The following is a 72089-nucleotide window of genomic DNA, read 5'->3' as shown; positions in this document are numbered from 1 at the left end:
CACTGTCACGAGACTAATGGCCTATTTTAAAGAGCATCCCTCTCAGGAGGTGCTTTTTTAAAAGAATTCTCACAGTGAAATTAGGCAGTCTTGCATCTAAAACTTACAGTATGGGAGGAGAGACCTCGATCTCAATGCACCAAATCTGGATTTTATTGAAGACCTTCAGAGCTGGAAAATGTCACCTGTTGGAGTCAGCTGCAAAGTACACACATTGAAAAAAAAATAAAAAAAAAAAAAAAGAAAAAAAGAGTCTGTCTTCCTTCTTTGAGAGAAATGGTCCTCTGTGAATTTTTATGGTTTAGTAGAAGAACTCAGTCCAGACTCAAAAGCTGTGGAAAATCGACCTGCTTTCACTACAGGCTCTTTGATCATCTCCAAGCCTTTGAGGCTCCAACCCAGGGAATGACACAGAGAGACCAACATGGAGAAGGGCCTTTACATGGCCTCAGTGGGAAGAAGCAAGGAAGGCTTAACCCAAAACACATCAAAACTTTTCAAAGCTCTCCACCTCCTCTCAACATCAGCTGTTTCTTACAAACCTTCCTTTGAAGTCAAAGTCCACACTTAGGAACTTCCTCAGAGGGAAGATGTTTTTCCTCTGTCCATGATTTTTTCATATCCACTATTCTCCCTTCACAACAAAAGCTTCTATCTCATGTGCTCGTCAGAGCCAAGAACACAGTGTGAGATTCCTGTGCCATCAGGAATACTCTCAGGACTCAGACTTGGATTGCTTTTCTCATACTTTCTGTGGGTGTCTCATTATCACTTTTATGTCAGTCTCAGAGTGGGATCCAACACAGGTGTCCTTCAGGCAGTGGAATCACACTGACCTTTCTTATTTCATTTTCTCTGTGCTTGGGCAGTCTGGTATCAGTATATGGGGAGATGTCCCAATGCTGTGTCAGCACAGAGCTAATTCTGCTGGCCTGGCTTTCCTTCAAAGCTCATAAAAGGATCTCTAAAACAAAGTTATAATAGGAAAAGGTGAAAAAAAGTGACCAGCTGGCTCCCACTTGCTCATCTGGAAGCCCATTACCAATATCAGCCACCTTGTTGTTTTGTTGGGACAAAAATACCACAGTTCCACCCCCAAATTTCAAAGTCAGGGTCTGTGAGACTGGGTAATTCCAGTGTCACCCTGATTCCTTGGGAACATCTGGCAGCACCCACTCGAATGTCAACACTCAAAGTAGGGACTGATGTAGGAGTGGTTCGCCTCAGCAGTACCAACTGTCCTAGAGATTCAATCATTTGCAGAAAGAACCAGAGTTGTAATAAAACTTAATAGCACCATCTGAAAGACAACAGATACACTGCCACAAGAAGAAAATAATTTCCCACCAATTTCTGTCTTAGTTGAAATTATCTTTCTACAAGTGTAAAGTGACGATGGGAATTTGTCATGAGCTGCAAGCAAAGGTAACTAATTCATTTCCCTCAGCCTCAGCTTGTATCAATAAAACCTCAGTTTTATCCCACTGGGGGAACTGTACCTCAAAAAATAAACAAATAAGTAAATAAAAAGGCAATGAAACAATTGCAGAAATTCCAGAGAAGAGAAATGAGAATTATCAAACACCATGATCTATGTGAGGCAATGAAGGAGCTGCTGGTTCAGGCAGAGGAGAGAAAAACTAAAAACAATGGAGAGAGCATGAAAGCCATCAATTGTTTAAAGGTGGTTGGAAAGAGGATGGAAATAATCTGTTTGCCACAAGCAGGTGGCAAGCACAAGAAGTAATGGGCTTAAGTGACAGCAAGAGATATGGAGGTTAGACTTCAGGAAAAGCTTCCTAATGGTGAGGGAAGTAGGGGACAGAATAGATTGCCTGAGGCAGGGTAGAGTCTCCCTGTTGGAGGCTTTTAAAGAACAAACATCCATCAGAAATTATAAAGATAGATAGCTGGTCCTCTCTAGAAGGAGAGAAAAATTGATAAAGAAAACTCTTAAAATTTATTCTCACCTGTTTTTTTTTCTCTGATCCTATAAATCTACTAAAGAGACCCCAGCCCACAAAAAATCCCAAGGATGTGCTCAAAAAGAACTATAGCAAAGTCTCCTGCAGTGAAATTGCAGAGTCCTTTTAAACCTCTCGACAAGCCAGGGCTGCCCAGGATAACCCACATTGTGTTACACCAAGGTCATGAGTGAACCTCTGCCACTTTATTTTGCATGATGTTTAAACCCTGGACTAACTTTCAGTCATACAAGTCATTTCATTGATACCCCAAAACTACCTGCATGGTGGAATCACTGAAATGTGCTCCTCTGCCAGCTCAAGACTTTGCAGTACAAAGTTTTATATCCTAGAGTAGCTTCATAATGGAGCACATGAGGGAATGGTCCCGCCAGTATCAGATAAGGCTCCTCAAAGAGAAAGGGAACATGCCCAGGGTCCAGTGCCTGTGTCCCTTTGACTACTGCAGTATAAATACATTTTTCTTTGTCAGGCTGATCTTTTTCAGTGTGTTTCTCCACATCAGTGTCAAAGATAGGAGCTCACTGGGGCCCTCTGAATGTGATTGCCTTCCTTTCTGCACGGAGGAGGAGATTCACTTCCAGCCCAGCTGCTGTTGTCAGTAGCCCCAGTTTAGTCACTTTACACTGTATGATGAGGAATATGGACTCCACCACAGCTGTTTTAAGCACATTTTGAGAATAAACTTCTTGCAACTTCATGCTGCCACCTATGAAGGGGAAGCAAGGTTTGCTTTATCTCCTTGCCAGAAAACTGACAGAGAACTGCCCAAGGTTTCTCTGTCCAGTCACTCTGTGCCAACCTTGGTTTGCCCACTTACACTGGCACAAGCATTTTCCCACTTTGCAATGGTACTTGCAGCCTCAAAGCCAATCTGTGATCCTGTCATGGTTCCAGAAACATCCACTCATTTTACAAGTGAGATTTTAATTCCCATGCTTGCTAGGGAATTCTCTGTCTTAATGTGCCAAGAATCATCCATTCTTTTTCTGCAAGGTTTTCCTTGAAACGTGCCCTGTAAGAAGCCAGGACCTGCCATGCACCCTGAAGTGCTCATGAGCATTGTGCCATGGAAGCAGGACAGCTGGTGATCCAGGTTTCACCATCCAGCAGATAAAAGGGAATATTGCACAGAAGAGCACCAGGAAGTCAGTGGCTCTAAATATGGTGAGTCTTGCAGGTGTCCTGTGTAGTGACAGGAGCTCGACTCCAATGATCCTTGTGGGTCCTGTCCCACTCAGGATATTTTATAATTCTGTGATTTATATAGTTGTGCACTTATTCCTCAGAGAAATTCAGCAGGACTCTATTTAAGGTCATAGACTTGTCACACTAATATTGGAATGAAATCTTCTCTTTTTTACTTCATTATAAGCTTCAGGCAAGACAGATCAAGTTTAAACTTAACATGATTCTGTTTCAAACATCATACAGTCATGATGAACAAGCTGGAAGGAGAAGAACTTATTTAATGTATTTATTTGTGTGGCATTATGAAATTTGAGGTCCAGAGAATGAAATCCTACTCTCCACAGTCCTGTGTACACATTGGTTAATACAGATCTTGCACCAGAAGAAGAAACACATTGAGATGTGCTAGATGGTGAAAACAAATATTATCATGTGCAAAGCAGCAAGGCGGGGAATGAGACAGAATGAGAGAGACAAATTAAATTATATATCCAAGGACAGACAGGAAACCCATGTCACAGCAGGGAGCTGAACTCACATCTGTTCTGTTCCAGCCCAGCACCTGTTCTAGAAGGAGCCTCCCTCAATGTGCTTCATTTGTGCTCAAAATACCAACCAGGGAAAAGAAGAAACAAGGAAATACTGCAGGAACTTTAATCCCACTATTGAGCACTTTTCATAGCGTCCAGGTAGTTAAGTTTAGTCTTTAATAATGTTATGACAGAAAGTAATTTAAACCAGAAGAGGCAGGAGCAGGGCAGGGGAGGTAGAGGCGAGTGCTGAAGAGCACAAGCCAAAGGAGACAATCTTGCAGGGGAGAAAAAAAGTAGTGAGCCATAATAACAGCTTTTCTTAACAAAACTTAACTAGGTTAGAGTGACCTCTGAGAGGTGCCAGAATTTTAACAGGTAAATTTTAATGTGAAGGATTATGGATATTTCTGTATAAATTGCCCTTGTTTTACACAGACCATTTTGCTGAGCACAATGTTAATTTTGCAGCTCCGCTGGAGCAGCAGCTTAGAAGATAAACAGAAAATGATGCCTTTAGCAGATGACAGATACCTTGGGATACCTTGGCTGAGAGGGACAACAAATCTGTTTACATGAAGATGTTGGAGACATGAAGGAGGCACCAGCTTTGTAGAAGTGCATCTCTGGATGGGGTGGGCAAGGTGTCAAGGGATGGGAAAGGATGTGGGGTTTTTTTTGCTCTGGCTCTTCACTCTGAAAGCCAAGGCTAAGACTTTCCCAAGCCTGATCCCAAGGCTGTGCCAGGACATGTTTTGTGTCCAGCTGTGCCATGACCAGTTCTCTGTTGAGGGATGTACCCACTTCTTGAGGGACAGCAGATGGGGTAGGAATAGAAAACTGGAGTTGAAAATAATTTGTGACCCCTCAAAGTACCACCCTCAACAGCTCTGCAGCCACATCTCCAGGGAGGGGGGATTGAGGCTGCATCAGCTGTGGCACAGCAGTGAGTCAGCAAGCAGGGCTCTTCCCAACACTGGGAAGTGAGGATGGAGGAAGGAAGGGGTACCTGGTGGGGTCCATGTTCTCCCACCGCTCTGGCCCAAGAGGTGATGTACTCCAAAGTTCAGTCACAAACTCACTGCTTGACTTGTCAGCTACAGTTGGCCTAATTCCAGGTAATTATGACTTAAAAACAGGGATATTTAATAATTAGTCATAAAATATTTTTAATTTTCAACTATTTTCCTCTCTTTATAGTTTCCTCTCATTAACTCTTTTTCAGTGTGAGACAAGTGACTGGCATTTATTCCAGTTAAAAGTAAACACTTTTTTTCAAAGAAAAATTATACTACTGCGGCAGCCACACTTGAATAGCACCAATAGATTTTCCTGCCCCAAATGATATAGCTAAAGTCAGTGGCTCGCAGCGAGGTGTTATTAGCTCAGGTACAATCCCTCAGAACTCCACCTGGCCACAGACATAAATTCCTGCCTCCATTACAGCTTTGCCAATACCATTTCCATGCTGGCTTCACAGCAGCTTTATTATCGGATAATGCACATTCACAGGAGTGCACAGGAGTGACAGAATGGGGTTAGAACACCAGAAAAGCCACATTATTTTTTTATCCATAGGAGCTGCAAAAGAAGGTAGGAAAGAGAAGGGCAAAGACACTAAAGGCTCAGCTTTAGGTTGATGCTGAGTGAAGAGAAAGGCAGACAGAAAAGGGTTGTGCTCACTCATCTACTCTTAGTGGAGGAAAGTTTCAGAGATATTTCACATTAATCTTTCACTTATTATTTTTCAGGGGCAGAACTGTCTCCATTTTATTGCACTCTGCCATTCATAGATGGCTAATCATTGCTGCTGAGGATGGAGGCAGCCAGGTGGGAATTCTCTCTTCAAGTGTCCCTCATGTTGCTTATTCACATGCCACTGCCCTGACTGGAGCTGTCTGGTGACTTTGGAAAAAGGATACGGATAGCTAAAGGACACAGTGAGAAAAGACAGGTATAGATGACAAAAGAACGAAAGGACAATTCTGCAATGTCCTGAGCTTGAGTTGAGCTCTCTTGAAGCAACCTTGGCTCTGATCTGCTCAGCACAGCTTTAGTAACAACATGTAATGAGCTCTGGGCAGAAACTGCAAGCCTAGGAGAAGACCCAGTGCCTCACAGCGGGAGGGTTGGAACCAGCACAGCACCTTCACTTCCCCCAAGCCCAGTTCAGCAAGGTCTGCTCTCACCACCTCAGCTATTGAGACAGACTTGGGTGCAAAGTTTAAATGTAGAATCTTTCAGACTGCTAGGAAGTCAGATGGGCTAGCGATGATGTCTGGGAAAAGGTTGGGTCTCAACAGCTATCTCAAGCAGCAATGTCAGAGGCCATCATTCTGTCACCCTGATGTGCCCAGGCAGAGGAAAACACCTCTATCCAGAAATCTTCACATCGATGTTTCCAAAGAAATGAGAGGAAAAATAGAGATGAGTTTCTTCAAGGTGAAAAGCACACCTGAGGGTCTGAGTCACAGGAAGGTGCTGTAGCTGCACAGAGGTCAGAGTTTGTGCCAGTCACTTGAGGGAGGCAAGGAGCCACACTGGGATTTGCCTGGATTTCACCTCCACAGAGTCCCAAAAAAGCCTTATTGTCAGTGCAAGGTTTGGAGATACCTCTTAGCTTCTGGATGGAAAACAATGAACAATGAGATGAAAAAACGAACAAGGAACTAGAAAACTTAACAGGATTTGCGAGGACACCACTTCAGAAAGACTGCCAAATATGAGTGAGGTGGTCAAGCACAGCTTCAGATGAAATCCCCCAAGGGTTGGGGTAGTTTGCCTGAAAGGATCTAAACTCACAGGAACATTTGGTGAGAGAAAGAAAGCTTCAGAAAACAAAGGTCATTTTGATTTGTTCAGCATGATCAAACACTCTGAACACCACAGATGTTTTAAGCAGATGTGTCAAACTTCTGCTTCAGAGTCAAAATATTGGGAAACAGAACATGCTAATGTGCTGTGCGCTAGAAAGACCACAAGTAATTTCCTTGGTGAGTGCTGTGATCAGATCTGTGCCACAAACCCAAGAGGGAATGGTAAAAAATGAACACAATTTCAAAAAGGATTGTAAGGATAATTGAGATTTTTTTCTCCATGGAAAAAGGCTACAAAGATAATGGCCACTGAAGAGAAATCAGGAAGATGAATGAGATGATACAACACAGACATGGTCAAGAACATAAAAACCATATTTGGCAATTTCATTTCTAATCTGACATTTGAGCAAGCAGTTTGGGACAATATGCACAATTAAAACAAAAGTTGCTAGAAGACTTTGAAGGAAAACATTTGGATGTTAAACCAAAAATAACCACTGGAGCTCTGTTCTGTGTGACACAACAGAAGCCACCAGTTACAGCCTTCTGTAAACAAATATGATATTTAATATAAGTGCCACACAATGTGATTTCTAACATGAGGGCTGTCAGAACATTTTTTATTTTATCGGTTCACATTGCATTTTCTTGGCAAGTTTCCATCCTCTCCCTTCCATCCAACCAAGATGGATCTTGGTTTGTTAATTCACAGCAACACAACAGATCTTTATGGGGAATTTTAACTGAAAGATCTGAATCACCTCTCAACTCACTCTTGCTCTAGAAACACCACAGAGGGAGCCTCTCTCTTGCCACTGAATGGTGTCACCATCTTAATTAGCTGAAAAACACCCTGAGATCAGCTGAGAACACCCTGAGCTATGAATATTGTGAGACAGAATCAGAGAATCACAGAACGTTTTGGTTCGAAAGGACCTTAAAAGCCATCTCATTTTCCTCCCTGCCATGGGCAGGGACATCTTCCCCCAGACCAGGTTGTTCAAAGCCCCTGAACACTTCCAGTGATGGGGCATCCACAGCTTCTCAAGGTGTGAGAGGCATTAAAGGACACCTGTGAACACTTTAAAGGAACTTCATTCAGCCATTAAATTTGGATGTATCTACCTCTTTCATAGGGGTCACAAATGAGAGCAATTTACCATAAACCTCTAGGGATTCTGCAGTATGAAGGAAGTGGTAGATAAATATTTCAGCCCTCTGTAGAAATTTCTGGTCTGTTTATCATTGCAGTTTCAAAGCCACTTACGTGAACCAAAAAATAGTTTAGCAGTTCAATAGAGCAAGACAGCCACTGTATCCATGCTGGACTGGACATGTGTGTTAGCTGCGTCACTGGTCTTAAAAATGTCCCCAGGTGTGAGTGCAGTATTCCTGTATTCTTCCAGCTGACATTTTAGTGTTATTCTACATTGATAAAAGTACAGTTGGAATACCAGTGCAGAATCCAGCTCAGTGTAATTCACTGAGGCTGAAGAAACAATGTGAAAGTCCTTTTGAAGCTGTGGGTTGGGTCAAACAGATCTGTACATCCAAGGGGTAGCACCCAATCACTGCTCTCCCTGTTCCTACAGGCAGTCAGCCCCTGAAATGATGACAAATTGGTTTGGAAATGCTCTGATGCACCTGGATGATTTTAGAAAATAGACGCCTGGGGGATTCCCTTTTCAACCAAAATGGGAAATACATTTTTATAAAAAACCAGTCATGCTACTATTCTTTTGGCTTCATCACTGAGATGTCTTTGGTGACAATGAAAGCAAAACATGCACAGTCCAGGGAAGAGCCGATATCACAGGCAAGCAATAACCCAGCTTGTCTCCAAGAGCTTAGTAAGTGGCTTTACTGCAGAACTGTAGCCAGTTTCCCTCCTTTCTTTACTTAAGTCAATCCTCTCATTAGCTGAGGATGGACTTGACCTAGTTTAGGCCATTTTACAACCTCTTGGACTGTCAAATAAACAGAGATATGCCATAACCTTAAAAGTTTTCCCCATGGCTGGTTAGTGCTAACAACTAGAGGGGAGAAAGCAAGCAAGTACAAAAACAGATGATAAATTTTATGTCTCACTTCAAACACCCTAAGGAAACATTCATTTCTTAGTTCTCATGGATCACCTTGTCCCTTAAGCAAACACATGATTTTCTTTCCTGACAGAGGCATGAGTTACTTTAGACAGTGCTGGGATTAATACCAGCAGCCCTGGGACTTCTAATACAACATTGGCTGTGCAGCTGGGTTATTGTCCTAATGCTCTGTCTAAACCAAGGAACAGCTCCTAAACTCAAAAGTTAAACATCCTTTTTCCCCAGTGATTCACAACCAAAGACCCTGTGCTGGACATTCCAGAAAATCAAATCCTGGGCTTGCCCTGACCCACCCTATGGAGTCCTTTTCACTTCTACTGAAAAAGTGCAAACCCTTCTCCTTTAGGAGTGTCCCACCAGAGGAGGAGAGATTCCTCCTGTTTTTCAGGAGTGACTCCTGAACTCAACTGGCTGTGTAATGATCCAGTGATCCACTTACCAGGAGATGGCTCAAGGAAGGCAACAGCTACTCACACCCCAATGAAGTCTCAAGGCAGAACTCAGTGGTTTTAGTCACAAGTTCTTTACATTCATGTTTTCTGCCTTATCCACACTAGCAACAATCTCCACCCATTCCTCTTTACCCAACCTTAGTGATAATTCATGAAGGGGCTTTGCCCAGTGTTAAATAAAACATTGTAGAAGGGGAGCAGCAGGTCATCTGTGACAGGTGGTCCTTGGGGACAGCTGGTCACCAGCTGCCTGGAGAGGCCCTTACAAGTTCACTCATCCTCTGAGAGTAATGAGATTCAGAGGAGAAGAATGGCAGTGCAAGGCCATGGGGGTCCCTAAAATCTGTTATGATTGGGAGGGTGAAAAGAATGTTCCTACACTGCCTTTATGGACATTTCCTCCAGTGGGACAAAATCTACGGCTGGACCTTCTCAGGAAGGTACTGTTGTCCCTTCTTGTTTCACTTCCAATATCAGTCCTGGAGTCTGATCAATCTTGAAACAGAGTTTATCAAGAAGAGGCAGCTTGGGTTGATTATCCTCCTATATCTCACCTTTCTTTGCTTACTTGGACAAAATGATTCCACACAGATGCCTTCACACAACCAACAGAGCTGAACCTTTCCTCTGCTCTTGTAGCATTGAGTTAATTATGAGCTGCACTCCCTTGCCAGGAAAAGTAGCCACCTTGGACACTCTAACAAGACATACAAGAGCTCGAGAGGATAAAACCAGGTGTACAAAAACATGCAAGATGCATAACTTCAGCCCTGTTAAAGCAAGACTTGCACAGCCCCCTCTCCACCTGCCTGCAGGTTCTCCATTTCCCCTGCTTGCCAGAGACAACAGAAGGAAACCTGTGTTCAGCTGTTCCCTCTGTGCAGAGATTAATTCATTGACAAGGCTCCTAGGAATGTGCCAGCTCATTAATTACTCTAAGAACTATGTCAGCAAGAAGTAGGCAAGGTGACTGCTGAAAATGGTCAGAGAGAACCATCTATTAGTGCTTGCTACCCTGGCCATTACATGCCAAAATCCAAACCAATAACACCTGGCAAGCGTTTCTAAACTATGAAATATCACAAATTGCACACTTTAATATAAAGCACTCACGTAGATCAGCATTGGGGGAGCAGACTACAAGGAAATTAGCCCCACAAGCAAGTCAGTTCTGTTCCAGGGATATGATTATTAAGTTTCTTCCAATGAAGTCCTGGGAGAATGATGGGTCTCCCAGCAGTGAAAGGTGACATGGAAAACTCCCAAAGCTTTGACATACCACCTCATCTGTGTTTCTGTGTCTGTTATTAACAGGCAGCGTTGCCAGAAAGGTGTCCCCTATCAAACTCTCTGGGCAGAAGCTGGGAGAGATCAGGCTCACCAGGCTGAGATCTCAGACTCAACTCAGTGCTTGACTCCGCTGCCCTGTCTACAGAGAGGTGGCCACAGCCCATTTCAGATCTCACAGCTTCTAGCTCTGTCTGGTCCCTCTCTTAAAGGGGGAACATGAACACCAGAAAGTCTCTGATTTGCTATTAAAATTCATTATTCTTCTTGTAAAGCCAACGCTGGGGTAATGTGCAGGGGATTAGACCTAGGAAATCCATCAAGGCCAATACTTAGTCACACTCAAGCGCTTTTATGCCACAGCTGCTACGAGGAGCTCTTCAAAAACAGACCCTTAAGAAGATCAGGAGGGCAGGGGGTGTCTCCACTGCTGTGCAATTGAAGGCAGGGTCCTTCCCCAGACAGAGCCCCTGCATTTGCAGTGAAGGGGCATTTGAATGTCAGGCAGTGGGAAGCAAAGTCTTATCAATGCATCAAAGGTTTTGCTTCCCTTAGCTCAAAGGGAATTAAAGGAATAGAGAGAATAAGCTGGAGAAACTTAATGTTGTTTTGACTTGCACAGAGCTTAGAAGAGCTCTGGAGTATTTGTAAGAACAAAAAAGAAGATCCATGTTACAACCTCTCTGCTTTCATGCTTGCCACATTGCAGGTGAATTTATGCCCTGAGTGGAAAGGACTACATTAAGAGCTGTGGTGTATCTTGCCACATTCCAAACCCTCTACCCGTAACCCTTTCCAATCAGCACACTGAATCAGAGGGGATCATCTTCTCTTGGGCCCCATAAACAGCCCACTTCCGTCTGGTATTTCTGATAGATTTTCATTTTATTTCCCCCCACACCCCGTTCCTTTTTTTTTTTTTTTTTTTTTTGGTCTCACTGCAGGTCATAGCACTAGGAAACATTAATTTTGATGCCACACATCAAACCATAAGGAATTCCACAAACAATTGTTCTGATGTCCAGAGAGGGGAGGCAGGATGCGAAAGGCACCCAAATGCTCAGCTAAGCGCAGCTAAAGTTTTGGGAGGTCCTTACACATGCTGAGAGCAAGATGTGCCAGCAGGCAGACAGGCCATGTCACCCCTGAGACCTTTGTCAGCGGTCCTGCAGAGAGCCACCGCCTCTGGGTGACAGCATCAGCTGTGTCACACACCTGGAGCAATTGATTGCCTCGGAGACATCGGCACTTGCTGACAGAAAGCATGAAAAGAGTGGCCTGGTGTGCCCTCCGGGATGTTTAGTGAGGTGTGGGAAGAAATGAGGAGAGGAAATGTGAGAGATTCCCCTGGCAGTGAGGAGGCAGGAACAGGCTGATGCTGAGCAGCTGGGGGTGCTGGTGCACACCGGGGAGAAAGCAGAGAGCCTGATGGGCTGGAGGAAAGAGCAGCAGCAGGAGGAGCTGCCCTCCGGGAAAAGAGGGGAGGATCGCACGGGAGATTGAGAGACATTTGGTGGGGGTAAGGAAGGTGGAGGGGAAGCCAGAAAGCAGGTTAGCAATTCAGATAAAATGGATTAGATGCTGGTAAAGGCAGCTGGGAGGGACTCAGAGAACATGAGATTAAGAAGTGCGCAGGGGAGATGATGAGTTTTGGAGGGAAATGAGAAGGCAGGGTCGTCCGGATCCTGATGATGATTTTTAAAGAAGAGTCTCGGTAGTTTGAGAGAGGGGCTGGCCACAACGCAGAACAGATGTGCATCACTCCCCGAGGGGACCAGAGAAAGGCAGAGGACTGCTGGACCTTCTGAATGCCCTCTGGGATCATGAGCCAGCAAGGTTAGACACAGCACTGTCTGAAAGCACAGGACACTGTGAGACCCAGCTGCACGCAGGGCTGCAGGAGCTGCACACACTCGGGGTGATGTTCAGCGGGGTACAAACACTCCGTGTGAGCCCCTCACCTTTCAGCCTCTGTTTAGCCACACGGTCCTCAGGCAGCTGGGCTGAGATCCAGCCAGCACAGCAGACAGGGCTAAATGGGACAGCTCCAATCCCTGGGGACAAGCCACCACCCCGAGGGGGAATCTGAGTGGCCCTGGTACAAGATTCCCTTCCCAGGTTCAGTCCGGACTGGATCCCCCCGGGCTGGACATCACATGGCAGTGCCATGGCTGGTCTCACTGGGAGAAAAGGAAATTGAGAGGTCTGAACGGGGCCACGAGCAGGCGACAGAGAAGCAGAAAAAGCCTTGGCTCCATTCCTTGATCTGTTTTCTGGGCTGGGAATCAATTCATGTGCCAGTTTGGTCAGGCAAGAGCAAGCACAGTGCTGTGCCCCGGCTCCTTCCTTCAGCTTTGCTGACAGATTCCTGCACTGCAGGTCCTGTGAAATGGGCTGGAGCAGACCCTCACTTAGCAAGACCATCCCCAGGACCATCACACAGCAGTGAGCGGGACTGCCAATTCACCCCTTTATTAGGGATCCAGACTGAGTGGGTAAGGCCTCTAAATGGGGCAGTAGATGCTTTAACTTGCTTACAAACACTTGCCCAAAAAACAGTTCAGTGGCAGAAACAATCAGCCAAAAGCGAGAGCTCACATGCTGCTTCAGTCCTCCTAAAATGCTGAAGAAACACACGTTTAACTACAGCCCAAATTAGATTAACTTCACATCTCTGGTGCTATGAAGACCCTGGGTTATCCAGTTTCAGGTGCTTTCTCTGCTACCTGCCCAGCCAGGTGCATTAATAGTTAAACCACTTTATAAAATATAGTTCATTATTCTCATGCTGCTGAGGAAATCTAAGAGAATAGCAAAAGCAAGCAGAAGCCAAATTTGCAGGACAATTGATAACTCTCCTTGATAGCTATCACTATCTCCTTGGTAACTATAACTATCACTTGATAACTATCACTAGCATTAGTTATCTCCTTGATAACTAATTGATAACTATCACAGCTTCCCAAGTTTTCCAAACAGAAACTGTCACATCTAATGGGGCCAGGGCACCAACCCACCCAGCTGGTACCTTCAGTGTCCCACTGCTCAAACACAAGCACAGAGGATTATTTTTTCTTACAATTAAAAAAAAAAAAAAAAAAAAAAAGGTAAGAGCTGGGAAGAAAGAAGACAAAGGGAAGAAAAGATGAACAAGTAGAACCGACTTTGAGCAATGGGGGTTAATCTGACTCAAAGCCTAAATCCATGTTAGCAGTTAATCCAGTTAGTAAGGCTTTCATTGGGAGCTTTGAGAAATCCTTTAACCTCTTGGAGAAAACCAGGAGCAGCTTAACAGCTCAATGTTCATGAGAAAAGCCTGTCAATAATGCTGCTAAGCAGGTATTTAGCAGGATTTAAGAAACAAGCATGTGACAACTCTTCTTTAATGAAGCAATTGGGTTTCTCTCCAGGAACCAAATGGTCACCATTTCCTTTAGTCTTGTCCGTGAGCTGCTTTTCAAGATTCAAAAGAAGATGCTGTTCTTGTCCTGTCCTGTCAACCTGACAAGTATTCCTTCCTGGGGAAAGCTCAGTAAAATGCAGAGTTTTCTTCTGGTTTTTATAAATCTCATGGATTCTTTGTCCAAAGAAATCCTCTATGAAGCAGACTGCAGTAGTAAAAGATTTTTTTTATTTTCAGAGATGTCTATACTGTTCCAAGGAAAGCAAGGTGACAAAGAGGTTTAACATTTCAGGCTTCTTACCCCAGCCTGAGTCTGAAGATCAACAGGACACCAGGGATTTTTTACCATTTCTCTGCAAAATCTGAGTTCGATGTAATCCAGAAATCACGCTGTCACTTGTAGCCTGGTGTTGCATCCTGGTTCCTGGCAAGGGCAGAGTGTGAGCAGGTCTGGGAGTCACCACCAATCCATCCATCCCTGTCCTGGGAGACCTGGCTGGCCACAAGGTGATTGTCCCTTCCTTGGCCTCTCTGGATGTGCAGCTGTGGAGGGTTTGTGAGGATGAACAATCATCCTCTGGACTGTGCTTACCTGTCCTTCTGGTCCTGGAAATCCCACCACAGGACTTTTCAGGCACAGCTGCCATAACTGTCTGTTTGAATTGCTACAAAATCTCTCAAATGCATGAGATCCAAGGTGTTAGTACCCACCGAGAAGGAGAAGGAGAAGGAGAAGGAGAAGGAGAAGGAGAAGGAGAAGGAGAAGGAGAAGGAGAAGGAGAAGGAGAAGGAGAAGGAGAAGGAGAAGGAGAAGGAGAAGGAGAAGGAGAAGGAGTGCATGCCAAAGGTGTGAGACACATACACAGAATGAGGAACAATCACATCAGAGAATGAGGGACAATAAGCTTTCCTCAGCCTTCGTGCCTGACAGGGGGAATGTTTCACGAAGCCCTCTCTGCCTCTTCCATTTCAGACACACACACTCCCGTTTCCATTCACTTTCACCGCTGAAAGGTCGTTTTGCCTATTTTCCCCTCTCAGTTCCAAGGAGGAACGCTGCCATTACCTCAGGCATTTGCTGTGTTCCCTTAGCAGACTGAGAGGCCCATGCAACATTAATCCTGTGTTAGCACCCGGTGATGCTCAAAGGAGGCTGATCATTGCCGTTCTGGCTGCTGCACAAGAGCAAGCAGGGTCCTTCAAAGGGAAACACTTTGCAGCTCTCAGTGCCTGAATTCAGTCCCAAAGCAGGTTCACAAAGCCAAAGTATAGAAAAATCCAAGAGAAAATACTTCCTCTCTAAGCCCTCAGTAAGAATCTGAACAGTGTGCAGGTATTTTATTTTCTGGTTCCTTTAATATCCTTTTCTGCTGATAACAGCAAAACATTTCCACAGACATACGCAGATATTGAACCATTTATAGAAGGATTGTCTTTATAGGAGTCCTACCTAATGAGACCACCATCCTTTGTGAATAACTCTGGTAGGCACAAGGACAGCAGAGATACTAATTAACCTATAACATTGCCATTAAAAAGTCATGACATGAGTTAATGCACTGACTAGAAGAGTTATTTTTTCCTTTCAGAAATTATATTTTCCTTTAACTCAATTAGCCATTTTCAAACACAATTTTTCCCCCAGTCCTTACACTGTCTTTTCTGAAATGATGGCAGCAACCCATTTGAAGAAAGAAAAGTTAACCTTTAAAACAACAAAAGAGTGGTAAAAGAATAAACTCCTACTCAGTTCAAATTCCAGCGCAGTCCTTGTTGGTCAGGTATATTGATGGAGATGAGAGGTTTTATGCATTATGCAGAGCCATCTTTTCACTGAAAAGCATACTTCAAACAGATGCAATGCTAGCAGACAGTGGGATACTGAGCAATTGATTATCCTGTTTACTGCAGAATAACCTGCTGTATCTAGGTTTGATGGTGCTGTGTTTTCACACTCTGGTTTCTTATGAAGCCAATACAAAAGATGAAGTGGACAAGGGTAACATTTGTTAGACCACAGTCACGGCTGAATTGCAGCATCTGGGTGCAGCAGGTAAGGTCCAACTGAGGAATTCAAATTCATAAAAGCAGATGTATAAATGACAAATCAGCTACAGAGAAAAGAAAACACCAAACTCTCAGTTCCAGATCATTTTCACCTTGATGCAGCCACCTCCAGCTCCCAGATTCCAGAGGGAACCATCTCCTGAATTACATCCTTGCTATGATTCACTCCCTTCTCAGCAGGGAGACACATTCATGGCTTTTCCAGCTCAGTTTTCCTGCTGAGCCAGCCAGGACAGACAGAGCCACTCTGGTCTAGCAGCAGCCCCAGTTGCAATTCCCAGAGCTCCTCCTGCCAAGGAGAGCAGCAGCACTGACCAGAGGGTGCCTGCACCCCTACCCAGCACCGCTGTGGACCACGCTGCTAGCAAGGCAGGATTCTGGGGAGCATCCCACGGATGGTCTGAGTGCTGCTGCTTTCCCACGCATCCCTCCCTTCTCCGACCATCCCTCCCTCCTCCTGACCATCCATCCATCCCTCCCTCCTCCCGACCATCCCTCCCTCCTCCCGACCATCCATCCATCCCTCCCTCCCGGCCATCCCTCCCTTCTCCCGACCATCCATCCATCCCTCCCTCCTCCCGACCATCCCTCCCTCCTCCCGACCATCCATCCATCCCTCCCTCCCGGCCATCCCTCCCTTCTCCTGACCATCCCTCCATCCCTCCCTTCTCCCGACCATCCCTCCATCCCTCCCTTCTCCCGACCATCCATCCATCCCTCCCTCCCGGCCATCCCTCCCTTCTCCTGACCATCCCTCCATCCCTCCCTTCTCCCGACCATCCTTCCCTTCTCCTGACCATCCCTCCATCCCTCCCTTCTCCAGGCCATCCCTCCTTCCTCCCGACCATCCCTCCCGACCATCCCTCCCGACCATCCCTCCCGACCATCCCTCCCTTCTCCCGACCATCCATCCCTCCCTTCTCCCGGCCATCCCTCCCTCCTCCTGGCCGTGGCCCAGCGCAGTTTGTGCTCTTTAGTCAGCATGGCCCTGGGGGTTTCCCGCAGCCATCTGCCGGCTGCACCATCTGAGCAGACCTTCTGCTAACTCTGCCTCCCGAGGAGGGAGCCGATCCCGCCCGGCTCCTGCCACTCGCCTCGAAATAAATAAATAACCATGGAGCGACAAGGGGCGCTGCTCTTTTGTCCTGATGCAGTCTGGCAGGGTCAGCCGTGATGTGCTGCTTGGAAAGAGGCAGAAAAATGACAGGGTCCATCCAGCCTTACAAAATCGGCCCTGACCAGGCTTTGCAGCGAGCGCTACAGGGAAAGGACGAGGATGGTATGAGGAATGATCCCCATGGCAGCACCAGGAAGGATAAACCATGGCCACTTGGAAGCTGCATGGGATTTGGGAAAATCTCTTCTTAAGGTGGGTTGTGGTGAACCCCAGGATTGTTTTCCCTCAGGCTGGGAGATGCTACAATTTCTTTCTAATTGCTATCAGCCAAGAATAAAAAGCAACTCCACAGATCAGGGAGGGGTGGGACACAACAACCTGCTCTTGTCCTTCCCCATGGCCAAGGAGATGCAAACCAGGACATGCTCCAGAGAGAGAGTCAGCAGAGCAAGGAAAGAGAAGCAAGGGAGGAGAAGATGCAGAAAAGCACTGAGCTTAGGCATGTCTTAAGAGACCAAAATATGAGGGGAAGCACCGAGCAGAGTCTAAGGCTGATTTGACAGCTGTTCCTGTGGGTGTCACAAGCAGATGATGTGCTCATGTGCTCCTGTTGTGGGGTCATCCCATTGCATCAAGTCTCTGTAAACCCAGGCTCACAAGCCACCACACAGTTTTAGGGTCTCCAGTTGCTGCCAGGCACTCAGAGTACTTGCCTGGAGCTGTTTTTAACATTATCTGTGCAGACACCCCTGAGAAAGAGGGTTCAGGAACCATCTCTGCTCACAGCACCCCCTCACCCCAATCCCTGTCCGCCTAAATAGAAACAACCTGCAGTGCCTCAGACTGTGACTAAGGGCAGAAGTGGCACACACTGAAAGGGGGGATCATTTAACAGATTGGTCTGGGAAGATCTGCAGGAGCCAGGCTCTATCTAGGATGGAAAAGTTTTGCAGCAAAGCTGTGCAAAGGCAGACTGAGTCAGAGCCCTTCTGCAATAGCATGGTCATCTACTCAGATCAAGCTCCTTGGGCATTGTTAGCAAAACCTGACCTTCTGTCCTGCTGTCATCTGAGGGCTGACAAGCTCATCAGCCCGGCTGCAGGCAGGGAAATGACAGAGGTGGAATTAATGGGAATCACCTCATTTGCCTCCCTGCCCACCCCAAGGGCTGCAGCACCAGGACAGGGACAGCACGGCCCGTGCTCAGCCTCTGCTTGAAGTAATTAGGGCAGATGCAGGTTGAATGCACCAAGCACAGGAGGGTGGGGGCAGCGAGGGAGGGCTTGGGAGAACATCAGGTAATGCCAGGCTCCGGACAGAGATGGATGGCACAGAGATTCCCTGTGTCAGGCTTTTGGTCCCAGCAGGTTAAGGTACAGCCGCCCTGACAGATGCAACCATCCAGCTCGGAGGGATTCAAATTAAGGTCAAAAGGGATAAAGCAATGGTGAGGAAATGAATGCGTTGTTCCTGGCTCACAGTCATGCCCAGATGCACATTCTTCATCCTTTATGAGGATAATTAAAATGCATCATTTTAGTGTGTATGTGTGTGCTCATACATGCAGGCACACACCATTTATTTCTCTGGACAGGAATACAACCATAAGAAATATATTTCTTTTTTCACGGCCTCTGTCACAGCTATCTGAATTTAAACCTGGGAAAACAGAAAGAGAAATAGGAAGGGAAAGGATACCCCTTTTTATTGTTTGGCCTCAGTGGGAGAGGAGGGGAAAGCTGCTCACAGCTTTTCACTCCTGAGCAGGGATTCGGTGGCACAAGAACAGTTCACACAACTTTCCTTTTGCAGAGGGCAGGGTATGTAGTGCCTGTGCTTGGAACTGGGTCCAGCAGGGGCAGGTTTGCTCCCCCAGCTCTGTCACTCAGCAGATTAATTAGCCATTACTCTCAGCTCTATAGCATAATCACAGTCCAAATCTGTGGCAGCAAACTCTGAACCCACCCCAGAGCCCAGTGCCAGCTGTGCCCATCACTTGTCCAGCAACCATGAAGTTCCTACATGCCAGGACTTCCGTCTCTTCTTCTGCTAAGACAACGCGGCTTGAGGCTGTGACAGAATTCTCTTTGCATCCTTCTGTGCTCTCCATTGTAGCTGGTCAAATGCCCAAGTCTAAAATCTGAGTCCCAGGAAACAATTCATTCCAACATTGGTGCCCAGAAGCACAGCCCAGAGCTGGGAGGCAGATGTGTTCAGTGTTGTTTGAGGGAGAGGATGGAACTGCCCACAGCTGACAGGACTGCTTTGGCTCTCTGAGGCCACTGGACACCAACTGAACCCTGTTTTTCAGTCTTCCAGCTGAGACACACAGCCTCTTTGCCTCCCACAGCAGGATGTACCTTCTCCCAAGGTACACACACATTTTACCTGAGACCCAAAAACAGAGAAGTATGTGAGCACTGCTCTGTGCTTAAGGTTTGAAAAAGCTATTTTTGCTGGCCTCTAATACTCCATTAGTACCTGTCAGAGGAGACACAAGAGCACTGAGGAGAGGGATGAATAATTTTCACTCATTGTAGAATTGTGACACTTGGGAATTTGTTTATTCCTGGCTAGAAAATGCTAAGCCCATCAGTTACGTCCTCACAATTCTCATCATGCCATCTTAATTTACACTGACCTTCCAGCCGGAGCACAGCCCTAAATTGTCACAAACAGTCAGCTCTCCATTACACGGCTCAGTGGAGTGTGGGGTGAGACATCTGTGTGCAGGGGCTCAGAGCTGCCTGTGCTCAGCACAGGATCCCCAGGCATAATCAGCCTGGGCACTGCACTGAATCCTGGCTGACTCTCCTGCAGCCCCGCTCTCCAGCTCAGAAACCTCTCCCGAGTGCCAAGTGCTGCTGTTCCCTGTTCTTCCCTGGTGTTACCTGTCCCTGCCTCCCCCCAGTGCTGCTCACAGGGCTGCTGCCACCTCCAGCTCGGACACACCCGAGCCTGTGGCTGTCCCCTGAGCTGGCAGTGGCACTGGGGGTGCTGCAAAGCTCATGCTCATCGCTTTATCTGGACTAGAGCTGCTCCCATCCCTCACCCTAACAGCTCCTCCTGCACCACCTGCCTCTGCACACTCTTCCCTGGGAGCCTGGGTGAGGGACAAGCAAAACTCACACAGCAATTCAGTGTCTCACCACTAAATGTCTGAATTATGGATTCCTCACCACAGATTTGGCCAAGGTTGCCTGTGAGCTGAGGCACAGGCATTTTCTAAGGAGCTTGGGGACCATCACCATATTGGTCTTCTTTGGGATTTGGTCCTCAAGCAAAGTTGTCAGCAATTAGCAGAGATGTATTTTAAGGTCTGTTTATAAATGTCTTGCAGCTGCAGTGATCAGGAGCTGAGCACAAATAGAAAGTGAGAGAGGTCTGTTTGGGCTTTTTTCTGATGTAACTGGCTCTGGATAGAGTCAGACTTGGTTTTCTCAGTTCCAAAGGCTGGTGGTGTCTTCAAATCTGTGAAAGCTGGGATGTGGGTGAGAGAGAAAAGGGACTGTCCTGATCTCAGAACATCCACATTGCTCAGAACCTCTGAGCATCAAGACTAACACTGTCTGGGGTGGGATCAGCAGAAGCTGGCCAGAAGCTCTAAGTTCAAGTGCTCATTAATTCATCAGTATTCACAGAGGGCATTTAATCAGGACTTAGACTGCCATGGGGTTAAGATCTTCAGAGACACTACAAAATAAAGACCATGGTGATATTTGTCTTCTGTCTTTCTGCTGGTGACCTCCTGCTAAACATCAGAACCCAGAACTGCCTGCCAAGGCCTCGGATAGTACCAGTAATATCCTTGCTACCTTGCTACCATCACATATTTATCTCCAGGGATAAAGCTTCTGATTAGCTGTACTGCCTCTGGCTCCCCAGGCTCAAAGCCCTCCCCCAGACACTGCTGCCCAGGGTGTGCTCCCTCCTCTCCCCTGCAATGGCACAGGAAAGGCTTTGACACAGTCTTTGCAGAAGGACAGTAGCCCAAGATGCAAGTCTCAAAAAAAGAAGATACAATTCAGGCTGCCACTAAAGCATTAGCATGAATAAAGAGGAAAAGGACACCCATCCCTGCTGATGCTCTGCACAGCTTCAACTTCCTCGGCTGGTTTCACTCTTTTCTGCTCCAGCCTCCCTGTCTGTCTGTCTGGCAGCAGGATCTGACCCAGCAGCCCCCCAGCTCCTCCTGCCCCTCCATGCACTGCTGGTTCCACGGCCACAGCCGTGTCACTGAGCCATGCACAGCCCCTTCAGCAGCTGGACACGCTGGCTTCAGCAATAAAGAGAATCTGGAGCCATTAAAAAACAGCAAAATGACCCCTCCTGCAGAGCTCCTGCCATCGGGAAAGCAGCACCAGCAGCAAACAAACAGAGAAAGGCACTGGGATTTTCGCCAGGGCGGCCGTGGTTGGAAAATGAGGGGCTCAGACAGTGCAGCAGGAGAGGATGTGCAGGAATTCCAGCTGTGAGTCTCCAGCAGCTCCCGAAGCAATGCGGGATGCAGATCCCAGGCAAACATAACCAAAGGACACCAGGCAAACATAACCAAAGGGCCACGGTGGAATCAGGACGGGCAGCTCTGCTAAAGACACGGTTAACTGCTGCACTGAAGTAATAATCCTGAGCTAAATCCAGAATTTAAATACCTCAAGGGCTTAAGGGCTGTCAAAAGCCGCAATTCATTTCCAGGGGTTTTATTTAGTTGCAGCAGCAATTTTACCTGAGGGTGACAGTAAATTTGAGAATTACAGGGCTAATAATTTAACAGAATTGGCTGCGGCATTTTTTTAAAGAAACACAAACACACACATGGACTTGATGAAATGAGTTCTGCACATTACATGCTTGCAGGTTTCATTTGAATGAAAGTTATTGATGGGAACATAAAGATAAAACACACCACTGCAATAAAAAATCAACTCTGCCTCCTAAAGGTCAGTGCAAACCTGCCTCCTGGTTTGGAAATCATCTCCTAGGACAACATCAGGCATTTGCTTCTGCATCCCCCTCTTGCCTCTCCCTGCTGATAACTGCTGGTTCCTGACATCCCCAGCAAATGGATGCAGCACAAACTAAACATATTCTTAACCAGACACACAAGACATGGACAGAAACTGTGGTTCACAGCACTTAAGTCTTTATTTTCAGAGAATAACTTCTTCCTGTGTATCACTATGATTTGTAATTAAAAAAATAATAGTTCTTTTATTCGGTACCTTAGTTCAGCTTGGAAGTTCAGCTTCCCTCAGGAAGAGGTGGGGACTCAATGTGCAATGTGCATCAATGTGCAATTTCCATTACCAGGAAGATAAAACAACAAAACAATTCATGGGGAGCTTTTTCCTTATTGCCTTGGTCCCAGGAATGAGCTGAGCACACAGACTCCCCCTCATCCCCTTTCCAAACTGTGTGAGGGACAACACTACAGAAGTTCCCATCCAATCAAACTGGTGTTTCAGGGAGGGAAATTAAAGATGTGGAACCTGGCTCAAGAAAATAACCGGAACTTCCCAGCTGTGCATCTGTCTTGCAGAAAATTTTTACATGATTTGAAACCATTGATATATTTTCCCCCTCTCTGCCATTGTCATTGAGAAATATGTTCTTTTCTGCATTTCTAATTGGGATGGAACAGATGGTGAAGGCTTTGTTTAATGAAATATGTCCATTCAATTAACCCACGCCATCAGGGATCCAGCAATGCAAAAGGAATCATCATCCCACTGCTGCAAGGGGATCCTCCTGCCCAGACCTGCACACCTGAGACAGGACCAGGATGCCATGGGCAGGGCCAGGAGACAGAGACTGGAACTGCTGGACCTGGCTCAGCTGCCACCCCTGTTTCCCAGAAGACTTGATCTCTAATTTTTTCTTTTTTTCTCCATCCCCCCCCCCTCCCCAATTTCCAGTTTCAGAACTGCATCCAGAGATTTTGAACCCTGTGCTCAACCTTGCCTTAACAACCCATGAAAAGCAGTATCTGTTCTCCCCAGGAATTGCTTAGGGACAGGGAGCTCTACCAAAGGGAACTGGGTCCCATTGCCAGCCCTGGCACCAGGCTCTGGGGAGGGGAAGAACATCTGTGCCTCAGTTTCCCCATTTGTGGTGAATGAATATCAATTAGTACTCTGTGAACAACCCAATATGTGGTTCACGGACAGTCTGAAAATCAACCAACAGCCAACAGAGCTTCCCAAAGCAAAACATGGTATTTTATTTCCTGTCTTGGTCTGAAACAAAGTTTGGCCTCTTGAAAGGAGAGGGATGTCATCTTGAAGCAAAAAAATTGAAACACACATTCATACTGTGAAAAAAGCCTTCTTTTTTTTTCCTGTCAAATCCCACTAACAGCATGATTACCAGCAGAAACAGAGCCAAAAGACACAAAGGCCTAGGATTAGATCAGACTGCTCTGGAAAAAGTATTTTTATGCAGGTAAATAGTCTATTTCTAACCTTGCTCCCAGCTTTCACTAGTGCAGGAACAGGAGCTGTTCAGTGGTGTGATAGGAATAGTTTCTCCTAAAGAAAATCCATTAAATGCCAACTGGACTAATTTTAGCACTTTAAAATCAAGCCATTTCAGAATTTAATTTCCAAACAGAGAATCGGTGCATTTACCAAAATGAATTGCTTTGTTGTTTTGGAGGTTTAATTGATTGAAGTATTTTTAAGTGAGGAAAGCAGAAATCCCCAGAACTTTTGGGGGTTTTCCTTTGCCTTTCCCTTTCTCCTTCCTTTCCCCATTCCTTTCTTTTTTCTTCCTCTTCCTTTTCCCATCCCTTCCCTTTAGGAAGGAAAGAGAGTGCTCAGCTGCTTCCCATGCTCAGACACAGGGAAGAAATCAAAATATTTTCTTGGGAAATACCTCTTCAATTCAATGGTTGTTTTTCCTTATTTTATAAAAAATCCAAGAAGCTTATTGGTCCCTTTGGTTGTAGGGAAGCACCTTTGGATAGGGAATCATTCAGAAATGGGATTTATGCAGCCAGGGGAGAAACACAACCCATGGTATCTCCCAGCAGGTCCCAACAGCCCCAGCTGAAGTGTGGCACACACAGTGACACATAACACACCCCTGGGGTGCCAGTCAATCCCTGCTCTCATATGGGGGTCCCCAAAGTGCCCTCCAACCCCCCACAACCCCGGAAAGCCCAGATCCCTCAGCGTGCCAGTCCTGTGCCAGTCCCACAGCTCCCAACAGCTCCTGACACTCCTAAGGGTCCCCAAAACACATCCTTCAGACATTCCCAATTCTCCTGTGTTATCACTGAGCTGGATGGTTTTCCTGCTCTTTTCACCCATTACAAGGGAGAAGGATGCCACTTTTTACTTCCTTTGAGCTGTTTATGGGCTTCTCTGCCTTCCAGCTCTTATTACTAACCCTCAAATCCTCTCCTCTCTCTGGTGGAATCACAGATATATTCCCTAGCATTTGTGACTGTTCCCACACTGTCTTGAGATGAGCTAAACTCTTTCCAAGTGCAAAGCAGCATGACTGAAACCCCTGCTAGACTTTCATAATGAATATGAAGTTGCCAGATAGCAGAAATTCCTAACTTGACTTCATTCTCCAAATCCATTTATCAGTGCTAATAAGCCAAGACCAGACAAGTCTTCCCATTTTGAGTAGAATTACTTTTTTTTCTAATGACAACAAAACAATTTTTGCACAAACAACAGTATATCATCATGTAAAACTCATTCTTTCACTAACACAATATTTTAACTCATGACTCAGACAAGATATGGGCTGCAAAAGTGACCCACTTGACTCATCTTTGTTAAGGGCAGAAGTTTCAGAGGTGTATCTGAGATCCTGCTGTGCAACAGTCAGACCTGGGAGCAGCCCTGGATCTGAACTCTCTCTGGGATTTATATACACTCTGGTCTTGCTCCAAAGCTCCTGGTTTGGAGGATACAACTATACAGGAGGATACTCAGATGTTTCAACAGCCAAATTAAATTATTTTATGGTTTTGTAATGTGTTCAACTGGGATGCTACAGGGTGACTGTGCTAGCATAACTGCTGCTGCTTGTTGGTAAGAGAACTCAAGATAAAATTATAATTTTGCAGCCCCGAATGAAAGCATGCTACATAAATGCAGTAAGAAATTGAAACTTTCCCAAAACACCAGATTTTACAATCAAAGCTCTGCATCTGTTTGCCCACATCAAATCACAAAGGCTGTTGGGCAGGTAGAGATGCTTTTTTGCCCAGACTACTGGTCTTGGCCAGAGCAAAGGAACTGCATTTGTGTCCCCTCCATAGCAGCTCCAAGCAAGAGATGGTTTCTGACAGCTCGACCACCTCTCACTCTCACAACTTGGCTGCCTTGTCATTGGCAGAGTCCTCAAGCAGATCCAGCTGCCCAGACAGAGCTGGCTCGTGCTTGGAAACGTGGCAGGCAGCCAGAGCAGCAGAGACCTGCTGCCTTTTCCCTACACAGTCCCCTAACAAGGAATCCTGATGTTCCTGGGCACAGCTTTCTTTCCCTGGGTACCTCACACCTCCTGGCAGCTGCTTGGATATCTCTGAGATTCCCCTCGGCACAGAAACAAACAACTTTCCTTTCCTTCCTTTCCTTCCTTTCCTTCCTTTCCTTCCTTTCCTTCCTTTCCTGTAGGGATGAGCATATTAAAAATCCCCCTTGTTAAACAGGAGTTTCCTCACACCACAGAGGCAACTCCAGGCCACTCTAACCAGGTGAATTCTGCCCTTGCTATTTTAACATCTGGCCCTACTGGGACTTGTGTTTTTGCTTACACCAGACACATGCAGCAGCTTCCACAGGGAGGGAGCCTTGCTGAGGGTGCCTATGCATTTGGCAGTAGGGGATGGACAAAAGGCAATATTTCCTTTGTTGTTTTTTTTTTTTTTCTCCTAGCCATTCTGTTTGCTTTGACACAGATGGTGAGTCCAAGCCACCTTCAGATGGTACCCTACTTTCTACCCCAATATACAGCACTTCCCACCCCAATATACAGCACTTCCCCTTCTCTTAATATGCCTTGTGTGTGATTGCTCCCTAATCCCCTTGAGACACAACAAATGGATTAGCACAAGTAGTTTAACCCAGAACTCTTTGCTAACCATCCTCATCTTGGCTGGGCTGGGCAGAGGGCAAGCAGAGTTCAACACCATGAGCTGCTAAGGACTTAACAAGCCACGGGACAATGATCAGTTCAGCCAGCTGAGAAAAACCCAAACCTGTAGCCAGAAAAAAACCCTACCACTCTCCCAACTCCGAGTTCTTGTCCAGGATAGAGTTCAGGAAAAAAACAAGCAGCAAAGACCAATAATTTCAGCATCAGAATGGTGCATTCAGCTTGCCACAGAAAGTCCGCAGTATGAAAACACAATTAAGTAGTTGCACATCGACAGAGTCTCCTAATTGCTGCAAGGAGCAATTCAATTATGTTTTCAACACTGAAATGAGTCATTACCATTCTATAGGGGAAAATTGTGTTTGTGGGGTCATGGTTTTTTATAGCATATGCTGTCTTCTTCCCAAAAGTCAGCTCTTTTACTGCTGACAATATTAATTTTGGATGGATTCTTCCCTTTAGGAGCTAAATTGAGACAATTCTGGTTATGGGAACAATTGTCCACTGTAGCTCAGAAAAGCCCAAATCCATAACATCTGGAGTTATGAAAACAGACCTAAAGTCCCTTCTGCTTTGCAAAATTAAACTGCTTCATAATCAAATCATAAATAACCACACTTCTACTCTGATTTCATTGTAAGTCTAGTCAATGCAGAGCCCTAAAAACTGTTGGGCTAGCATCCCAGTTCAAACCAGTGATAGCTGGTTTTCAGTAAAAGAAGAAATAATTCCTGCTATGAAAGCAGCTGGAATGAAAAGTGGCAAAAATATTTTAAAGGTATTCTGAATTACAGATGCAGGGAGATTTAAAATATACAGAGTATTCTAAGAACTGAAGAAAGTCAAGACAGGTTAGAGCTACTGCTTGGGTGGGTGAAGATGGTTAAGAGCTACACTTGAACCTTACCAACAGAGATTGTGTTTTCTATTGCTCCTACAGCAATTTGAAAGCAAGATGATTGCAGAGCAGTGAGATTCAGCAGCACTGAGAGAGCCTGTTTTGAGAGCTCTGGGTTAAACAGCACTGATTTAGATGTTCATGCCTGCACAGTAGTTCAGCAAAGATAACAGGTTGCAGTAGCCACTTGGTAATTGACCTCTGGTGATTTAAAACCTTAATTTGCTTTCATGCTTTCTGATTTAAAGTAGAGTGTGCATTTGGGCATAACTGCTTTAAGATATCTGAGCAATATTTTAGCCTGGATTCCTCAGGAAACAAGGCTAAACAGAGCATATAGACTATCCTCCCTAATAACTCCTAAAAGCATTGGCCATTTTCAGCCAAATTTGTTGCAGGGCTCACAGTTGTGATACTTGTAAAATTCTCACAGGTTTTGTGAAGAGCCAGAGCAAACGAAGCTCTTTCATATTCTGAGTGCCAGCTCTTGGATGAGCAAGTTCTGTCCCTTCTGTGGTGGCCACATCCCATGGGACACGAGGCCAGAAGAGGACAGTGGGGCTGGCTCCTACATTCAGAAAGGAAACCACTCAAGTCCAGGCTATACTGGGCATGATGCTTGTTGAATGTGCTGTTTATAAACAACTCTGTTAGAGCTGTGACTCCATGGGATTCCCTTTCTACTGCAATGAATGCCATTCTCTGCCAGGGACAAGCAAAGGGCACGAGATTCCTTGTGGCCACAGGTAGTGCAAGAATCACCACATGGAGAAGAGCCCTGAGAGGCACCTTCAGGCAGGAAACAAAGCTGCCTGGGTGATTTGTAGGCTCTGAACAACAAAGCTGTCACTGAGCCACAGTGAATCTTTCTCAGTCTGAACCTTTGCTGAGCTGATTTATTGAAGGTGTCAATAACGGAAGTGGGGACCAGCTGTAAAGCTCAAAACCTGAAATTCCTGTGTTTTTGCACTCCCCTCTGCCTTCAGCACTGTGTTACACCTTCAGGTGAGTTAATGTTTTGGCTGGCTTTTGGAGCAAAGTGTTGCTGGAAGGGAGCCCCACTGCTTCATCTGCACGGGGTAAATCAGAGGATGCTCATTTTCACAGACTGCACACTTAATTGTTGGGTTAAGTTAACAGGATGTAAAAGACAGCTTGGTCTGTCTTTGTCTGAAGCACAGACAGCTTCAAGCAGGCAGGGAAGAGCTGGAGTCAGAATATCCAGCTTCTGCTGCCCATTAAATAATAATATGCCCCTTTGGGCCATAGCTTCTTCACTTTGCAGTAAGAGTCAATCCCGGTGTGCTCTGGCCACAGGACAGTAGACATTGCAGGAAAGGGGTGCTGCATTGCCATTAGTTCTATTCCTAAAATAAAAATCCAAGTGCTGACCAAAAGCTCATTGAAATGAAAAAGAAAATTCTTTGAACTTCAGCAAAATACAGTGTACTCCTCCTCACACTGGCTGCAAGATTCCTGTTACAACAACACAGAGAGGGATTACAAGAAACACCATGAATGTTGCAGTTAAATTTTCAAAGCCAGGCTGTGTTATCTGCAACCATGAGAGGCTGCAAAGCCTGTACCTGTCCCAGCAGGGCTGCACTGCATGGTGACACAATCCCACCAACACCTGCAGGACTCAGCTTCTGGGCAGGGAGCCCAGGGCCATGAAGGGAAGTGCTAATAGTTAAAAGATGTCTGGAGCTTGCAGAAATAGATATTTTCCCAGGAATAAAACATGACTTGGAATAAATGTTTTATTCCACTGCACATAATGAATGGCAGTGAATGTGATTTGGGGACCTGTCAAGAGAAGGGAGCACAGACATAGTACATGCACTGCAGACAGTATTAAAAATGTTGTTTAACTGAAACACAGGGAATTGAGATCACTGATAATTTTAATCTCCTTTCCTCTGGGATTTTTTTTTTTTTTCCTTTTTAAGATCATCTTCCTATGTGGCTGAAAAACAGGGCCATCAAAATGTTTATTAGAAACTCTTGCAGGATCCAATCCATATGCAATTGCACAGAAGGTAAAGAGGCATCCACTGCTCAGCATTTCCAGCAGATTTAGCATCAGGCTCAGCTTGCAGCCAGGCAAACAACACTATCTGCTTCCAGAAAAAGTAGTGGAAAGGAGTCACCAGGAAATAAATAAAGGACAGTGCTCTAACCAAACAGCTGCTTGAACGGCTCTGATCTGTGGCAACACCACTTTGCAGAGAAGCATTTCATCAGTCTCTGTGTATGGCTTAATAGAGGCTGTCAGGAGTATGGAAAACTGTCACTCTTGTGTAGCTCTGAGCAGCTCCCAGCCCTGTCTGCACCAGACAACACAGTGCACATCTTGCACCAGCACGGGGGGATGAGGCCAGCGTCTGCTACAGCAGCTCCTTTCTGGCTGCTACAGACATTCATAAGAGGAGATTTGCTCCAGCTTTTATTAATTGTTTTCACAGGCAGAGAGTATCCTTGTAGGGAGATCAGTTTGCTCCTCCAGGAGGATCATGTTGCCCTTGGCCAGCTAATTCCTCCCTCTACAAGGCTGAAGGGTCCAACGAGAGCAATGCCGTGTGCAGTTTCACACGGTTTATTAAACCTACAAAGAGGCTTGTCCTGGCAAAGGAGCATCGTGGTGCTATGAAAAGAGCAGAATGGCACCAGGGCATCATCTCCAGCTAATTGTTTCATCAACTTGGAGAGCAACAACTGCTTCCTAAATAAGGCTCTTCTTTTCTGCTTTGCAATTGTGCTCTTCTGCCTGCCAAGAAAAGCTCTGACATTAAAGGCTTCTCAGGGCCTCTACAAGTGCTGCCTTTGGTTTTAGTCCAGAAAGGCAAAAAGCAAAACCAAGAGCTGCAAAACAGAAGAACAGGTGAAAGCCCAAAGGAGATTTGCCCTCCTCCCACTCACCTAAACAGTAAGAATTGGATAGAAGGAAAAGAATTAGTGACACTTGTTTGGTGCCTCAGAAAACGTTAATGACCAGCTAAAGAAAAAGACACTTGACAGTTTCCTCAAATAAGTTTGTGTTTTCAGTTGCTTTTGGAAAAACAATCAAGTCTGCATATTTTTACCAAAATATTGAAAGTGCTTGAATCTTTCCTATTACAAACCAGGAAACTGAAGCTGTTAATCCAGTCCTATAATAAGATTGGAAAAGAAATAAAGGGCTATTTAGAACTAGTTATTGCTCTTCATAATGAACAGAACTAGCAAAGATTCTTCTATTTTTTTTGCAGTTCCTGAGTTATTCAGGAATTAAATCATGGTGCAAGAAACTATTAGTTAAAGTACAAGCTCATGAATGTTGATTTCCCTTGTCTCAGGCTCAGCTTATTTGCAACTGAAAGCATCGCAGTAAAATATTTCTGCACTTAGAGCTTTATCTTTTCACCAGTGAAGCTCCTTCCTGAACACATCTCCCTTCTGTTCTGGCACGACCATTTGTGGGCTGTCTTTAAACTTTGTGTCTTAATTTCTCCTTCCTTCTTCCTAAGCAGGTGACGAGGGAGTGAGCCAGGCCAAATATTGCTGGGTGCCAAACTTGGTGTCAGCATTCTTGGTCTGTTATCAACAGCAGAGGTTCACTAGGTTATGCAGAAGGCTCCAAATCTGTGATTTTAAATTTCTGGAGCAAGTCAGTCAATAAAGTTCACTTGAGGATCAAGGTCTCCTTGCAGCCACAGGAGGGAATGAGTAGGCATTTCTCCCTTTTGCAAAAAAGAAGAGGAGGAGAGGGGCCAGGGCTTCCTCTGAACTGATCATTCTGCCTCAGCAGAACCCCAGGAGACACTGATAAGCCCAGATGTCCCCAGGTGGTAATCACACCCTACAGAGTGTGATTAGTACCTGCATGCCAAGCCAAACCTACCCGCCAGAGCAGCGTGGGCATGGGACAAGCCAGTCATGGTAGGGAATTCCTCAGCTTCCTCTTGTGATTGACAAGAAGAGCAATAAGAAGATAGGAGCCGAAGAGTTGTGTGCAGTAACCTTTCCCTTTGTCAGAAATGTCAAAGCAATTCCTAACAGCTCACTTTAAAATGCATTTTCCATCCTCTTTTTGACATCCTTCCGACCTCCCCACATTGCCAGAAGATACAAATTCACCCTGACAGTCAGGAGAGGAAGGGAAAACAAGAAAGAAAATAAAATAAAAACCAATCTCTGAACTCTTTCTGACCAGCATAGAGGACTAGAGTTAGTATAATGCACTTACTGACAAATCATGCTTGAACCACCTTCTCCCCACAAAAACACAGCATAATAAGGCAGGAATGAGGTTACTTATCCTATCAGGACCCAGTGATTATTGTCTTATTTCCCTGATAAACACTGATAGTATTTGCAATACAGCTATAACAGGTTCTTCTGTTTTTAATTTCTCTGCTGAACAAAGATGCCTGTCACAAACACAAAACAAAACAAAACAAAAAAACCACCAAAAAAAAAACCACCAAAAACAAGCAAACAAAACCAATAAACCATAATAAAGAGGAAAAGAAGAGGTTTTACTAACAAAACTCTTACATTTGCATTTTGTGACTTTGTGGTAGACTCTCTCTTACTAAATTTACATCTCTAAATAATTAGATATCTGGTTTCATTAGCCATCCACGCTTCTACTATCCTTAGTGAGAAGACAAAGGGGAAGTCAGGAGAATGATTCACCATACCTTCTTTAGAAAGCTATTTTGGGATTGACTAAATCATTCTTTGGAGATTGGACAATTAGTACAGACTGGATGTCCAACTCCTACACAGCTGCAGGGTAAGATGTGCAACTGTCAGGACACAAGGAAGGATGGGTCCAAAGAATAAAAGCTGGGAATAGACATCAGTGACAATCAGTTGATTTTAAAACCCTTGGGAAGAAGCAGATCCATGGAGAGAAAACATTTGTTCAAGGTCACAGAGAAGGTCACTAGAATCACTTGTGTCTCCTGAGTGCACTTCAGTGTCCTGAATAAAACATTAATTTATCCTGCAAGGAATGAGGTTGAGGAAATGAAAGTTCAAATGCCAAATGCAAAACAAAAAAAAAATTAACTAGAGTTTCATTTACATGAGCAGTAGCACAACAGTTCCCTCAAGCTTCTGAGGAAATTAGTAGCAGGAAAACTATTCTGTGCATTTTCAGGAACTGCTTTCATTAACAAAAAGCCAAGGCACAGGAATAGTATCAATGACTGCATCACCTCTCCAAGATGAACCAAAAGTGCAGTCTAAATAGAACAGGGCCAAAAGCTGAAGGCAACGAAAGGACTTTGCACTGTATGAAGTTAATGCTGGCTCTGGACTAAATGATGTGAATACCTTAAAAAAGTACTGCAGACAACATCTGGGCACATCTGGGGGTGTCCAGTGATGTGGGACTTCCATATGTGAAGCCAGCAGTGAGCAGAAGGTGGGAAGAAGCTTTGTCTCTCCCATGTTTAACCCTTCCACAGCCAATAGGCGTCCACAAGAACCTGAGAGACTTTCTGAGGATCTCTGGGTAAAAGGGATCCATAAAATATTTGGAGAGACTACAGTACGAAAAACAAATAGCCCTGACCATGGACTTGCACATAAAATGCCCACTGCAGTGTGCTCAAGACAGCAGTGTTAAAAAATATGTCTTGTAATGTCAGTGCAGAAAAGCCTGAATAGGACTGAAGGATGATTTTTATCCTGATACTACCACATCCCTTTGGACTGTTTTCAGCCGTAGCCACTTTCTTAGAACAAGAACTGCCTGCTGAACCAGTGCTTCCCCTTCTCCTCCTCCTCCAAACACTTCATATCTGCAAACCTCAGCTGCTCGTACTTGTTTCCTGTGTTTACCCAACAGATCATGGCAAAAAGGGAGAAGAAGAAGGAGTTTATAATAGGAAAATAATCAATAGTGACATGCCATCGCTGTCTGCAAGGCAATCATTAGCAGCTCAGGAGAGACCTCAGTGGTTTCTGTGTGCTCCTGTGTGATTGCCTCCTGTGGAGAGCTAAGCTGCTGTGAAAGATTTCAGCAGGTGCCTTTTCCTCCTCCAGCACGGGGAATTCAGTCTAAGGCAGCTAAATTACACCTCTGGGTTATTATCAGCAGTATTAATTACTGTGTTCTCCCTAATTATCCTCTCTTAACACACTCAGTTGGTTTGCAGGAGCAATGCAAGGTTGGCAAACAGTGGCATTTAAAATTGATTGGGCCAGAGGCTCAACCGATGTAACACAGCACAGCAGGTTTATGGAAAGGTCAGATTAGTGGTGGAGTTTATCCACTGTTTTATGAGGGTGTGAGCTGAGTTGGAGCAGGCTGACATGCCCTGGCCAGCTGGCATGAAAGGAGACACACGGTTTGGGGTCAGCTGTTCCCTGGTTTTACATCGTGACCCCATGCAAAGGGCTATTCCCTACCACAGCTCCAGTGAGACTTTCTGACCTACACTAAAACAAACAACACAACATCAGCAGCCAGAGTCAGGACATTCCTTTTGTCCCCTGTTTCACCCTGCATGAACTGCAGGTAGGCTTGGGAAACCCAGGAAGGCTCTGTTGTGTTCTGGCTGTTCATCCTGTTCTTCAAATAACCAGACCTGAGTGACTTGCACTCTGATCACTGACATGGAAAGTCACTTTTGTGATATAAGACAACCCAGTTTTGCACTTCCCTGCCTTTGTTTTTCAAATGCCTTGTTTTCCCCAGGCTGGCTCCCTGCTTCTTGGATGAGGATTTGTGTCTTGGGTACACAACTCGCCTTACCAGATTCAACCTGTCTCAAAAGTGGTTGAAAAGAAGAAGGTTCTGTGGCCTGACAGACTGACACTGGAGCCTTGACAGATTTTCTGCCTTGGGGGATTACAAACCTGCCCCCTCAAAATGTACACATGCCCCCATCAAATAAATCTGTTCCTGAAAAAGCACTAACATAGAGAGAAAGTGTAGGAAAAAGAAAATCCTGAGATTTAAAGCTCATCTTCTTAGACTGTGACCTTCCAGCATGATCCTTCAATGCACAATTACCCATAAGCTCAAACCAGCACCTCTAGCTGCAGATAATTTTCCTCTGTTTCCCTCAAAATGTGGTTTTGTTTTGTTCTCACTTAACACCCATGAAAATTACATCTAACTGGTCTTCTGTCCTGAAGAAGACACGACATGAAATACAACAGCATTTTTCAGGGATGGACTTCGAAAATACCACCCCACTTTCTACTGAGAGCCAACCAAAGTTCCATTATTGTCCTCTTTTCAGCTATGGGGTCTGAAATACTTTCTGCAACTATCACCAAACTGCCATGCTCATCTCCCTCCAGAGTTCAGAGTTTATATGAAGCACTCAGAAAATATAGATCCAAACATACAAGACATATTTGCAGTGGATAGAGAAGCAATAGAAATTCCATTTTAACAAAGTGTTCTCTAGTTCAGAGAGTGAAATCCAGTCTGGTGAAGGTCAATTCTAATCCTGTGTGTATCATTTAAGTCCTTCTTAGGTCTGTAGCTGTCACAGAGGCCATGCACTTTTGGAAATGTTTATCCTGATAGAAGATCCTGTGTTTTTCAAGAACAAATAGCAGCTGCTGCATTTTTAACACATTCTCTGCAACACAACCATAACCAGGGCAAGATGAGAGACACCCTGCTCTAGGCACTGAGTGGGCACCAGATAAGATAAATCTGCCCATTTCCTGCCTAATTCCTGCTGCTGCAGGAATCCAGGGATATCTACAGATCCACAGCACTGAAGAAGGAGCAGAGATGTGCAGGTCCAGAGAAAACCCCACAGAAGGATGAGACAGTGCCTCAATTCCAACATCAAATTTCCTCAGCCTTCCCCTGCAAATCTGACCATTTACTGCCATTACCATCTTCAGCAAGAGCTGGTGATACCAGAGACAGAACTGTGCTGGTTTCTGAAGGATACCAATGGCTTTTCCTTTATTTTGATTACAAGGACATAGCTCCAACCATGACACATCTGGAGGTAGCCAGAGGAAAACAGACCAGCCATGTCCATAAGGAGTCAAGGTGCAATCAGGGGAGGTGCATTACAGTAGCAAAGAAGCAATCTCAATATGAATTCATTAATGCAAAAGAAAAAATCTGTCCAACAATGCTATCAAAAAAGAAACTGGGACACACATAAACCCTTTCTCTCTTAGCCAGCAAACCTCCATCCCTGCATTCCCTGCCATGGCTATGAGCTCTCTCTCATAAAGCAGCATTGTCTTCTTCCACCAGCAGTTTTGCATCCCAAGGGTGACTTTCTCCATGATGCTGCAAAACGTTCAGGGTGTAAAATGAGATACATGGATTGCCACCTGCACTGGGCCATTTTAGGTGGTCCCACAGCTCTTTTCACTCAAAGGCAATCTTTCCAGCTTTGGACCAAGCCTGGCATAAATTAGAGCTCCCAAAGCCTCCTTAGTTTGGCTTTTTTTCTGGAGGAGAGTGTGCAGGACAGTGTTTGTGCTGATGAATAGCTTGGCATTATGGTAGCAAGGTGCAGGAGATCCAAAACCCTGCTGCTGTTATTACTGGTGAGTCACCACTGCTGCCTGTGCCAAACATGCTTCCAAACAGAGCTGCAGTTTGCCCTTGGTTGTTTCACTGGGCAAAGGCAAGTCTGAAAAACTTTATTTATTTTTTTCTCCAGTCTTTCAGGATATCAACATAGCATAGATCTTGGTCTTGATCTGCTTTCTGGCAAACATCAAACAAAGAAGACTGTTGTATGTTTGCATTTTATTAATGGTTTATAACTCACATTTTTCTTCTCTTTTGTTCCTGCTGATCTCACAGAAAGCTATAAAAATATATAGAGATGTCTGCCAAATAGATTTCTTGGAGGAAAGCAGGAAAGTGTGAATAATGGGTTCTGAAGTATGGATAATTAGCAGATCAAATAACCCCAAGGATTGGGGAATTTTTTCATTCTCTGCAGATATTCAACATTCTTATATTGTTAAATAAATTATACATACTCTCCAGGTACACTTTTTCTTGTAGCTCCTAGAGAAAAAAAATAGAGATGTCTACTGCAAGGTTATTTATTTATTTAAATGCTCCTGGCAGTGAGAAATGACAGCTCTGGCTGCAGTTTGGAGTCATATGGGCAGCTGATGTACTTCCTGACTCTAGCACCTCTACCCTGATCTTTCTACTCCCGCAGAAGACTCTTCTTCAATTAATTTCAGCAATGCCAAGCTACAGAAGTTTGCCAATATCAGCAGGACAGGCAATGGGCAGCAAAAACTGTGAACCCATTTGTGTCTGCCTGCAACTCTCACTTAGGTTTCCCAGTCATATTCCAGTTTGTTGGGTTTTTTTTTCCTGAATACTGCCTTACCTCTCATCTGCTTGCTGCACTTTTTGTTATATCCCTAAATAAGGAAATTACGAATCTCCAGACTGACAAAATGAAAGAAATTTACGTCTCATATGAAGCAAAGTAAGGACAGAACACAGGGAAGGATCAACCAGCCTGATGCATGCTCTGAAAGGTGTGTGCAGCTTTGCCCACACATTCTTGGAAATAAATGAATAGATAAAAGAATGACTGCTGCACTGAGGTGTTCAGCTGCTGATTTGTGTAGAATGTCAGGGACTGATCTTTAAAAAATGGGTAGGACTCCGTTGCAACTTAGCAGTTCACAGGAACAGGTTTTTCTCAGCAATTCTCTCCTCAAAAAATAGAGGGCTCTGTATTTTCCAAAAGTCGAGAAAAATGATGCAACTCTCACTTACAAATAAACCTGATAAAGTGTTTCAAAGCCTGAGCTCTCAAACCTCATGGGTTTTTTTCCCTAATGAAACACTGTCATCTGAGAGGCAAAATAAAAGTCTTCCCTTAGAGACAGTAATTTAATAGCAGGGACATTAATTAATTTCATCTCCACATCAATGCTCTATTTTATTTAAACTCCCATCCTGCAGCCACTGGGGTGCTGGAGCATCTGCAAAGCCTGCAAGAGCCCTGGAGTGGGGCCAAAGGGAGGTTTGGTGTAGGTGGCAGATGGCAGATTAATGGAGACATGACAGGACCAGCTCCAAGCCAGTCTGCCCAAGTGGCAGGAGTGGTTTACCAAGAGTAAGGTGGTGCTTGGCCCAGGAAAAGCAGGATGAGCTACAACTGCTCACACTTAGCTCAGGCAGTAGGGTGACCATTGGTCTTGGGTCAACAGTGAGAGAATGCCCATTGAACAGACTGTAGGTATTCAGATGCACTAAACCAATCTGTCCTTCATCCTTGTTGATCAAAGTTTGCCACAGTCACTCACCATGGACCCAGACTGGTGGGAAGGCCCTGGCACAGGGTGCCCAGGGAAGCTGTGGCTGCCCCATCCCTGGAAGTGCCCAAGACCATGCTGGACGGGGCTTGGAGCAACCTGGGAGAGTGGAAGGTGTCCCTGCCCATGGCACGGGGTTGGAATGAGGTTTAAGGTCCCTTCAAAACCCAAGAACTCTATGATTCTAAAGTTCATTATATGTACAAATTACAGCAGTTTCCCTCCTTAGAAATCTCCTCACTGACTGCCAGGGTAAGTTCAATAAACACACCCAGCAGACACCGCGCATCCACACCAAATACCCACAACTACAAAGGCAAGGTTTGACATGACCTAGAAGCTTGTTAAATCCTAAGATATAGCCTGCTGAGACCTTAAAAATATAATTCAATGCCAAAGAAAGGGGTCACGATGCACTGTCAGGAAGACACTCCATCAGTAGCCCCACTGAAAATCAAATTGATCTTTCCTTACCCCACACAATTAACCTATGTAAATACGTGCTAATGACCACTTCACTCCTAATTCCTTTCATTCACTAGTCAAGCCACATGAAGACACAAGCAAGCACTGTTGATGGCAAAACCTATATCTCATCTGAACTTCATAAGCAGGGAGATCTGCCCAAGTTTCTGGTTCTTGGATTTGTATTCCCTCCAGGACACATAAATGGTAAAGAAACAAGAATAAAGTTAAGCTTTGCTTTTTTTTTTTTCTGCAGAAGAGGAATGGTACTTAATTCAGCAGAGCCCCAGTGAAGCTTAGATTTCTGAAGAAATAGGATTTATGTTGCCTGATGTCTTCAAGATCTCGAAACCCTCTTGAACTTACTCTGGTGTCAGGTGTGGAGTAGTCCCGTGCCTCAGCGTGTTACTAATCAGTAAAACAGCAGCAGCAGCCTCGTAACTGTAATTACAACTATTGTGGTAGATGCTCCTCTCCTGATAACGGCTGGGTGAAGGCTCAGCAACACAAACCCCACTCTCAGAGTCTTTTTCCATTAGAAAGCAAACTTCATCACTCCACTGCATCCATACAGATGGTAAACAACTTCTGGAGGGTGGAAACATGCACAGGATCTCTGCAGAGCCCTGCAGAACCTCTGCAGCCCTACAAACAGCTCGCAGCACAGCCCTGTGCCCCAGCACCACGAGTTGGAGCAGCTTTATGTTCTGGCAATAATTCTCTCCAGCAGCTCAGCAAGTCTGGCAAAGCCCAAGGCTACAGCCACTGGTTTTATGAGAGCAATAAGCCAAGTTTATTTCCACAGCACAGCCATAAACATTTCCAGCATCCCAGCCACGTACGCAGGGCACCTGAGACACCAGCAGCTGTCTCCAGCTCCACTTGACCCCCTGAAAAAGGAGGCACGGAAAACGCTATCCCAGCAGGCATTAATGCAGGTTAATTAAACCTAAACTGCTCAGCGGGGGCACGGTGAATTGAGAAGCGGTGCTTCTGCGGGCTGCCCAGTGCACCAGTCCCACCGTGGCATCATCATTAATGGTTTTCACACAAGCCTCAGGGCTCATTTGCTTGACAAGAGCAAAGCAGTAATTTTACTGTTGAACACTTGCAAAAATGATGCCCTGACTGTTATCAAAAGTGACAGGCAAGTTATGTGAGCAGTTAAGTGAAGGTTACTTTTTAGGGCTGAACCTCTGAATAGATCAGACATCAATTAGTTCATGCACTGAAGGAGAAGGGAAAAGAAAACAGAAAAAGGAGGGAGGTAGAATATGGAAATAAAGAATAGAAATAGCAGGAAAGAGATGGACTTAAATTGTTTCCCTGAATCAGTGCTCTGAGGGATAGAAGTGGCAGAGCTTTCAGCTGGCTGCAGTCCCCAGGGAGCTGTGACCCTGCCAGTCGCTGGCAGCTGCTGCAGTGTGGGCAGTGCAGCTGGACAGAGGCAGGGGCTGAGCTTTCAGCACACCCAGGAGAAGCAGCCTTTGGCCCATGAGCTTCGCAGGCTTTGGTTTTCCTCAAGTGAAAACCTCACCAGAAAACTTTCACGGTCCAACAATTTGCTTCTTTTATGCTATGGACATTTGAAGAGGAACAAAATCATCCACAGAGTGAAGGTACATGGGCACCATTCCAGTTCTATATTTTTAGAAAAAAAAGATGAGCCTTTGACACCAAGAAAGTTCTCAAAGAAAAAACTTTCAGTTTTGGCAAGTCCCTAATGGAAAGAAATAATTAGTGAAGTTATGTGTCCCATTTGATTAGCTCTAAATTAAAAAGGGTTTTTACCTTAAAATTACTTTTCCTTTTCAAAATGTTAGTCATACCAGCCTACAAAAGCAAAAGCTGAAAAAAATATGGAGCAAAAAGCTGCAATCAAAATGAAGCCCTTGTTTAAAAATAATTCTGTTTTTATTTTCTCATACTCAAAACCAATTTGAAATGGAAAAAAAGTGGATGGACACTCCCCCACATCCTATCCATCCTGCTTCACCTGATGGCAAACGTGAGGAAAAGGAAGAAAATGGAACTCACAGCCTGCAAGCTGACTCATGAGCAAGAGCTTGGAGGAGCCAAGACAGAGGAAGTCACGTCCCATCACCTGCAGGGTGGTCAGAGAGGGTTTGTCCCTGCCTTGATGTATGACATGTAGGGGTCTGGCTGCTAAAAACTGCTACTGCTGCAGCTGTTTGCTGGGCAGACTTGCTCTGCTGGGTTTCTGTAAGATGGTGCAGCACAAGCCCAGTGGTTCTCTGAATTTTGTGGAGACTGAGGTTGATGGGAAGGAGGGTGAGGAATAGGATTCCTTAGGATTCAGACCTGCCAGAATTGAGCCCATAGACAACAGTTTGGATCCAAAGGTATGACCAGAGGTTCTCTTGCAGTTAATAGTTTTAGAACACAACAGTTTGGGTTACAGCTCTAGAAACACTTTCTTTTATTATTAGGAATAGGAGAAAGAAAAACAAGCTGTCCACTCCCCTGCCTCCCTCTCAGAGCAGCTGCCAACTGTGTGGGACATTTGGTCTCAGCTAAGAGGTGACAGCTGGCAGGGCCACCCAGGGCCACCAACACCAAGCCCAGGTCCTGCAGCCCCGTGCCAGGCACAGCCCTGAGCTATGTCCTGCCAAGCTGCATGGTCTGGGATGCACTGACACAGCTCACTGGAAGAGAGATTAAAGCACACCACTATTTATTCTGAATAAATTAAATTCTGGATCTGTCAACCTTCACAGGACCATAAATACTTCTAGGGCTGGACTAAGGCTGGGTGAGTCTCTTGGGTTTGGGATGGAACTTTTGCAAATGGGAGCTTATTTGTCCGAATTTCCACTCTCCCCAGCCCTCCTCTTGGCTCCTCTTTCTGATCTGTATCTCCCAAAGATAGGTTTTGCCCACTGCTTTGCACCTGGAGCACTGGCTTGGTTGGTGTAAGCAAACTTGAGGCAGGCAAGGAACGAACCTTACGAAGAGTGCCTGTTGGTTTTCTGATCACATCCTGGGCTGGCTGTCAGGCTCCAAAGGCAACAGGATTTATTGCACTGAAACGCAGCAGCAGCAGCAGCAGCCGCCCGTGAGGAGCCTACCGAGCTTCATGCACAGGAATAAAAATTTCAGGGCCGCTTGAAGATATGAAATATTTCTTAATTACTTTCTGTTCCAGCGCAGCTTGAGGATTTTGTTGCTGTTGCTGTTGTCCTCTGAGCTTGTTTGGTAGTTTTGCCCTTTTGTTTTTCTTTTTTTCTTAAGTGTAACTCGTAGCAAAGCAATACTAGTGCCAGCATCTATGCTGCATTTCATAAAAGACCAGCCATGGCTTTGCTTGGGGACTGGCTGCTTCTGGTGGGGGCTGGCACAGAGAGGGTGCCAGCTTCCCTCAGCATGGGATCATTTCCCTCGTGCTGAAATACATTAAAATCTCCTCCCCTGAGACGTTTCTCCATAATGGCTCTGCAGAGAGGTGCATCACTGTAATGCTTAAAAGGAGGCTGGACAGGCTCTTTCACTGCTTCCCCTCCAGCCCTGCCAGATCATGTACTGCACTAATGCCCCTGCTGCTCAGTGAGATTTGTCCCTTGGACTGTGATTCCTAAGGCACAATTTTCCTGATCACCCTTGAAACAAGCCTTGTTTGGCTCCTGCTCTTCCTGCCTAATGTCTGCCCCTCAAACAAAAACGTGATGCTTTTCACTGTCAAGGCCAACACCTGAGGCACAAAAGATTTGACAGGTGCTAAACTGCATTTGTTTCTGAGCTGTTGCTTACTGGGTCCTGGGAGAGAAAAGGGGGAAGTCCCCAAGGGAAATGAGAAAACTGAGAGACTGAAGGCTATTCCTCCTTCCATTCTCACATCCTCAGACTTTGGTTAAACACATGAAGCCCTTGCAGCCAGGCTTGTAACAGCACAAGAAAACTGCCAGGGCTTAGGGAGCTGCACCCTGGTCACAGCTTTCCTCTCTCAAAAAACTATGGAAAGCTCCTCTTTTACACCGACCTCCAGTCAGTAAATACCCTGCAGCTGAACTGCCCAGGGAAATGGATGATTCTGTTTTAGGGGATTTGGGTAGAGGGGTGCAGATGCCAGGGCTGTAATACTGACTTGGAGCCTCCCCTGCATCCCCAGAGGCCAAGGCAAGGAGAAACTACAGCAACGTGCTCCTATCCCCAGTTCAAACCCCCCCCCAGAAATTCCCTGGACAGATTCTGGGTTGTGCCTTTCACCAGGCAAGCGCAAGACCCAGAAACAGAGCTAAATTACTCTAAATCCCCTCATTCTGTGCAAGTGAAGAATAAAAGGAGAATGACTCTGCATCACATCTACACATCCCTTTTCCTTCTACTTTACATGTACGCTGAGAACACGGCAGCATTAGCAGTTCAAAAGTCTTCCCCACCCTCCCACTCCCATAACACTGTGAGAGCATCAGTTCTCCACCAGGAGATGTTGGTTCTGCATCGTTATAAAAGGTGGAACCCTGGACATGACCTTAGTGCACTCACCCTCCACACCAGACAAGTGGCACAAGCAGGACTTGCTTCTCTGTTACCAGACTTGCTCAGGTCTTTGCTCCTAAAAATGGCACTTTTCTTCCAGCATAGCAGGCTGGGGAGGACAGCAGGGGCAACATCTGGACAGAAAAGAGAATGACAGTGTTGCCAGGACAGCCCAATGACCACGGTAGGACATGTTTTTTAATCTTTTCTAGGTTAAACACAGGCAGTTGTGTCTTGTTATATTACATTATATAATATGATTTGCTGATATAGTTTGATAGGTTGAATCCAAGAACACCATGACTCATGTAGGAAATTGGAAGCCTTCTTGTCTCCAGAAGAGTGTTTCCAGAAGCTACAGTGAATCAAATTGATTGTATTTATTTAGTTATTTTTGCTGTTTAGTAAATAACTATTGAGTTAGTTATTTTTTACATTCTGCAATAAAAACCTCCACAGATTTGAAAGGGGGAGGGAAGCTAAAGCCTTGGGTGCAACGGAATTTCAAAAATCAAATATTTTTAGAAAATGCTGCAAAAAAAATTGAACAAGTGGAGCAGGGACTATCACCATAGGTGGGTGTCAGGCCTCCAGGGTTGCAGTCCCTGTCTCCAGTACTGGCTTTAGAGGAAGGCAGATTTCCCTGCAAAGCAGCCAGGCTGCCAAGGAGTTCCTTGTTTTGGGAGCTGAATGCTTTTGACAGAAAGCCTGAGCTTTTCTGAAACATTCCCCTCTAGCATCTGGCCGTGCTGGTCTGCCCAGACATGAAGATCCACTTCACAACAGCATTGTAAATCTTAATTAAGATCTGTAAACGATAGATAAAAAGGATTATATGAGTACACAAGTATCACTATCAGGTAGGACCCCTGAGAACCAGCACTTTGATGCTGCACCATGCACAATGGCATTGAGAAATGTATGAATGTCACAGCATTATTGATTCTGTAGCTACTAAAAAGCTCCAGGATCCCTGGCAATAAAAACACGATAATGAGGAGTAGCCAGGATAGCACTATTTCTGCAAACAGTATTTGCATTCCCTGGGACTAGAGCATAAGCTGTATTTATCAACAGAGAGGTGAGGGCTGGTTTGAATGCAAAGGATTAGCCAAGTTCATTTTGCAGAAAATGTGGTGGCTGTGGTTCACCTTTTCAGCATTGGCTGCAAAGTATCAGCAACAAAAGAGCAACTCACCCAAAAGCAAATGCTGCAAAACAACACCAAGAGATACCAAAAAAGAATATATCTACTCTTTGTTTTTTGGGGGAATTTTTTTCTTTCCTTTTTTTTTCCCCTAGGTAAAGCAAAAAACTCAATAGCTAAAATACTAAAACCTTGGTTTAATTATTTTCAGGATGTGCAGGAGCACAACCTCATTAGAAGGTAAAAGAAAAGCAGCATGTTGTATTGCCCTAACGAGTAGCTACCATTTAATGAAAAAGATAAAGTATTACTTTATGGAAGCCCACAGCATCAGAGATTTCTCTGGAGAGGGCAATATAACATAATTAAGGCCAAGTGCAGTGATGAAAAGAGCTACCTCAGTGATGTACGGTGTCTGATCCTGCCCCCCAAATGCTGTGTAAATGAGGACACAGCTCTAACAGGCTGCTTTCCATGATTTACCGGAGCAGCAAATTTCCAAAAGCAGAAAGAAAAAGACAGTTTGTAAACACCAATCACTCTCCCACCGAGAGAAAAGGGAAAGATGCTGCTGTGCTTTAACAGTGGCTATGTGAAACAAATGGCTGCTTTGCCTCTGCAGGTCATTAGCATAGGTACAGCCATAAATTCTGTTGTTCCCTGCTGTGGTACAGCAGAAATCCTGCTGAAGCTGTCCTTTGAGCTCACGGCAGTCTGGACAAAAAGCATCCTTGCTTTCCACCTCTGCACTTGGTGACACACAAGCTGGAGCTGCATCCTCTGCTTCTCCTGCCTGAGGTCCCACATTTTCAGCCCCAGTGGGATGTACAGTGCTCAAGCTTCGATGGAGATGGGGCAGTTTGCTCTGATATCTCAAAGCCTGCTATTTTGTTGGGTTTTTTATTATTCCTCTCATTAAATGAGTTTTTCTCTCTTTATTTATCTCCTTTCCCAGTGAATCTCCTGGCTGACGCACATGTTCCACATGGAAGGAAACAAAAGAAAACTTTCCTTTGGTAGCATTGTGCAGGCAGAGAACTTTTGTATTGGAAAGAAAAGGAAAGGCAGAAAGCAAATTCTTCAAACATTGCTTGCTTGGAAAAGCTTACAAATCCTGCTGGCAGAAAGTTTATAGTCTTCTGCAGAGGTCTCAGCTGGGTGATTTTTTCCTGACTCTCAGACAAGAAATACCATGCAAATTCTCTTAAATTACTTGGTAACTACAGAGAGTATGCTTGGCAAATACCCTGTCACTGCACAACACAGTAATTACATATACTGCATCCAGGTACCAATTATGTTGCCTCTCCATTAGTCAGTGATTACACTTCTAAGTAATTACACTTGGGTACTCTGGGTGATAAACTAGCAACAGTCCTGTGTCCATTCTAGGGGGAATAAACATATTTCCCAAACACTTTACAAAAAAAAAAAAAAAAACCCAAAAAAATCAGATCCAGAGATCTCCCAGGGAGTGGGAATGTGAGAAAGGGAACATGCCTTTCCTCCCAGAGCAGTGGTGGACTGCTGGTCTTCCTCAGCTGATCAACATTTGAAGACCTCTGAAAGCAAGACACTCATTTAATGTCTAAAGGGGACAAAAGTCACCAGGGTAAAGTGCATGGTTAGGAGCCAGGAGGCCCTGAAAACATAAATGAAGGTGATGTGGTGGCTCCAGAGGAGCAGGGGACAAGTGCTCGGTGTGAGGCAGCACAAAGAGTGACAGCCCAGCACAGACCCACACTGCAGCTCTCCTGCAGAAGCAGTCAAGTGCTCCAGAACCAGGAGAGTTTGTGCCACGTGGCTGAGCCCCACACGCTCCCCAGGGTGGCTGATGGCAGCAGCAGCACACAGATGTGCACAGCTGTGTCCCCAGACACCAAACCCACCCCGTGCAGTCCCTGGGCACAGGAGCACCAGGCTCAATGTGCTCCCACTTGCAAAGCCACAGCTCATTGTCCTCCTGGGATCCAGGAACCAAACCAAGCAATTCCCTCAAACATGCTAAATAACTCAGGGGGGAGAAGGGAGGAGAGGATTTTCTAAAACAAAGACTAATGCCACCTGCAGCTGCTGCCTGCCTTTCCCATCACCTCCTGAAGCTCATTCCTGACCATATACATCATTCCCATTCTCCCTGCATCCCAGAATGACACCTTTTAATGGCAGCAAGTGTTAGAGATCCACTTCTGCCAACCTTTTCAGATCAGTCCTGAAACTCAGAAGCAACCTGGGTAGGATTCTAAGAGCTCAGAATTCTAGCACTGTCCCTTAACAATGCTTAAGAGGATGTTAATAGGTTAACATGTTAAATATTATCTCTTTTTTGCTGAACCAGATGAGAAATATTTCAATTCCAGTATTCCCATGGAAGATCCCTACTCACTCAAGTTATTGTAAGCCAGGCCACAGTCACCACACATCTGCCTGCTCTCGGCCAAGATCACAGCTCTTTTGAGATTTGCTTTGTGATTGCACTGGACACAGGACAGGAGACCCTCTGGGAGATCGTGACGCTATGAACAAATAGCCTCCAAGCTTCTCCCCACCCCATCCTAGAACAATGCTTGTCTCCCAGCCCATGGTACCACCTGAGCTCTTGTTTTTCCCTAATTACTCGCAGGTCTTACCTACAGATTTTTGAAGTAGATGCAAATTTTCCACTGATTTCAGCATATACAGGGTCTGATCCCTAGAGTAATTTCTGGCTAAATAAGGTACTCAAGGAAATTACCATGACAGTTCATTAATAAATCTTATGATGAGTTTATTGCATACTGCTGAGGGGGGAGGATAGAAGAGAGAAACTGCATACTGTCTGAAGAAAAATGCATTTCCCCATTAAAAGAACCTTTCCCTCAAGTGCATCATAATCATCAATGAAAAATGGTCCAGCGTGTGCTTCTGAGGAGCAAAATTATTTGCTACTCTGCAGAAAAACACAGTTCCTGCACCTATTCACAGCTCTGGTCACCTGGCATTACCATGCCTGTAGGACATGCTCCAGCTGGACAAGCCATAGCAAACCTCTGTCCAGCAACAACCAGTCCTACACCTCAAGGGTTTCATCCTTCCCCCCTTTACACCAGTGGAAGGCAATAATCCTCATGGATAATGGCACTATGAAGATAGGTTATCAGGATTTTGCCAGAAGCTGTAAAGGTGGAAAATCAGGTCTGTTCAGACCCCCTTACCTTCCTCGCTCAAGTGGCAGCACCTTGTTTGTCTGCCCTCTCCTCAGATTTCTATCTGCTTCTGTGGTTGGAGTGAGACCGTTCCTGACTTATCAAGGGAGGTTGCCAAAGACAAAAATATAATCCTAGAATTCTAGAATTTACAGAGGAAGTTCTCCATTAGGAACTTTAAAAGCAAACAATTCTCAGCCAGATGTGTTCCAGGCTGGAATTCCCCTTAAGAGAAAACAATAAAAGCAACACAATCCTGTCAGTCAAGATGCAGAGACACTCTCACCAGGACTTAATTAAGAATATTCTCCTGCTTTGCTGGCCACATCAAATGTAGGAAATCTTCTGACCTTCTTCTTTGGCAAGACCTGGAGAGACTAGGCTGGCTGAACCTGAGCAGGAGCTCCTTCCTGCCCCAAACTGTGCTGTGAGGAATGGTGGATCCTGACTTCTCTCCGGCACTTGGGCTGGCCTCTGCCAACACCCAGCCTGCTAGGAAGCCTCAACACTCGCAAAAATGATCAGAGCTGAACAGAGACCACATTTTTACCTACTTTAGATCTTCCCACATCCATGTCAGCTGTTCCAGCAAAAAGAATTCCAGACTTGTCCTTACAAAGTAATTCTCCCTTTATGTGCCCATCAGCAAGCAGGTGACATTGCTTAAGTCTCTTGCCACAGGGAAGCTGTGATCCCTGGCTTCTGTCAAACCTGAGAGTCCCCAGTCAGGTCCTCTTTAGCAGGCAAAACTGAACTGGAAGGATCCAGCCTGTGCAGCTGCTAAATGAATGGCAAGAGGCTCGGTGCCTGGAACAAGCAGTTTCACCCTTAGTGTCAAACACATTCGGCCCTATTAACATTTTATCTGTGTGCCAGAGCAAGAGAAGAAGACTTGGCAACCAGTCAAGAATAATCTTTCCTGGCACATGGAACCCTGCTGCAACAACTCCCATGAACTAAGGGGCAGCTTTGGCAGGAGGGAAGAGACTGAAGATGGAGATGTGGAAGAAAGAGGGGGAGGAGGGAGCAGGCAGTCCCAGGATGGGGAGTGTGAGGGGTGTGACATTAAAAAGTTTTTATATGCATGATAACAGGCCTAAATTGTTCATTGCCATAGGATGAGGAGGTTGTTTCCTTCAGACACTGGCTTAGCAAAGTCTATCTGCTGTTCCCTTTGTGTCTCTGAAAATAGAAGGAATTAGCTCTTATCTGCACTAGATGCCTGATCACTGGCAGTGTTCACAGGGCACTGTGAGAGAAAAAAACCTTCTCCCACCTAAACATCCCCCATCCACAAGTGTAGCTGAGACAGTGCAAATGCCATGGTTGAGAGCTGATGACATGGTCCATCTTGGACAAACTCAGCAGTGGAAGGGTGGGATTGTTCACACTTACTCCTGAGATTTGGCATGGCTTGGTCAAAGGAATCTGAAGGAAAAAATGCCCCCCATCTTATTTACTTTCAACTGAATGTCCACAGGACTTACTCTTGGGAATATTCACCCTAGTCTGAGTAACAGAAGGTGCAAGGGATCAAATTTGGGAAGCATCAGGAGTGAAAACAGGTCCCTCACATCAGCTGAGCAGCAGAGATTCAATTCCCCCATGGCCAGAAGAGCAGGTTAAGCATAACAAGCACCCAGACATGCAGGCCTCTCCAGGACCATCTTCAGAAACTCGCTCAGGGGCCTCTTACATATCCAAATGTGAAATTAAAATAGAATATGTACAATTAATGGTCTCCTGATACAGTCAAATGCCCTAGCACCAGGGTGAGATTAGTTAGTATAACTTCTATTCACATTATTTAATTGGAACACCTAGAGTTTTAAAAAATAGCTCTGCAATTCCACTGCTTAAATAGCTTACAGTATTAGCAGCTAAGGCAAAAGGGAGGGATAAAGAACCTACTGATTAAAAGCTATACTTTAATGAGATAGCAGTCCAAATTTTAAAGAATTCATCAGGAATGGGGGCAAAGAACACCCAAATCAGAGTAGGAAAAGCACACTACAAAGCCAAAGTGAGGCAAACCATCATTGTCAGGCTCACAGACTGCCAGCAGAACAGCTGGGTTTGTCAGACTGAGGGACAGCAGCAGTGTGATGACAGGAGGGTCAATACCTGCCACCAGCCCCGTGACTCCCTGCATTCATTACTGCAATAAACATCACACCAGGAAGCTGAAATAGAAGCCAAACTGTAGAAGGAGAAAAGGAAAAACAAAAGGGAGCTTGGGAGAGGATCCTGATGAGGAGAAACAGGTCCATAAAGCAAGGACAGCTAGAAGTCAAAGCAGAAGTCTCCTACTGGAAGTGAACCTTAATTTTTCCTGATTTCCTAACAAAACAACAGTCCTGCAGTCATGTTCCATGTGTGTGTCTGCTCTGCCCATTTACCCCAGTACTACACAGGGGCTCAGTCTCAAGGGCATCCCACGTGTTTCACATAAGCAGGAAGGCAGGGATGTGCTGGACTGAGCATGGAGCCCTCAGAAATTCCTTGTTAGCCTTCAGAGAAGCCCCACAAAATGTTTGACACCTGTGTTTGGTTGCTTGTGGAAAAATAACATTTCTTTGCTCTGATTTCTGTGAAGCTGTGCTGTATCCCTGTGGCCTCATGCAGGGTTTAAGAGACTCAGCTAATCTGCACCTTGAGGATCCTCAACAACATGAGGAGTCAGAGCACGCTGCTGCCAGGGGACTTGCCAAGCCATAGAAATGTTACCATGTGAAGTTGAAGAAATTGCCAGGTTATCCCTAGTGAATTTTTCCTGGTGAATTAATAATGTTTCAGCATAAGGGAAGCAGAAAAGATCTGTCTTTAATTTCTTTTTCTCTCTGATTTATTAACAGCATAGAAACATAAGCATAGCACAACACTACGGTCAACTCCCAAATCCCCATTCTTCTTATAAATCAGAGAAATTACAATTTTTTTCTAATCAAACGAGGCATCAGAATCAGTTCCAGCATGTGAATGTGTGCCCTAGAGATCTCAACACCTTCAGAGCAATGCAAGTACACACAGCACCTAAATTACCTCTGATAGCATGCAAGGGAGCAGAGGGACAGATTCCACAAATCTGAATCCTCCTTTCAACAAAAATAACCCAATCTAAACCCTGTAAAATAAGTTCGTAAAGATAGGAAAAAAAAAATCCAAAATATAGTTCCTTACTTCATCCCTACAAATCCTGCTTACAAAATGAATATCTTTATCCCCTTGTCTGTTGTGCTTATCTCCTGTCTTGCAGCCCAACCAGCTTCTGAGCTGTGTGCTTTGGTATCTAGGTCCCAGATCAGCGGGGCTCAGGTGAGAGGCATCTTTGGAAACACACTTAGGCCTGGCTTGCAGTGCTCTCCCCTCAGCAGCCCTCTGGCTGCCTTTCCAGCCAGCTTTCTGTGCTAATTTATTTGTCCTCATCAGTTCTTCAAGTTGCAACATCCACTGATATTTGCCTGTCTAGGTTGACTTGGGAAAAAGGTCTGGAATACTAGCAAAAGACAAGAAGCTCCACAAAGGAGGAAGAGAGCAAGGAGCCAAATGCAGTCGGCCTGAGGCTTTTTTTCATACCTTACCCATGTGTAATGGATCTGCATCATCCCACTGCATTTGCAGGCTCATAAAGATCCAGTTCAGTGTTTTCCTTTTATTCACACTGATGATAATATGACTAATTGTAGTCTTCTTGCACACTGAAAATTGAATGAAGGAGGAAATCTGCATACTGACTGAACATGCTGCCAGGGAGAATAATAAATGAAAATCAAAGGCCCAGCTCCCAGATGACTGTATGCAAAGGAATCTGTTTGCATGAGAATTCACACTTTCAATCACCACTGGAAGTCTGCAGTGGGTAGCATTTTTCTGGTGAAAATGATACAAGCATTTGATCATCCTCAGAAGAAAATCTGTGATGTTCAACAGTGCACAAAAATCTCACCCTTCTCAAAGCGCCCAGGCAGAGAGGCTGAGGAGAGCCCGGCTTTGGATGTATGAATTCCACATGCAGCATCCCTTGATACCAGCTTGATTTATGTGATGACTCCTTGAAAAAGAGATAATTATGTAGATTGGGATTATTTATTTACACAGCCCTGTCACATTTGGAATGGAACTGGAGTCCCTGATCTGCTCAAATTCCCTGGCACAGCTGATGTAGAGGTTCCCTGTCGGAACGATCGGGCGCACGCCTGTCACGCCACTTCTCTCTGGAAGTGAAAGGACATTATTAAGGCATGAATCACCCAAATCAGGGCAGTGTCTGTCCCAAAAGTCTGCTCAGCTCCCAGCCGTGGTGCACTGCTGCTGTAAGTCGTGGCAGCAGTCATGGTGGTTTTATGGGAGTGCAGCTCCCTGCAGCAGCAGCATGGACATGCTGGAGGGGAATCATGACAGCCCATGGAGTCTGACAGCAGCCTGGTGTTCACTTGGTATCCCAAGAGAAAGGCAGAATAAAGCAGTAGTGCAGCCCAGATGAGGTTTCACAGTGAAATAGCAGGAACCATGCCTGTACATCATTGTCACCTTCTAAAAGCAACGTGACCAAACACTGGGGCTGTATTTTTCCATCTAGACTTGTTGCTCAAGTGCTTTGTCAAGAGGGCACATCAATAGCTTTCCCACAAGCCCTCTGGAGGCACCTTCCTGATGGAATGATCCATGCCTTTCCATGGGATGGTTCAGAGGTGAACAGGACACTTCACTTTGTGAGTCCATATGGATTTCCCCATTAACAGCATTGCACCAGAGCTACCAACTTCCCTTCTTCTTCTGAAGAGTGAGGGAGGCAAGTGGAGATGAAAGTCTTCATACAATGATTTTTTAAGACATTTTGAATGGGAAAGGTGTTCCATAGTGAGACTTGGGTCATCTTTACAACCTCCCTATACCTCTGCCCATCACCCTGGGAATGCTGGGCAGAGCAGCTACCAGGCTGTTGTGGGTTGTGCTGCTCACAAGCAGCTTTTTGTGGTTTTGACATTCAGGTTTATTGGATTGCAGACTGGCCTGGATGTCCCCTTACACTTTTCTGTTCATTATGCAAGAAGACCCCTCTTCAACTCTTTGGATCATCTCTCTCTCCTTCTTGCATCACTGGAGCAGAGCCAAGGGGACAGAGCTGAGGCTACAGCCTGAATGTACATATTGAATACAAGTCACATGAGTCAGTAAATCATTTGTCTCTACAGGGGGCCCTGCACCTGCCAGAGAGGAGCAATTAAGTGATCAAGTGTCCAGAGAGCTACAGAGGCAGAGGACACTGGACATATTTAAGGTGGTGGAGCAGCCTTCTTCATGAAGTATCTGACTGTTAACATTCCTCATTAGCTTTGCGGCCTTAAAACCCAGTGAAGCAAAAGGGTCCAAAGCAGAGCAAGAGCAAGGCAGAAGCACAAGACTCCCAACAGGGAAGAGGTGTTGACCTCACATACAACCTGCCTGCACTCAGAAGGACAACTTCACCTTGGGAACTAGGCACCACATCCACATCTCACACTGCCTTCCCATCCCCTCGGGTGCTCACTGCCCCTGCGCACACGTCCAAGTCCAGCTTGTTACTAATTTGGACTTGTCTCTCCAGTTCACTCATTTGCTGTGGGGTGAGATAAAAAAAAAAAATTAAAAAAAAGAAGAAAAATAAATCTAGAAGGGAATACTTTTTTTACTTGGAGCTGGCCAATGCTCAGTCAGGAATGAGACATCATTTGAACTTACATCTTCCTGGAACAGGAAGAACTCCCTATTCTCTTCCCAGATAGAAACATGGGTGGGAAGAGAAGGATCACTCTTTCTAATAGCTGAGGGTGTTTCTTTGGGCTTAAGCCCCGCATCGGGATTATAATGAGGGTCAGAAGAATGGCCAGTGTAGGAAGTTACACATGGAGGACAGGCTTCCATCCACCTGAGAAAGCAGCACCTCCCTGGCACTTTTCCAGTCATACTCATTTCCCTCCCGAGGGATTCCTGTCAGTTCCATGAAATTCTCATCACGACGGATTTGGAGCAGCCTGTTGTGACAAGATCACTTTGAGTGCTGTGTGCCCAACACCAGTAATGCTCCAGGTCAGGGCTGGCTCTGCCTCCTGCCTCCCTCCATCCTCCCTGGGTGCACAAACATTTCAGCCACCCATGAAAATAACAATACAAACTCTCCTGGGAGCATATGGGGTGAAACCACTCAGCTGCTGCAAAACCTATGCTAAAACTAGCTCCCCTGAAGAGGGAAGTGCATAATTTATGATGGTTCCTGGTAGACCCAGGGAATGATTTTCAGTGAATGGGAAAAAAAAGGTCATTTATTTCTCTACTGTTGTAATATTTTAATTCAGCATTTATCGCCCCAAAAAGTATTGTTTAGAAATTTGTGGTGCGTTTCAATTCAACATTATATAAATATATTTGGGGCTATTTTGGAACCAGAGGATAGGAGCATTAATAAAAATTATAACTGCTTTCAAAGACCTAAAATAAAATGTAGCCTTTCATTTTGGGTGAAATCAAATATTTCAGATAGATCACACTGAGTATTTCTGAAAGGGTTTCACCATCACCTCCAAAAACATTCTGTTAATTTATCAGCATAAGATTCTCCTCCATATTTCTCACCTCAAACAAAACATCTCTCCCTTCTTCCATTCCTTGTTACATAGTGTCTTATCTTCCTCTTTCCATAAATGCTTAATTGAAAGAGGCATGAATTTATTGGTAGAACAGCAGTTTGGAGAAGAAGAAAAGCTATGAAACACTGATGCAGAAACCACCCTGCAGGAAGACTGTCTGAGCTGATACCACCACAGGATGGTAGAGAAATGGTGAACGTGCAATTAAAACAAAACAAAAACAAGGCATGAAAAAAAGAAAGAAAGAAAGAAATAGCAAGATAAAAAAAATCACATTAAAAAAACCCCCAAACTGTGCAAGAGCTTTAAAAATTCAAAACATTTCAACTATATGCTTGGACCCAAGGGGATGTTCTAAGAAGAAATGCATCTGAATGAGACATTCAGAATGTCCCCATGAGAGCAATTCCACATTGCAGAACATTTTGTATCCTTTTGCCAGAATGCTGATTTGTATGTGACCCGTACACTGAGCAGCAAAACTTTCACACCACCTTTCGTTTTATCCCACGACAGGAATGAATAGCAAGCTTGACTTGTTAGCCATATTGTCAACATATTTTAATAAAATATTCCTGGCCTCATGACTCTACATCATCACAGTTCCATTAGCTTAAGCCACTTATAATAAACTAATATGCAGAATGATTTCCAGCTACTAGCAGCTAAAGAAATAATAAGCAGTTCGTCTTTCTTTCTTTCTTTCTTTCTTTCTTTCATCTTTCTTTCTTTCTTTCTTTCTTCCTCCCTCTCTTTCCTTCTTTCTCTCCTTCTTTCTTGCCTTCCCTCTCTAAATGAGAGATACACAGAAAGACATCCACCCTGAAATCTCCTCAGCTGATCAAAGCAGGTTTCACCACAAGCTGGTAGATGGCTACCATATTCAGGACATAACTGTGCCTGTGCCTTGTGCAAATAGAAACACCCGCACTGGTCTGGTCATCTGGAAATTAGTTTTGTTGAGGGCTTCTTTCCTCCACACTGAGAACCTTGTCCTAAGCTCAGAGAACAGATATAAAGGAGAGTCCCCATGCAGGGTGGTCAGGCTGATGTTGATGCAGCTCCCAGAAGGTGTTATTTCCCTGTTCTCCAGGGCTGGATGAGCACCTGGATTATTTTATTTGTGGGTCAGCTCTGAAGTTACCATCACAAGCCCTCATAACTGGACAGTTCTCTAGTCACGAGGGAAGGAATGATTTCCACTCTAACAACTCTGGGCTGCAGCTGCACTGAGAGTGCTGGGGACAGAGAGTGCAACCTAGCAGGCAACCAGTCGCTCCCTCTGCCTCCCTCCCTGGAGATGGCACAAAGTCATCTTGGCAGGCTGGAGGCTGCTGCAAGCAAAGAACTATTTGTGTGAGCACTGCAGAGATTAGATGTCATGACCAACATGCCAGGGGAACAGCAGACTGCAAGCGAAGTGTCCAACCCAGCCATCAGTAGATGGACCAGCCCTGGGATAACAAGGGGGTGCTGCACACTTCTTCTGAGTGAAGAGACAGAGCAGCCCAGGAAAAACAACCCCGAGCGGCATTTCCCTGATGTGCAGGGGCCTCCCTGTCAGCAGCCCTGTCAGTCCCTGAGGGCCTTGGGCCAAGTGGCACCAGTCCTGCTCCTCCGGCTGCTCCACCGTGTCCCACCGCGGTGACGCAGAATGCGCCACTCAAGAGCGGAGGAGCATCATGGTTGCCTAGGCAATGCCTTTGCCATGAACAATAAATAAAATAAAAGACAATGCCTTGGGTTAGCAGCACCCAGGGGTCTGTGTGACTCTCACCAGCGCAACACCTCCCTACGGAAAAGCCAGCTCCTGGCTCCGCACACGGACACGTACACGCACACCGGTGCATCCCTGCTGCCTTTCACTGCAGGAAACTGCCTCCTCCAGCTCACTCCATGTCAAACAGCAACAGAGGGAGAAGAAAACGCATCCAAAAACACATCCAACCGAGCTCACTCCTTTCTAGCTCTTCACAAATGACTGCCAAACCGTGGGAGGAATCCAAGGGCCCAAGACACGGGGAGTTCAAGCCCCCGGCACCGTGAACCACTGCAGTGAAACCTCTTGTTTAAACGTAATGGGAAATAGCGTTGTACACCCAGACGAGACCAAAAAAGCCGGACAGCAGCCCAGCAGCCGGTTGGGAGTGGGTTTGTGTCGAAGGAAGGCACTGCAGGCTGGCACTCGCTGCGGGCAGGCAGCCACCGCCCGGCCAAGCGCGATGGCGGGGCTCGTTTTTCACTCTGACACCACTGCAGGCTCCACGAGGCTCCTTGACTCGCAAGGTGATCAGAATATTGAGTGCGGTACTGCAGCAGCGAGCCTGGCACCCAGCTCGGCAGTGGAGACACTCACGCCCTGCCTCCCCGCCCCTTTCCCGCTCGCATGCCAGGAAAGAAGGAAAAAGAAGGAAGAACAAAGCCCCCCACCACAACGAAATTCCAGGCGTCCAACGCCCCCTCATACATCTTCGGGAAGGGACCTCGGCTCCATTGTCTGCCGTCCTTCAACTCATTTCCCAAATGCCAGAGTGTCCGTGGGTCGTGTCTCCGTGCACAGCCCCCTTCTTAACATGCATACTTCTGCCACGGAAGGGTAACCCCGGCAGCAATTGCGATGATGCTCCTGCTGCAGGGACACTGCGGTCCTCCTCTGCCTGTTACTATGCAAATAAAATGCCTGGAAGGAGCTGTAAGTCACCGTCCACCTACCGGGGTGCAGCCCACGGCTTGGAACAGCTTCAGGGTCAGCTCCCGGTGGTGGGACCCAGCCTTGTCCTCCTCACACCATCCACCCTCCAACCCTCACCACACCTTTACGAGATGGGAACAGCCCTGGCCTGACTGACAGCCTGATGTCCCACCTTAAACATGAAGCCACTCCTGGCTGATATCAACAGAAATCCACAGAGGCTGAGTTTTAGTCAGGGAAACGTTGCAGACTTGAATCTCCAAGGGCATGGCTTCATCATTCCACCAAACACACCTGATGGGAACATCTGTGAACTTGTGGCTTGCCATACTCCTACTGATCTTCGCTCTGCTGCATCTCCCCCAGCTCTGACCGTGGGTCTCTTGAGTAATTTCTCCTGTCCCATCTTCCCAACTTCATTCCTGCCTGTAGCTTTCCTGCAAAGAGGAGTGAGTCATCAAAAACACCTTCAGAAAACTTCACTTTCACTCAGGAGCTTCTTTACTTCATCCAGCTGGGCAGGTTGCACACAGAACAAATTACTGTTGTCATTTCTGAGAGCACTTAAGAACTCATGTCAAAGATTGAGGGTGGGAGAATCAGTCCTAAAAGGGTTAAAGGGCCCATGGCATATTTTCATTGTATTTCTGAGATGAAGAAGGATCTCCTGTGATCAAATATCTACAGGAGGCTTAAGCATTGTCCCCATTCATCTCAGTTCTTCTTACTTATTTATTTAAATGAAATAAGATATCTCTGAAAAGCATTTACATTCACATAAATATTGTGGAGAAAGAAATTTCATGCTGCTACCTGACTGATCGGTTTCATGCTTAGCAAAACCATCAGTAACAGCACAGCAGAGGGGGGGTTCTCTCTCCCTCCCACTTGCATTACTTCTTCTGGATAACTCCTTATTGATTAACTGGATGACACAGCAAAAATTTCCATTTCAAATTAAAAAAACCCCAATCATTTGCTGATTCAGTTTTAGAAAATGTTTGCAATAGGTTTCAATGTCAAAAAAGCATTATTTCATTGACCAGATCTGACTCAAGAATATTAAACTATTGCATCCTGTTGTTATTCCTTCCAGTGGCAAATGAGTTTTGCAATAATTAAGCCTGGGAAAATAGATTATTGTTGTAAATATCTGATAGCAGATATTCTGAACTCATAAATGTCTCTCTTATGTGAGATGGAGATTGACAACATAATCATCTCTCTTGCCACTCTGCCTTTCTGCAGCAAAAAGTGTATTTGTGAGCATGCACTCCTGATCTCTTCCTTCCCCCAGTCCTCCCCACCTTTGGAGCTGCTCAGGAGAGCTCATTGCTGCCTGTGGTGAATCAAAATGTGTTATCATTAGGCTGAACGTGTTACTGAGTTAATTAAATGTCATACTTTTGATAAAATTAATTAGAAGCATTTCAGACTCATCTGAACACATACCCTTCACAAAACCTGAGAAATAAGTGTTGATGTTTTCATCTCGGTAGATTTTATTGATGGAAGTCCTTCATCCATTCATTCATTACTAGTATAAAATGCATTTTTTACACTGTAAGGCAACAAGTTTTTCCTCTCCTTTTCATTCTTTACCAGACTGTAGAAAACTCTTGTAGCACTCAGCTGTGGTCCATGTTTGGAAGCTCAGGTTCCCAGGTTAAGGTTGGACCCATATTTCTAGACTGTGGTTTTTAGCAAGCTGAAGTCTGCAAGTCAATGACAGCAGCTTTAGGCTGTCCATGTCCCTGGCCTGAGAGCTTCACAAAGTCACCATGGAGGTTGATTTTGTCCAAGTTTGCAGAGCTCAATCCTTTCCCTACTTGGCATGAATTCCCCACACCTTGGATTTGAAATAAGGGGAAGTCCTAAACCAAAGCAAATCTCGATTAAAAAAACCCACCCCTTATTAAGTATGGACAAGGCAATTTTCCGAGCCAGGTACTCCACTGCCCCTAAATTCCTGTATGGACTGCAGACCTTTTCTCACACAAAATTGTATTTCCCTTTAGCCATCAATCATGTCTTATTTCACTTCACCCACTGCAGGTTAATGCTCACCAGCACAGCCACCATCCCTGCCTCAGAAGCAATCTCAGTAATTTCCTCACTAGGACCACAACCCCAAAACTTATTTTCCAGGCTTCACTTCAGGATGTCTCACGCTCCTTTGAACTCCTGACATGGCTGTTTTCCTATTACACTTTGGAACAACACTTTGCACCTTATCAGAAATGTATTTAACCTTTTATTACTGTATAAGGGACATGAAATACAAGCTAAAGGACGTCCTCCACAACACAGGATATGTGGGCACTCTAAATGTGAACTCTTGGTAATTTTTTTACTGGTAGCTGCTGGGCTGCCTCTCTATGCACTCCACTTAAATGAGGTTTTCCTTGGTTTTTGAAACCTGCCTGCGTGAGGAACAGACACAAGTCATAGCTGACTAAGTTTTTCAGTCTATGAAACAGAAATAAGGATAGTAAAATTAGGCAGAAACAACCTTAATTCTCTTCTCCGTTCCAGCTGGCTGAAGCCTCAACTGCAATGCACACTGGCAGTGGATTTTTTCACCAGAGCCCATCATCTGTTGTTTCTTCATCACCATGACATTGTTAGTTCGTTGTGGACCCTTTGTACTCTTGCTTTATTGCTTTGTCTCAAAGCTCTGTCATATGTCTGACACCTGAGGTGTCCCACAGCATCTTTCACTAGGCTTGACCTTGGCCTCAAAAAAATGTGGGGGAAATTGGTGTCCCTGAAAGCTCTGGCTGAAGAGACAGGAAAAAAGAATAAAACCCTAAAGAGATGCTTATGGGAACTTTTACCAGGCAAGAAATTTTGCTATTAAAATGATAAACTGGAGTAGCTCCCAGAGATAAAGACTATGACAAAATTCTGTTATTAAGTGCTACAGCTTTGTTCTTGGCAGTGGCACACACCAAAAGCTGTGTAGCTGCTTTTTTGTAGGTGCTTTTTTGCGTGGAGGAACACAAGTAAATTCTCACTGAACTTCCTGCAAACAGGAACAAGGAAGCAATGCAGACAATAATATCATGAATTCAGCAGATTCCTGCAACGTTTATGTGAGACTTTAGAGCACATGATGAATTTTCAATAAACAGTAGAATAAAAGATGTTGCATTGCATAAATGTAGAAGTTAGAACTTTTGCATTGAATTTGACAAGAATATGATGGGTGGGAGACCAGAAAGATTCATTCAGCCTGAAAATGCATCCAGACACTTGGGGATGAGGATTTCATTTCTCCTACATGTCTTCAGAGCACCTCTGGCTCTAGAGAAAGATAGAAAGACTTTTTTTCTTAAACAAGAGCAAATTACCACACAAGCGACCTATAAATCTATATTCTTATCAGAGAAAGAATGGCCATAAGTGCCAAGTGAAGACAGCTTAGTGAAGTCTTTTGTGGCCAGCAGTTTTCATCAGGAAATACTGGGAAAGAGTACAACAGCCCTAGATCTGTACACATGGGCTTATTTAAATTATGAGAAGGAAGAACTTGTTAGGAAAAATAGTTACAGCAAGTTTTCTGGTTTTTTTTTACCTAGAAAACACTAACTTTGTTCTAAAATATTTTTATTAATATATTCTATATCAGGACTAATTCACACACTTGAAATTAAGAAAAAGGAAACAAAAAGAGTCAAACTATAACCAGAGAGGAGGTCAGTGCCCAAGGCTATAAATATATTCAAAGACAGAATAAAAAGGTGAAGAAGTACATACAACAAACCAGATTTGCTTTTTACAAGAGCCATTACCCACTAAAATAGTTTGTCTACAGCTTCGTGGAGGTTTCTTTCACTCAGTCTTTAAAGCAAGGTAGGATGATGACACAAAGGTCATGGGTCTCGTGCAGATGTAATGGAGTGCAAGTCTGCACTCTGTAAGCTGACAAGATGAAAGAGTTGAGATGAAATGAGTCATGATCACCTTCTAGCTTTAAAATATACGATTCCCATACCCTTTGCATTATAGGTTTTGTTGCCTTCCTGTTTTCTGGGTGGAGTGGAGCGATCTGAGCCACAAAACCAGCACCAAGAAGACAGTAACGTCTCAAAGTCACTGCACTGCATCTTCATCCTGGTTATTGCTTTTTGCTTTGGTGCTTCTGCAGGGACCAGCTGCTGCTTTGCTACTTTTCTCCACATTAGAGGAAAAATAAAGAGGAATCTTTGGTGACCACAAACTTTCTTATGCTTTCACCATAAGGTGTTTTCCCATAACTATGCTGCATATAGAAATATCCCAGCATATCTGATGTTCTTCAGCCAAATCAAAAACTGAGAAACGAGGTCTAGCAAATCAGAGGGACAACTTTATGGCAAAGGTGTAAAAGGAGCAGTCAGGAATGATGGGCACTTCTAGTGGAGGAGGGTGAGCAGTAAATCCACAAGTATCAGGATTAGGGCCAGTTTTAGTCAACATCCCCTTGTTCATTTGGTGACAAGTTCAGGAGCTCTTGCACTTCTTCCTGCAGTCTCCACAAAAGAATTACACTATTTGGGGTGGGAATATGAACAGTAAGCTGTGTCCTTCTTCTGAAGGGTCTTGACGCCTTTGCAAAAAGCCACAACTGGACTTTTCTGCTTCTCTCCAAGTTAGCACTCCATTATCAACAATGGCTAGAGAAAGAGCAACCCTTCAAACATCAAGGAGTAAATAATGTTGTCAATGTCAGCATCATTTAGCTGCTGGTAGAAGACAGATTTATAGAAGTAACAAAAATTGCTGTCATTAAGTAATGTGACTGCAGGCTGTTTTTGTTTCTATTGTTTATGATGGCAGAGCAGGCTCTTTCTTTGTGGGGCCTATACCAGAAGAGATGATCACAGTCCTTCAAAAAATATTGGATTCTCACTTCAGTAATGCTCTGTCTCTGGAGAGGCAAATTCACAGGCCTCCAGCAGCTTTGTACAGAACAGGATTTGCAGTAAAGGGGATTTTTAAAGGGGACTGAAAAGACAGTAGTGGTATATGTTTGGGTGTGTTTGCAGGGAGTGCTTTTGAATAAAAGCAGGTAGGGAAGGTGTCAATTAAAATGCAGTGGGGAGGTTTTGGAAACACCAAAGGAGGTGTTTCTCATAGCCTGGTCACTGGACCAGGCACCACTGGGTGACACTATTTTTGACAGATCCTGCCCCACTGCCTGTATTGTGTTCCTCAGTCATTCATACTAGACCAAGGGGAAAAAAAAATCTGTGTTCAAAGAAGGTCATGCCAAACCAGATCAGTTTCTTCCCCTCACACCAGCCCTGCAGGGCCACAGCAGCAGTAACCTTTGAAACCCCTGTGAGAATTATAAGGGTTTATTTGGTTCCGAGCACACTGTGCAGGAAGGAAAGAGGCAGGAATTGCAGTGGGTGAAGCTAATTTTTACCTGGCCAACACAGCCCAAGCGTGTTCAGAACTAGGTTTACTGGAAAGTTTACAAACGTTTCAACAAGGCTGGCACAAAAAACCTGACAAACCTGGCCTGAGGTCAGACTCCCACAGCAGAAACTGCACTGGCCTCTCTGCTGTGGGTTATTTGAGGATCAGCCAGCCTTGGTCTGGCACTGCTTGACTTAAAGCAGGGTTTAATTGGCAGTTAAACACTTCTATAAAAGAGGAGACAATTACAACAGTCAGGACAAGGAAAAGGTTACCCTTTGAAGGGGCACAGCTGGACCCCTCAGCACCAGTCAGGTGAAGATCCTGGGCCAAAACCCAGCTGCTGCTCACAGTGCTGGGGGTACCTGGCAGCTCGGAAAGGTAAGGGATGTGTCTGAAAGAAGGGACTGATGTGCTTGAGAAGCCTCATTTTGACATTGTCCTCCCATGCCTGTCCTGCTAAAGCTTTTTTTTTTTTTTTGTTATTATTATTACAGTTCTTCACTGCCTCTCTCAAACAAACGGCAGGAAAGACAAATGTCCAAGCTGGTACCTGGAACCAGAAGAGATTCCAAATGGCAGTGATAGAAATGAATGTTCTCACATCTTTCAGCACAGATAGCAAGGAAACCTAAGCAAGCTGCTGCCATTACTGTCACCCTGTCAAGGCCAGACTCCACTGGTCAAGCTGGAAACACATTATTTGCACTGACTAATAGTGAGCTTGTGCAATACGTTTCTCTGAAATCACCAGCATGATTCACAACAATTTCACAGTCTGGCCTCAGAAGATCAGTTGGAATGGCCTATCCTATCCTTAATGTCTTCTGCTGCCTCTGCAAAAAAAATAACTACTGGGAAATGGCCTTCCCAGCTGTACAAATACCTCCAATCTACTCTGACCTTCACTGAAATCTTCCTCTCAGGGAAGGAAAATTATATCTTTTAATTTTTTCCTAATGTCCTGGTTTATTGTTTTTGCTGCTTCTCATGCAATATAATTAAAATTATGTCCTCAGAGTTGGAGGATACTTACAATAAACAGCTTCTGTGGAAGCTGAACAACTCAGCTATGGTGCTTAATCAACTGGAGATGATGTTTATTGCTGCATATGCTCTGCTGCTGTGAAAACTAGCCCTTAAATACTCAGTTTCTAAACAAGAGAAAATAAAAATCCAATAAGAACAAGTTAAGGTCCTTGACACACTGTAGGGAAGTGAAGGCAAGAAAGAAGGATTGTCTGTTGCACAATAGGAATAGGCTTAGGTCAGTTAATGCAGTGTAAAATGAATTACTAGTGATAGATGAACCACAGGACACATAAAATGCTGATTTTCTTCCAATAAGTGTCCATGCATAGAGTTCCTTAAAGCTGCAAATTTCACTCTCATTCAGCTCGCCCAGCCTGGCTGCTCCAGAGCTCAGACAAAAACCTGTGTGCTGCAACACAGCTCATGTGCCTCCCCATAGGCAGTCCCAAGAGAGCTATTCCAGAGGCTGAAGAACACATTTAAAATAAACATCAAGGGCAAAAGAGCAGCTGTTAGCAACAGTGATAAATAACTGGGAAATATGCTGAGGGACAAATGTTCAAGAGCCCCCAAGTTCAAAATGAACCTGCCACTGTAATGAGCCTCACACTTTGCAGTCAGAAAAGAAGACAAGGAAAGGTTTGATGCCCAGTTTTGCCTCAAGTGTGAAGAATCATTTGACTCTAAACCTTCTTGGGTCCTTCTTATTGTGTGCAAACAATCCAGTGTAATTTCCTGAGCTCCTTGGATTGGTCAGGATTATACAAACTCCTCAGTGCTCCTGTGCTGTTCAGCCTGCAGATCACGCACGGCCTCATCCATTGGGGCAGAAGGGGCAGAAGCACATGGCTGCAGGAAGGAGGGCAATGAAGGGAGCAGAGAACTGGAGAGCTGTCACCCACCAGCACGGGCTGGTCCCCTCACAGGGGACCTTCTGAGCCATTCTGTTAAAGTGTCTCTGAATCAGTAGCTCAGTTCTGAGTGCACCAAGACTGCCTGGAAAAACCCTGCAAGGCTCACCTGATCCACCAGTCCAGCAAGCCTCCTATGTAATCAGCCAATTTTTGCTGTTGGTATCATTCCAGTTTTTATGTCTCCTCTCCTATATATTTCTGTAGGAGCCCTTTAGCTGAATAAATTACAGTATTAACAGCACTAATAGCAACAAAGTGAGTGATTGGTAGGAATTTCATTTGGCATGCTAAAGATTGCAGTTAGAGATGTGTTTTAAATGTTGATAAATACAAGCAGAAGACTTCTGCTTCACTGGAGAAATAGATTCTTCCACTGCCTCCTCTTGTGACTGAGAATCAAATACTGCAAAATTATTTCTCTCTGCAATTTGCAGCCCGGTCCATGCACTTTGTCTCTTTCTCCAGCTTTGAAATACAAGCATAAAGCTTTTGTACTTTGACTTATCTCACCTCTACCAAGCTCCTGCAGTCTTAGATATAGTGACCCACTGTAAATCCTCTGGAGTAAATTGTTCTGCATTAGGAAAATATAATGCAAAGCAAAGAAGAACATTTTATACCTTCGGATACCAGGGAGGAATTAAATCATATATCTAACACAAAATAAGCACCTGCTTAAGGATTGTCTGTTGTAAGGCAGCAATATAAACCTGCCAGAAGAATCAAAGCACTAATCATCAGATTTCATTTTCCCTAGGTGTGTGAATGAACCAGTGCAGTCCTTCAAAAACCACACCACAAAAAACAGTGGGACATTCCTAAGGACTCAGGCATTAAGGACAAATAACAGGTCTGTATTAGGAACACACAGGGACACCCCCTATCTTCTTTCTTCTTTCTACAAGATAAATTAAGACAGGTGAAAAAACCTACTTGAGTCCAAAACTCAGCACTCACATAGGTGAAAAGTATCTGTATAACATGAAAAGAAAGAGCAGCATCAAATTGTCTGCAGCTTTTTTACTAAAGCACCAAACACATGGCAGAAAATGGTTTTTCTTTGTTTTCTTTCTTTCTTTTTTTTTTTTCAGAATTCATTAAAATCCTCTTTATGCCCTGTCATATTTAAGGGTTCTCTTAGTCAGGAAATGTATAGGCAGGCAGAATTTTGGGACAGACACCTCTCAGACAGAGAGAAAAGCGAGCTCCCAGACAGTGCCTTCTGAACTTGTCAGCAGAAACATTTGCAGCGGAAATTTTATTTCAAGAGCTGTCTGCATTCAATTAGGGAACAGAGGCAGAGCTGTGCAAGCCCAGGCCAGGAACACAGCCCAATATTTTCAGCATTAAGTAGACAATGAGGCAGACTCGAGCACCAACACAGTAAACAGTTTGTGAACCACATCAGGCACAAATAATCACAAGGGCAATGTGAGTGTTTGTGGATAAATAATGACTGAAAGCTTGCACCAACAGCAAGGCAGAGATCTCTCCTCCTGCAAAATAACACCTAGAAAGTCTCACTGGAACCACAGAAAAAATTTTTTCCTCTCCCAAGCATCCTTGTCCTACCAACCCAAACAAGTTCCCTGCTGCATATTATTTAAACTGGGAGTGCCAAAGGCTGTAAGGAGCGGAGTTCTCTGACTCCCATCCACCAGATCATGTATGAATGTATTAAACCAAGTGGAGTGATCACAGGGGACTGGTCCATCAGAACCTCAAGACTGAGCCTCCTCTGAGTTTTTATTTTTGATTCACACTCTAGTCCTGGTAGATGGAGCTGGGAACATCCCAGCAGCTCTGATACTGGGTTTTCATTGGCTTATTCAGACATCAAAAATCCCTGACAAATCTGAAGTGCTGCCTTCCCAAACAAAATCCCTGCCACCACATGAATGTGCTGTAATCCCCCGGGATGCCCATCACAAAAATCCATTCCAAGGATTTTCACTGGGACATGAAGGTGTTTCCTCAAACTCACCCCATGCTTGTTCACCTCCAGGCAGGCTCAGTTCAGCCCGGTTCACAGAAGAACTCTGAGCAGGGAATGAAAGGAGAACTTTTGCATGGAATGAAAGGAGAAAAAGATGTAAAGGCCTGGTGGTTCCCTCTAAGGAAGGGTCACATAGGGAAACAAAGGACATGAAATAATAGAGAAGAGAGGGGAAATATAAGAGAAAAAGGCTTTATGATCCTAATAACAAAAGTTTATAATCCACCCAATCTTTTGTTCTGGCTCAGAAGGACATTTCCCCTGAGGGACATCCATCAGGAAAAAAGAAGAGATGCAGTAACAGAAAGTGAGAGGGAAAATTACTGAAGAATAAGGAAAAGGAAAGCCTCCTTTTGATCTGCAGTTTTCCACAGAACACGCTTCCCTAGCTTGTTACTAATTGTCATAGTATCAGGAAGCATTTTGAAAATATTTTTCAGTGAACAGCAGACTCTTTTCTGACAAATATTCTGCAAATCCTATGAGTTCTGCAGGATTCCCATGGCCACCAAGCTACTGTAAACCTTGGCATTCCCACACTAATGCTCCATGGGGAATTTAATATCCACCTGCATCTCTCCAGCAAATTAATGGCAAAGTTTTCCAGCAAGGATGAGGGCAAAGCTACTCAACTTTTCAACTTTGATGTCATATTTTCTTCAGGCAAGTGGATGTCAGTTCTGTAGCTGCTTGAGGTTTTGGTCAAAGGCTTGGAAAATTACGTCAGTGGTAACCAACAAAAGCTCCTGCATGTCTGGAAGATTTATAAGCAATTCACAGACTTTGCACACAACTGCTTTACTCTCCCTCTTGTCCCTTTCAAACTGCTTTACCTCAGTTCCTCAAAGCTGCACTAAAAGGTGCCTTCCCAAGGCTTTTTGCATGAGAGCTGATTTCCCTAAAGATTTCTCCATGTGGAAGCCAGACACTCCCCTCTGAGCATCCTGGCCAGCTCCACTGACAGTGAAGACAACCCACCTGCCATGCCCTGCTGCTGGCAGGAGCCCTGAGAATCAACTGAGTGTGTCACTCAGATGGACTTGAATGTGAAAGGGCTGCTGTACAAGCCAACACCACTGGCCAGTAGCCACAGCCAGCTGAAGCACGCCAGTGCTGCCTCTATCTCTGAGTGATCTGCTCTGTTTATCCTCAGGGCCACGGGAAGCTGAAGAGGCCAAGAAGTGAAAAGATCTAAGACAGCCATGCTTGGATCTTTTTGTCCTTACTGGCTTTTCCATATTGGCTTTTGTTCAGGTGCAGTGGATGGAAAGGTTTGAAGAGACACGCACAAAATGAAATTAATTTTCTCAGTGGAAGCCTGGCTCTGTTGAAATTGCTGGGAATTTTGAAATTAAATTAATTGGGAGGAGGATTTTGCTTTTTAATTTCAAACATGAGCCAGGTATGTCAGCGTGTCTTCTGCATTCTTTTCAGCTTGTCTAAAGATGGACAAGCCAGTGAAAGATTTAATGCCTGGTTCAAATAGACAGACACACATCTGAGTGCTCCTGCAATTTCCCCGACCCTCCTGGGCAAAAGCTGCCTGACACAAATGTGCAGAATTTGACTCAAAACTGTATAAACTTAATGAAAATTGCATTAAAAGATAAAATTCTACAATAAGGATATTAATCTGATGTTTAAAAAATGCCAGCACAAGGCCATGCACAAGTTCTGATTGCTTATTAAATTTTAATTAAATTATGTGACTTAAATGCTGCCTCAAGGGCACTGCTGGGGCTTCAAGCACTACAAAATTCTTGCCTTCAGCCCCACCTGCTCTCCTCGGTGTCCAACCAGAAATCAGCCACTGATGCAGTTCTAGTAAAGACCACAACACATGATGAGCACATTCTGATTTGTGATTGCAGCTAAAATGAGAGTGGTATGGGCTGTCAAGCCTTGTCGATTTTCTCAGGCTGCTGAAGATGGGAGAGAAGGGAGGTCTGATTTCTCAAACGACTCTGTCTCCCAGGAAATGAGAGCACAGCATCCTCTGTGGTCCCTGCAATTGCAGTGTGCAGTCCAGGACTGCATTCCTGGACCCAGAGCTCCAACAGTCCAGCTGTCTTGAACGGCACCAGCTGACATCTTCTCCCACTGATGAGCCACTTCAGAACTTTACCTCAATATTCAGTGTGTGGATTCACATAATGATGATGGCCAGAATCATCTGGAACTTAGGCTGAGCCCTAAAAGACGTGATCACCTCACTTAATACAATCATCCAATTTCAGCTCAAACCTTTCTTCTCAACCTGCCAGTCAAAAAGAGCCCTTGTATCTCCATCCAGAAGGATCACATCCAGAAGAGTTGTGTTGGAGTGGGAATATGCCCATGGCATTGCTTTTCTCCCTCCCACAATGCACTTGCTCAGATCCTCTGATCCAGCTAAATTTAACAAATGCTTCGGGGAACAACTGGTGCCAGCAAAAGAGACCCATCAGCTATAAATGTTCTTGGGAATTCACACTCCTGCTTATTCACTAATTGCACAGCTGGATCCAACCCAGAGATGTTTCCACCACAACTCTGAGAGCCAGTACAGCACACTCCTGATGCTTTTCCAACTGGATTTTGGATGCATGGTCCGTGGTTTCCGAAGACGTGGTGAAAGTAAAGTCTGCCTGGGTTTGGTACCAGTGTTTGCTGGTTTTATGGGGGGATGAGCAGGATGAGGTACAGGGGGAGGGAGAGATGGACTGGCTGGTTGGAGCCAGGGTCAGGAGCACCCACAGCTGGACATGCTCCTCTCCCAGCTTCACTCTCCAACAGCAGCACAATCTGCCTTGTGCATTTAGCACAACTTTGTTCCAAGCTGACTCTCCTTCAATGGATTCACCTTCAGGCCTCAGTTTTCTAGTCCCTTGCCGGTGTCTACAGGTGCTTATATCATCAGAGACTGGTTAAATTCCCTGCTTATAGAACTGCAAATGTGAATATCAGGTAAATTAGTGAATTGGCTCTACATGAGCCAATTAATCAAACATATACTGATGTTTTAGAAAGGCAACATCATGCCGAGGATTCCAAGATGTGACCTGAACTATTTTCTGCTGGCAAAATTTCTTAAAACTGAAGATTTTTTTTCCTCACAGAATGAGAATGTCAGTAATGTTAGAAAAAGAAAAAAACTAAGAAGCCATTCAATGGACTGTAATGAAGAGGACCCAAGTGCAATCAGTGTGATTGCACAAACTCCATCTTTGCCTCCTCAGAAAGAGCACTTAGAGATGAAAATATACACGAGAATATGTATTTTTATCTATGGAGCAAAGCACAGCTCTACACAGAGAGCCACAAAACAAACAGAGCATTGAAATTGAACCCCTACCTGGGAAAGCAACACCACACCCACCTGCAAGCTCCTGGGTTTGCTGCCAAATTTGTTTCACGTGTTCTGTTGTCTTTGCAGAGGAAGAAGGAGGGAATGGCATTTCTAGAGCAGCACAGACTGCTGTTTTTGGGAGCCCTGTGCTCCCAGAGAATCCATGCAACAGCAAATGGAGAGCAGGAATGAAAGGAAAACCCATAAACATTGTGCTCACAGGAGCCTTAGATTTGTCCCCAAAAGTGAAAAAGCTGGGCCTGCAATGTGTGCACTGTGTATGAGGGAGGACTTCTCACAGCAGTCAGCTTCCAGCAGCTTTCCTTCAGCAAAGGGACACAAACCTCTGCTGAAAAAAAATTTTTTTAAAGAAAAGACAGTAAAAATGGCAGCAGGGGAAGGCTGCAAGGGTCGTGCAAGAAAATGAATTTGTACAGGCTCAGGGTACATTTTGTCTGCTTTAGACCCTTCCAAAAAGGAGAACGAGACATTAATCTAATTTATTCAGCCAGTTATATGAGGTTTATGCCTTCTTCATATCACCAGTCTGGCATAAAGCAACTAGAATTGCACAGGTAAATCAATCCCATAATTTCCATTTTAGCTTTAACAAGTGATTTTACTGTTTCTAGGTGCTAAACATGTGTATCTGATGACTGCAATAGACATTATGCAGCGATGCATCCTGAATAGATACATGAATATTAAAGGTTGCTCTGTTCTGACAGCTCACTCCAGAGTTTGCCTTATGCTGCCTGAGATTTTCAGTTCTTCTTAAATGTAACTTGCATATCACTGTAAACTCTCTCCCTCCTTTTGACAGGGTGCCCTTGCAGATGGTAATTTCCTTAGTAGGGAAAAGGAGACTCACAATTCAACTTGGATTGGGTATCCTATGGCAAGACATTTTTCAGAACATAAATATGTATCACCAGAACTAAAGCTGAGGCCTCGTTCTTGTGGTATGCTCTGAAAAATATGGGCAAATATTAGTGATATCTTCTTGGCCACAGGAGTGTGAAACTGGTACCAAGGAAGCTGAAATCCTGGGTATTCAGGAGTCCAGCACAGAGAGATACCACTGGCAGAGAAAACACAAAACAGTGACTGAAAAGGACCTCTGTGGTGTTCTCTAGGCAATATCATAATACTCACAGTGGGTGGAATAGCCAAAGCAACTAACTCAGTGAAATGAACTATAAAATAACATTAATTATATCTGCACACAGTGCAGATCTCAAACAGTGGTCTCATCTGAATCCAGACTGCAAGAAAATTCCACTTGGATCTCATGTCTGGCATTTGCTGTCTTCCAAATTCCTTCAGAGAGCATCTCTTTCTTATTATTCTGCCAATTGTCCTGGGGAATCACCACACTCCCCAGTCCACCACAGTGCTTCATGGACAGCAGAGCCTGAAAACCACAGCTGTCTCCTCTCCACTGCCCTCCAAACAACACATTGTTCTTTGATCCAAGCTATAAATGCTCCCAGTTTACCTCATATTAGGATGTAACAGGGAAATAAAGTCAACATCACATAAGGCACAGCTGCACATGGTGAGACAAAGCTCTGCTCTTATTTTACCACCAAGTGTGAGCATAGATGGATGTATTGAATAAATTAATGAACTAAGAAGAGATGAGAGGAGGGACAGGGGACAGCTCAACCCCTGCCAGCTTATTTCTTGCCCATCACCTGCAGCTGTCCCCATGGCACAGACAAATTGTCCTGAGTGGAGATCCCATCCAGAGCCACCCTCTCCAGCATTTCCTCCAGCCATCTTGCCAGCAAATCTGCTCTCTACACTACAATTAAATCCTGGATCATTTTAGAGGAGAGCAGAGACATGGAAAGAGATACAGATGAACATGGGCTGCTGCCTGCCCTGTGATGTAGCTACAGAGCTTTGCATTGTAATGGGATGGAAAAGACTTGTGACAAAATAACCCTGACATGCCATTAAGACAATATCCAGGCTCCTTGTTTTTGCTGGAAGTCAGTTCATTTCCTGCTCAAGCATTACTCTGCTGTCTGGGTGACTGAATGAAGAATTCCTGCCTGGGAATTAAACATGTAATGCTTTTCCACAGGTGATAGGGGAAGGGAAATCCTCTGTTGAACCCACAAGGTGCAGGTGTATCATGGCTATCATGGCTAGAGATGCTTTTGAAAATACTGGTCTACACCCAGAGAGACCTTTTTAATGGTTTTAATCTCTTCCAGCCTTTTTTGTCCTAAAAAAAAACCCAGACATGGAACAAGAAAGGAAACAGAAGATGGAAGGCCTTCAAATGTAAGGTTTTTGTGGGTTTATGACCAGACAGAATAAAGAATCCCTCCAGAGGCAGAAGTAGAGGACTAGAGAGAGGGGCAGGCAACTTGGTGGAGCCAGGAAGAGCAGCAAATGAGAATGTAAAAAGAGCAGAAGTTTGGAGAACAACTCAGAGACCAGAGATCAGCATTTATAGCATTTTTCATCACCTGGTTTAAATACAGTGTCTTGAGTCACCAAGACCTGTATAGCAGAAACTGAGTGCAAGACAGCACCAGACAGGTTGAAGAGCAGAAAGGCTTTGGTTTGGACTAAAGGTAGACCAGTTTAACCCTGGTTTTAAGTGTTGTGGGAAATCAGGAGAGTTGCGACTGGAGGTTAAGCTAAAACCCCTGGAGAAAACATCATATGGATGCCCCAGCAGAATACTCCCAATGAATGAGGCTTCTTGCAGTCTGAGAGGAGGATCAGTGCACACACAAAAATTTTGGGGAAAGAAGGTTAATAAGGGAAACGATCTGTTTTTGTCCGGGTTGACAATACTTCAAAACCTGACTGCGCTGCTGCTTGGGGAGGATGCAGCTCCCCAGAGAGCTGACGCTTTGCCCAGGGCTTACCTGCAGCTTTAGGAGGAAAGGCACGTTTGCATTATTTGCAGAAGAGAACGGCAGTGGCACAGCTGTCCCAGGAGGCTGTTGCACTGCAGATGTTTGGTCCGTGTCCCGCAGCACTCCGCAGAGCACAGAGAACGCCCTGGAGCTGCTCAGCACCGCTCCCACAGCACTCCTGGGCACATCCCATCCCTCCCGTGCTCTGCTGCCCCGTCCCCACCTGCAGCACTGGCTCCCGCAGCACTCCTGGGCACATCCCATCCCTCCCGTGCTCTGCTGCCCCGTCCCCACCTGCAGCACTGGCTCCTGCAGCTCAGCATCAGCCCGGGGGCAGCTGCTGCCACAGAGAACTCGGCAAACCCTGCTTGTAAGGGCACCGGGGTTTTCCCCAATCCCTTGGCTTTCTAGCCATCTAGGATTTACATCCTCTAGTGTAACTCTTCAGAGCACGGTTTCCAGTTATTTCCTAGGTTGAAAATAGATCTTGAAGCATCATCGGGCTTTCCAACTCAGTCACACCAGAGCAGCACTTCAATAGTTGCTATTAAAACCCGAAATTCACCCTCAGATCTTGTCCTGGAACCATTCTCTGAACCCCATCTGTGTCCAGAATAGCCACTTGCACAAATACACAAATATTACACGGCTCTATTGAGAATGCTGATCCGGT

This window comes from Cinclus cinclus, chromosome 14, assembly GCF_963662255.1.
Source record: "Cinclus cinclus chromosome 14, bCinCin1.1, whole genome shotgun sequence".
Lineage (NCBI taxonomy): Eukaryota > Metazoa > Chordata > Aves > Passeriformes > Cinclidae > Cinclus > Cinclus cinclus.
This window is presented reverse-complemented; position numbering follows the sequence as displayed.